This window comes from Eubalaena glacialis, chromosome 18 (assembly GCF_028564815.1).
Source record: "Eubalaena glacialis isolate mEubGla1 chromosome 18, mEubGla1.1.hap2.+ XY, whole genome shotgun sequence".
NCBI classification, from domain to species: Eukaryota; Metazoa; Chordata; class Mammalia; order Artiodactyla; family Balaenidae; genus Eubalaena; species Eubalaena glacialis.
Window position 1 is genome coordinate 67286843 of NC_083733.1, and position 72089 is coordinate 67358931.

General features: G+C 40.8%; 1 protein-coding gene across 1 annotated transcript; it reads left to right on the plus strand.

Annotated features, from left to right (window-relative positions):
- The first annotated feature begins 25291 nt into the window (after window positions 1–25291).
- NLRP9 (NLR family pyrin domain containing 9) lies at window positions 25292–52326 on the plus strand. The gene is made up of 9 exons (XM_061172533.1): window positions 25292–25571; window positions 28138–29701; window positions 32588–32749; window positions 43807–43974; window positions 45933–46103; window positions 48443–48613; window positions 50351–50521; window positions 50929–51099; window positions 52194–52326. Exons 1-9 carry the CDS (start codon window positions 25292–25294, stop codon window positions 52324–52326), a joined length of 2991 nt encoding a protein of 996 aa, XP_061028516.1.
- Window positions 52327–72089: the final 19763 nt, after the last annotated feature.

Consider the following 72089-nt stretch of genomic DNA (forward strand, 5'->3'; position numbering starts at 1 on the left):
TTCCCGTGGACATGATTAGGGATCCATTGGGATCTTGTAGCAACGTAGACCTTGAAGTGCACGGGGCAGTGCTCAGAGGGGCAGGTGAATTGGAGAATGGCTGTGTATTGGCAACATCTCCAACTAACCCTAATCATGAGTATTAGTTATCTATTTTATATATAGTACTGTGAAAAATGAAGTAGATTTGAAATTACTTCTAATCAATTACTTAAAAAATAATAATTCGTAGGCATTTAACTCCCTAGTGTTTAAAAGGAGGTTGTCTATTGCTAAGTATACTTTTATTATTGATCATATTTTATTACCTTTTTATACACTTTAATAGGAAAAATAGTAAGTAAAGTTATGATATTTTTAGATAAATAAACATTGAAACAATTCACTTATAGTAAAACTAACTCCTTAAAAGTTAAAGGAAATTCTTCATACAGAAGGCAAATTATACCAAAGAGAAAAACACTTACAAAAAGATCTACAAGCAGCAGAAACGGTAATCACATAGATACATGCATAAACTATACTGTCTCTTCCTTTCTTATTTTGTATAAGACTCATGACAGCTCATGACAGCTAAAATCATAACATTAATTGTGGATAATAACATATATAGATATACTATTTGGGGATCCATATATGATGGCTTAAAAATAGTTATACCATAACACCTTACATTTTTTAAATGGAACTTAAAAAATAACACACTGTCCAAAGAGATGGCAAAAAAACCCCCAACAAAACCAACCTCAGAAAAAAACAGATTGGACAAATAGAAACAAACCTCAAGTTTCTGATTTGCAATCACAAAAACTATAAATTTAAGTGACAAATAAAAAAGAGGGCAGCCTCTAGTCTAACCTTCAGATTGCATCATCCATCTAATCAATTAAATTTACTGATGGTCCATCATGTAAACAATCCAGGTTTAAAGGAGAAGCAATCCATTGAAAGACATTTATTTTCCATGTTACACTACATGGGAGAAGTATGAGTGAAATAAAGTTATAAGGTACAGCATATTGGAGAAGTATGAGTGAAATAAAGTTATAAGGTAATATAGAAAAACACATTCTCTATTTTCATGTATGTTATCTTCATCTAGGAAATAAAATCTCCTCCCACACAAGAGTAATATTTATGGAGACCAATATCCGATTATGTGCCAATGTATGTCAGGCATTTGCCACAACACATTGAGATAAAATCCGTGGAAACTCTTGAAACGTTCCTGAAGAAAGGAGATTTCTTTCAGAAAGCTGCACTGGTCAAGGCAGAAATGGTTTCCTCAATAATGGTTTGTATCTTTTTTGAGCTGATAATTTCATGGATTGACTTTCAGATCTCTCAAGGCATCACTGGCATTATATTAGCTTTCTAAGTTTGTTGGAAATTATGTAAAAATTTGGTATTGAGTACAAACATCAAAAGGTATCAACTTCTAGTTATGAAATAAACAAATCATGGGGATGTGATGAACAACATGGTGAATACAGGCAATTTCATTGCGTATTTGAAAAATGCTAAGAGAGTCAACCTTCAAAGTTCTTGTCACATGAAAAAAAGTTGTGTCATCTGTGAAGGTGGAAGGATGGTAACTAGACTTATTGTGATCATTTTGCAACATATACAAATCCCCTTTCATTATGTTGTATATCTGAAACTAATATAATGTTATGTGTTAATTATACCTCAATAAAAAAAATTGGTACTGAGTACTTACAGAATAATTATGGTTATTACTGAAGGTGTCTATTAGATATTTAGCACTTTTCCCATACATTCTAACAACTTAAGAGCAGAACCTAGGAGTTCTAAGATCCCTAAGGAACAGCAGGAAGGGGGAAATAGTGGGAAAACAAGAAACCAAGACATCAGAGGCCTGTAGCGACCATAAGTGAAATTCTAAAGAGGCAATGATATGAAAAACAAAACTGTAATTCAGCATGTAGAAGGTGACAAAGGTGACCACCAGCATCAGGATGGTGTGGGCAGCTCTGGTCTCTGGGGGGCATTTGTGGTGCCCAGTGGGGGTCTGCGCAGGAGAAGCACCATGGAGCCACTGGAGTAGACCATGAGGCCAATAAACATGGCATCAGAGGTGGATCAAAAGTAGCCAAAGCCTGTGACACTGAAATGGAGCAGGACCCTATGGTCCTTGCCCGCCCCCCCCATGTCCTCAGCCTGCCTTTTGTCTGTGGAAAAACTTTAGCCAAAAAATAAGTTTAAACAGAGAAGTGAGAAAATGCAGAAACAAAGGAAAACAGTCAAAGGAGACCAAATAATAATAGCTTAATCATTAATCATAGTCAAGGACATTTAGTTCCTCCTTAAGGGCTACAGATAATATTCTGAGCCATATCCTGTGAGTTGTTTTGCAGGTACTGAAGCCCCCACCAGGTGGAGGAGGATGACCACATGATGACCAGACTGAAGCGATGACATAAGCTGTCACAATTCTGAGAACTGGCTTCAAAGAAATGGAAACAAACCGACCCTGGAACTGAAGATTAACTGTACTAAAAAAATCGAGATGACGCTGTTCAGACCACTGATGACCAATTTCAAGATGACTGTCAGAGCTGACTGTATTGTTTATGCATGTAGCCCCCTCCCTCTGTCTATAAAACTCTCGCCCCCTGATTGTCAGGGTTGGGGGGCGGAGTCGGCCTTTGGACAGGCGTCCGCCCTCCCCACCGGTTGCCAGCCTCCGAAATAAAGCAAAATTTCCTTTCCACCAACCTAGCCTCTTGATTGGCTTTTGAGTGGCAAGCAGCTGGACCTGGGTTCGGTAACAACAGGACCTGAAGGTGAGTAGAACCACTTGCCTTGGGTATCAGCATAGTTGTGTGTGTCCTATGGACCAGTGCTTTTCACAGGAACACTGATGTACATTAAGACACTGAATATCCAGCAAGTGCAACAGGAAGAACCAGTGAATCTGGGGGCTCTTCCTCTGAGCGTCATCCACTCTGCTCTCCTGGGAATGAGGGTGAAGGACTCATAGGTGCTCAGGACACAGGTGGAGTTCAGGGCGGTTCTGCGAGCCACTCTCTGTGTATAATATAGAAATTTACACCCAAGACTGGACAGGGGGTTCCTTGAAACAAAAGCTGTCATTGTGTGGGGAATCCCAGAGGAGAGAAGAACCAAGAGATTGGCCATGGCCATGTGGGTAAGAATTATGTCTGTGGGTCCCTGCTTGTGGCCAAGCAAGACTGGAGAGACGTTGTGGAAGAAAAGGATGACACTGGCCAGAGACCCAAATGCTATCTGTATAAGATACGTGGTTTTCAGGGCTGCCTGGCTTGTGGTTCTCAGGGCATCTTTCTGAAAAGACATGGAGAGGGCTTCCGAGGGTCCTGGAGCAGAAAGGAGGCTGTGCTGGTGATGATATCAGTAGTCTTCTTACATAACCAACATTGGAAAGAGATTCTCACTCTTTACCTCTTCTGAAAAGGGAAGACATTGTCATCGTCCAGAGAAATGACTTTACCTGGATAACGTACTCCTGACACCAGTTATAACGTTCACCGTTATTATTTTGTATTTTTTCTAGTTACTTTTATATCCTGATCATCTACCTCCGTGTAAGGTCTATGAACTTAGGAACATGTCTGTCTTGTTCAACAACATTGTTAGCCCAGTTCAACCATTTTCAATGTCATTATTCACAGAAACAGAAAAAAAATCCCCAAATTTGTATGCAACCACAAAATACTCCAAATAATCAAAGCATCTTGTGAAAGAAGAACAAAGCATCAAACTTCCTCATTTCAAACTATCTGTCAAATTTATGGTAACAGAAACAGTATGGTATGGGCATAAAAACAGACAGATCAATGGAACAGGGTAGAGAGCACAGAAATAAACCCATGCACCTATGGTTAATTAATTTTTGACAAAGGCACGAAGAATATATAATGGAAAAGGGTAGTCTCTTCAATAAATGGTGTTTGGAAAACTGGACATACACATCTTAAGACTGAAACTGAGAGACTAAACCTTACAAGTTCTGATCGAACGAAAAAAATTGTACCTAAATGTATAATGGATGTTAACTAGACTTATTATGATCAACTGGCAATATATACAAATATTGAATCATTATTTTATACCCATGAAACTAACATAATGTTATGTCAATTATATCCCAGTTTTAAAAACTACAAAAGAAAAAAACCCCACAGAAACCTGGACCCTGTCTTTCACCATACACACAAATGATCTCAACTGGATTAAGACTTGGATGTAAGACCTGAAACCGTCAAACTCCTAGAGGAAAGAAGTAAGCTCCTTGACACTGGTCTTGGTAATAATGGTTTAGATTTGACAACAAAAGCAAATCAGCAAAAGCAAAAGTAAACAAGTGGGAGTATATCATATAAAAGCCTCTGCACAGCAAAGGAAACCATGAACAAAATGAAAAGGCTATGGAATAGGAGAAAATATTTGCAAACCACATATCCAGTAATGATTTAATATCCAAAATATAAGAGAAATTTGTGCAGAAAATAATCAAATAACCCAGTTGAAAGATGGGCAAATGACTTGAATAGACATTTTTCCAAAGAAGATATTCAAAGGGCTAAAAGGTACATGGAAAGGTGCTCAACATCTCTAGTCATCAGGGAAATGCAAATCAAAACCACAGTGAGATATCATCTCACACCTGTTAGTGTCTGTATTATCCAAAAGACAAGAGAAAACACATTGGTGAGGATGTTGAGAAAAAGGAACACTTTACACACCACTGGTGGGAATGTAAACTGGTACAGCCTCTGTGGAAAACATTATGGAAGTTCCTCAAGATATTAAAACCAGAACTACCATATGACCCAGCGATCCTGCTTCTAGTATACATCCAAGGAAATGAAATCAAGATCTCAGAGAGATATCTGCATCTCCATGTTCATTGCTGCATTTATTTATAATAGCCAAGACATGAAAACAACCTAAGTGTCCACTGATAGATAAATTGATAAGAAAGCTGTGGTGTATTATACAGTGGAATATTATTCAGCTTAAAAAAAAAAAAAGGAAATCCTTCCTTTTGCAACAACAAGGATGAAACTGGAGGACATTTTGGTATGTGAACTATCTAGACATAGAAAGACAAAAACTGCATTCTATCACTTAAAGGTGGAATTTGAAAAAAAATTCAATCTCATAGAAACAGAGAGTAGAATGGTGGTCGCTTGGGAATTGGGGTTGGGGAAAAAGGGGAGAAGATAGTAGAAGGGTACAAACTTTCAGTTATAAGATGAACAAGGTCTGAGGATCTAATGTAGAACATGGTGACTACAGTTGATGATACCTCATACGTAAGGTGACGAATGCATTAATTAACTCAACTGTGGGAATTCTTTCACAATGTGTACACATACCAAATCAGGTCTTACATTTTAGATATACTGCAATTTTACTAAGCAATTATACCTCAATAAAGCTGAAAAAGTAATGTAATAACTTAGGTAAATAAAATGGAAAATATGAAAATACTGTGGAAATTCCAAGATTATCTAACTCATTTTAATACAGTTGCAAGAGGATCACTTGTCCACCTCTGAGAACTCATAAATCCATCCAACAGATTTGCTGGATAGAAAATATCTTTGAAAAAAATCAGTCATCATCTGAATACACAAGGTGACTATAAAATGTACTGATACTCTAATCATCATAGGAAAGATCTGCAGTGAGCAAAACTGTCAAATTCTCAAAAATTCCCCAGATATTAATTTATAGCGCTTGGAAGTCAGGTTGTGGAGAGTTTCTCCTGAGTAGACTCCAGCCCTCAGTGTTCACAAGAAATTAAACATCCTGCTCATTAGACTCGAGGCTTAGATTGTTTTTATTCTTCATGAGTTCTGAGTGCCTACCTTTGACACTGCTTTATTCCGAATTTCATAAAAATGAATCAGTCTAGTTGCTTCAACTCAAAGTCACCCATAGCACACATGGTGTCCTCTTAAAATAAAGTTTGGTTGGACACTTATGAGTGAATAAGAGGGTTCTGTGGAGGACAAAGCAATATTGACTTACTCTAGCAGAAAGTGTGTGCTTTCTCTAGAAGAAATAACCCTCCATTAAATCCGTAAAATCCAGAAACCATTGTCAGGTAGAGAAGGGAGAAATGAATTGGAAGCAAAAGTCCAAAGTTAGAAACATAACTAGGTCTTCAGGAAAACCGTGTCCGTCTTTTGAAAATACTAAGTAAAAAGGAAGCAGGACCGTGAAGTTCTCAACAGCTGTGGATCCACCACGTGGTCCTCGTACCGACTCCCCACGCCCTGTGCTGAGACATTAGAACACGCCCTGGACTTTCAGAACCTTCCCCTCGTCTGTAATGTGGATGTAAAAATAGGACCTGGGGTTAGAGGCAAGAGAGCAGGTGGTCAAGGGTCAAGCCCCTGGATCGGAACCACTTATTATTTCAGTGCAACCGAAGGAATTTAGTCACCCATCTGAGCCACCTTTCTCATGTAAAGAGTAAAGTAAAACTAAGGAAGAACATGCATCATAAGGTGGGTGTGAACACCAGATGTGGATTTCATCGTGGATCAGGATTCTGGGACATAGTTGTCATTTACTATTAGTAGAAACCATTCTTATTGTAAATATTGTGCATGTTTTGTTTTCATGACCACTGGAAGGAAGGCGAGAGAGATAATAAAATGCAGAGTCAAGCACCTAATAGCAGCCCCATCTTCTCTTGCTTTGCTCACTAGATGCAGTCGTGCTGCCTTTATTCCCATTGAAGGAACAAGAAACCCATTTGCGCTTCACACAGTAACACGCATCCTTCTCTCTTCCTGGAATTTCCGGCTTCCCACCAGGTCACTTGCTTGCTCTGTCTCACACTCCAGCCCCACTTGACTTTCAGCGGCACACGCGCCTTAAATCGTGCTCCTTTACCATGCCCCATTCCCTTCCTTCACCTCAAAATGAAATGAGAGCGTTTCTGTTTCTTTGTTCCTCCTTATTTTCCCTCCTCCTAATACACAGACAATTACACGAGGGCAAAGAATAATCTCATTTTCTGCGGACAGATCCTCAGTCCATAATCATGTCCGTTCACAGTTCCTACCTGTCCCCGGAGCACAACGCACTCATTCACAAAAATTCTTTTCAAAAGTTCCATATCCAGAGACTTCCCTGGTGGCATAGTGGATAACACTCCGTGCTCTCAATGCAGGGGGCCCGGGTTTGATCCCTGGTCCGGGAGCTAGATCCCACACGCATGCTGCAACTAAGAGTTTGCATGCCACAACTACGGAGCCCACGTGCCGCAACTAAGGAACCCTGGAGCCACAACGAAGGAGACTGCCTGCTGCAACTAAGACCCGGTGCAACCAAATAAATAAATAAATATTTTTTTAAAAAGTTCCAGATCCAAAGTCAATAAATTTATGGACAATGTATATCTGGTGCCAGCGTGTGTTTGTGTGAATGTCCCTGACAGTGTGTGTGTGAGTGGGCATGTGCTCAGGAGACCAGATACTCACATACTTTGACTCCAAACCACATATCACACTGGGGTTTGTTTTTTCCAGAAGTACCGTCCCCTGGCATCCTCTTTCAAGGGCAACTCTGATCCGTTCAACAAAGCAATCCCTTCCCTGCAGTGTCTTTTGATGAACCTGTACTATACAAGAAGCCTCGAATCAGAAATTTTAATCATTCAGATCTCTCCCCTGCGTTACAATTACCTGTACAGTTCATGGTTCTCCAGTGTGTTAAGTTTCCCTCTACCCCACAAATCCAGTAGAACCTTGTTTCCTGGTAAAAGATCTGACTTGAATCTCATGCCCAGTAAATCCTCATTGACCTTCCCTGAAACCCCACTCATTTCTCCCTACATCACACCTCCCAGCGACTCCTAAGTTCATGCAGGTCCCCTCAACCCCTTGCACCTCTCCTCCCACAATCCTGGCCCATGGCCTCCTTCCCATGGGGCTGAGAGTTTACTGGGGTGAGTGATGTGGTCAAACTTCCTGGCTGTACATTTCCCGGGACACACAAACACCAACCCCACAGGTGAGGCGTCTCCCTGAGACCATGAATCATGACCCAGAATTGCAGAAGGACACACCTGGCCCGGCACAGAGAATCACCCCCAGCCCCACAGTGTCACACATGGGGCACCACCACAGCCAGAGTCAGAAATGAATCCACAGGAGGCGCCCCTGTGCTCTGACAGGAACACACATCCCAGTGCCTGCCACCTCCTCAGCCTCTCTTCACCCACAGGAGTGGGAACAAGAGTGGGCAGGTCAGTTTCCATATATTGGATGAGCTGGTGTAAACCATTCTTGAAAGAAAGAGAGGGACCCTTGAAATCTTATTTTCCAAAAATTTATCTGATGACACAGCTCTGATTTCATAAAGAAAAACTTTAAGGCAGTTGTTTCTCTTGTGCAGGAACCCTTTTTGCTCCACTAGCTTCCTCGTACTTTCTGGGTTTTATATCTGCTGTGACTAAAAATGCACACAGTACAGTGGAAGCAGCAGGAATTTATATGATGCTGAACAAGCAGAGGAGTGTGTAACTGATCTCATCCCAGGTCAGCACAGAAATCAGGGCTGGATTGTGGAGACCTCCTAAGAGAACGAGAAAGTCCTGCTAAGAGAGCTCATCGTGTGCCCAGGACAATGGACAAAGGAGTCGGGAACACAGCCCTGGAGAGAGGGACACAGGGAGAGTTGGGTTGGGTGGAGGCACGTTGCTTCCAGGAAAGAATCTCTAAACCTCTTCTCAGACATTGTCTCCCTGTCTTATCCGTGACAACCACCTGCAGTCCTTTGCAATATTGGCCTGTCTTATCTGTTCTGACTATCTGAAAATGAGCAGACGCTTTTTTACTATAACAAAATATCACCAACTGGGTGTATCATAAACAAAAGAAAATTATTGCTCACTGTCTTGCAGGCGGGACATCCAAGATCAAGGCTACAGCATAGTTCCCTTCTGGTGAGAGCCTCTTCCTGATTCATGACTGGCACCTTCTCGCTGTGTCTTCGCATGATGGAAAGGTCTAAGGAGCTCTCTGAGACTCTTTTATACGGACACTAATCCCATTCATGAGGGCTCAACCTTCATGATCAAAAGACTTCCCAGAAGTCCACCTCCTGATACCATCGGTTTTGGTGTTAAAAATTCCAACATATGAATTTTGGGGAGACACTAACATTTGAACAATAGCTTGGCCCAAGGTACATTACACTGTATTTTCAAATATAAAATGCAATGTTGAATTACCGCAAACAGTATTATTCTAATCCTATTCCCAAGAAGAAAAGAGCATACATTGCTTATTTTCCAACATTCACACCATTTTGGCAGACTTGAAAATGAAACGGATTTCATTTTACTACAAATTCTTTTTTCTTCCTCCTGCTGTTTCAGGTTAAAGAAGGACAGGGGGGCATTTCCCCATTCAATTGCAGAGATAAAAATATGAGTAACACTTACACACACAACTAAAAGACACTCAGAATGGTGACCTATAACTTGGTAGAAATGACATACCAGACCCTAATCTGTAGGTCCTAGAAAATGAGCAGACGCTTTTTTACAAGATTGAGAAGCTCAGTGGCTCTGGTCATACAAGGCTAGGCACAGATTCCACAGTGATCCCATCCCTCTTTCCCTCATTGTCAGGGACTCCAGGACACAGGGATTTGCAGTGAACTCATGACTCTGGTCCCACTCAGATACACACTGTGACACATTCCCACCTTCTACCTGCCCAGCCAGGGCATGAATGGGGCAGCTCAGGACAAGGCAGGGTGAGCACTTGTCCTGCCCAAGGGTGCTAACAACACAGCTCTGAGTTCCTCTCCTGAGCCCTTCTCTCCTGTTTCCTGCCCTGAGATTGAACACAAGGAAGCACTCATCTGCCTGGACCTGGCTCCAGAGCTCTTTGCAGGGAAGTGTCAATCAGGATGGGCCATAGTTATGGGACGGGGTGCCTGGACCTGATCTCCCCACAGAGGTGCCATTATCATGTCATCTGTAGTAGAGGTGACACTGTCTGCATGGAGAGTCTGGGGCATCTCCAATGAGGAGCAAATCTTATCCCCAGTGCTCATAACCCTCATCCACGTCTGGGGATTAGTGACAACTCCTGGGAATTACTGAGAAGATCTACATGAGCAGCTGAGCAGAGAGCAAGGAAAGTTTTCTGTGTTCCCTGTGGGAGAATCCAAGTTTAGAGTGAAAGTCATAATTGGGGGGAGGGGACACTCAAGGTGCACCAGGGGCTCCCTTCACTATGTTTCTCTTTGGGCATTTTCCTTCATGATCTCACTTTTTTCCAAACTGTTCCAAAGTTTGCTCACACTGGTCATCAGCATATGATCTGGAGGCTGGCCTTTCCCTTGAGTTTAAGTTCCGTAATCCTTTCGATTTATGGACTCGGGTCTGTTTAATCTGCAAAAATACCCCCATTTGAAGGCAGCGTTTCCCTCCTCAGAATCCTCAGGTCTCTAAGACACACATGGATTTCTCTCCTTGAGTCTCTCATTGGACCACCAGCCTCTCCCTGTGTTCTGGGCAGTTAAGGCTGGAAAGAAGCATTCCTGGACATACAGACAGGGATTAGGAAGAAGCATTGATTAAGAAATATAGAGAGATACTAGAATTCTTTAAATTTGACATTGAATTAATCAATTTATATTTAGAAATTTCAATTGATAGTTGAATATTTGAAACAAACTCCATCAGCTGGCAAATGGGCCTGATGCAATTTTTCTCTTAGACTATAGAGAAGAAAGGACACATAAATCTTCCCATCAGTTTCCTTTTGCAGCAAACTGATGCACTGAGGGCACCAGACAAGTCCACATTTCAGGTACATGGGTTTTTCAAGATAAGCCAGGCAGATAGGACGGCTACTGCTTATTTAAATTATGCAACCACGGCCCCCGCTTGGGAAAAATGTGCATGATAATGATTTTCATGTGTTGAATGATTATTAATAATGTAGATCTGTCCCCACACATTTAAACACAGAGAGAGCCTGTGGACCTACTATGTGCCATCCCTAGCACTAGGTAACAGAGGTCTAAACAGAAATACTCATGTCCTTGGTTCTGATATTTGAAATGCTGGTTCTATGAAGGACATGATTCACCACCAGACTTTTAGCTGAGCTGGTGGAAGGGTGTAAATCCAGGCTGTCCATTGTGGAAGCCTCCAGTCCCTTGTGTCTATTGAGCTCCTGAAATGGGCTTGTCTGAACTGAGAAATGTTGTGGGTATAACATACATACTGGATTTCAAAAATGTAGTAAGACAGAGAAGATGTAAACTCTCTTGTCAAGAACTATTCAGAGTCGATTACAGCTTGAAATGACAATATTTAGGATATTAAAATAAGCTAGAGGTTTTTTCCCCTTCATTTTCTTTACTGTGACTGCAGGAAGATTTATAATTATATCTGGGGGTCATGTTCTATTTCTGTTGGACATTGCAGGTCTAGACTCAGAAATTCTTCATCTGCCCCAGCTGGACCTGTAACAGGGAAGAGCCAAACCTGACTACTTATTGGATCTGTTTCTTTTACTTTAACCTTTGCTTTCTGCTGCTTTTTATTCACTGAAAGGATACTGTCTATACATAATGGCCTGCCTCGGGGAACCCTGCCCTCTGCCTGAAGGTTAAACCAAAGTGCCTTTGTTCAGGGAAACAGCAGGACCCTGTTTCACCTGTGGATGGCTGCAAGAAAGAAGAAATGAACACATCCCCTCCCCGAGGCTGGCCATTCCAGGAGATACTTGCAAACCTTATGGCCTTTTTACTTTACTTCCTCATGTCCTCCCCGTCTCTGTGCTATAAGAGAAACTGGCACCCAAACCCCTATAAGATGGTTATTTTGAGACACTAATCCGCCATCTTCTCGGTCTGCCCGCTTTCCAAATAAAGTCGTATTCCCCGCCTCAACGCCTGGTCTCCTATTTATTGGCCTGTCGTGCGGCGAGCAGAGCGAACTTGGACTCGGTAACAGACCCACCTGTGGTAAAAGCTTGGCGGAACCTGAGAGGTTCAACAAGTCAGCGGGGGAGAACTCACCATTTATGCAGCCTGTGAAGCTGTAACGAATACAGAAAATGAAAACGCAGTCATTCCTCCAGCCGTGTCCCGCAAACCCAAGTCAGCCTACTACTCTCAGGGCAGATATTCAGGGCAGGGTCCCTAAGTGCGCGCACTGTGCCTGGCGTTGAGTCGGCCTCAGACCACACTTGCTGAATTAACAAATTACTTCATTATGGGACCTTGCTCTCTCAAAAAGTAAACTCACTCAGAAAACAAAGGACTCGTTTTCTCTCACAATGAAGTTGCAGACTAGAATGCCCTCCGAAGCACACTCATCACACCCCATTCACATCCGAGGCATCCACCACTGATTACATGGCCCATCAGAGGAGGTCCCAGGAAGAGAGGCATACGGAGCAAGCACTGGTCACCCTCCAGTGAGCTTGGGAGGTCTGGTCTGACATCCAGACTTCAGCACATTAGACATGTAGCTGAGCTCTGAGGGTTGGGGTCTGCATCAGGCATTATTTCCCTGAGTTCAGGTCAGGGAGGGCGGTACATGCTGTAGCCCTCAGGCTCAGAGTCTCCACAGGACTTAAATCTACACACACTGGCCTTCGTTCATGGCAGCACTACTTAACAATAGCCAGGACATGGAAGCAACCTAAATGACCATCAACAGATGAATGGATAAAGAAGATGTGGTACATATATACAATGGAGTACTACTCAGCCATAAAAAAGAACAAAGTAATGCCATTTGCAGCAACATGGATGGACCTAGAGATTATAATATTAAGTGAAGTAAGTCAGACAGAGAAAGACAAATATCGTATGATATCGCTTATATGCGTTTATATGCTTATCGCTTATATATCTAAAAAAATGGTACAAACGAACTTGTTTACAAAACAGAAATAGACTCACAGATGTAGCAATCAAACTTATGGTTACCAAAGGGGAAAGGTAGGGGGAGAGATAAATTGGGAGATTGGGATTGACATATACACACTACTATATATACAACAGATAACTAATAAGGACCTACTGTATAGCACAGGCAACTCTACTCAATACTCTGTAATGACCTATATGGGAAAAGAATCTAAGAAAGAGTGGATTTATGTATATGTATAACTGATTCACTTTGCTGTACAGCAGAAACTAACACAACATTGTAAATCAACCATACTCCAATAAAAATTAATTAAATAAAATCTACACACAACCACATGCACATTTACCACCCTTTACCTGGGGGGCTTGAGCTCTGGGAAATATTCCTCGTCCACATTCACAGAAATAGAGTCACCTGGGGGGCTCTTGAATACTGCAGTTTTCTGGGATTTTTCTGACTTGGACATTGGAAACCTTTCTTTTATTGACATTATCACTGGATTCCATATCTTCACATTTACCCACATTTTGAGTTCTAAGCCACTGTGCCTGTTCTTTGTTTCTTCAAATCAACTAATGGTGATGAACTCTCCCTAAATGTCTCTTCCCTGAGGAATTGAGGTACTCCAATTTCTCAAAAATCTCCTGGAGACCAAAAATAACTTTTGTCCTCAAAAATGAATATAGGGGACTTCCCTGGTGGTCCAGTGGTTAAGACTTCGCCTTCCAATGCAGAGGGTGTGGGTTCAATCCCTGGTTGGGGACCTAAGATCTCACATGCCTCTTGGCCAAAAAACCAAAACATAAAACAGAAGCAGTATTGTAACACATTCAATAAAGACTTTAAAAATGGTCCACCTCAAAAATCTTAAAAAAAATTAAAACAAACACACAAAAAAACCCAAAAAAGCACATAGGAGTCAATTATGGGTCCTTGTGGCTAGTGAGATTTGTTTTGTGTTCACACATTTTAAAATGTTAGAATAGAAAAATATGAATCCTCTTAAAATATCAATAGATAACCAACAAGGACCTACTGTATAGCACAGGGAACTCTGCTCAATATTCTAAATGGGAAAAGAATTTGAAAAAGAACAGATATATGTATAACTGAATCACACTGCTGTACACCTGAAACTAACACACATTGTAAATCAACTATAGTCCAATATAAAATAGAAATTAAAAAAAGAAAAATATGAATCCTCTTAGAGACCATAAATCAGAATTTTAATAATCCAAAACTAATTTTTAATGTGTTAATTGATGAGCATTAAATATTGGAATTGACCTCTTCTTTTGAATTTATTTATTTATTTATTTATATTTTTGGCTGTGTTGGGTCTTCGTTTCTGTGCGAGGGCTTTCTCTAGTTGCGGCAATCGGGGGCCACTCTTCATCGCAGTGCGCGGGCCTCTCACTATCGTGGCCTCTCTTGTCGCGGAGCACAGGCTCCAGACGCACAGGCTCAGTAGTTGTGGCTCACGGGCCCAGTTGCTCCGCGGCACGTGGGATCTTCCCAGACCAGGGCTCGAACCCGTGTCCCCTGCATTGGGGATTCTCAACCACTGCGCCACCAGGGAAGCCCTGACCTCTTCTTTTAGACGTTGGTTAACTTTCATAACCTAGATCTCATTCCTAAACTTGCAAGTGATTTCCAATATTTTTGTTTAATTTTCTTCTAATAATTATCTTACCTGTTACTAAACTCATGAAAGAAATAAACATGGTGAAAGGATCCAACTGATTGTTTGGTTGAGTTAATATTAGGAACACAAGATCTCAGGTAGCTCAGTGTACACTTGTATGCTTTAATGACAATGATAAACAAATGGGTAATTTTTTAACTTGGAGGAACATATTATGGTCACTTGAACAAGAACATAGCAGTTGTGTTATATCTACATTAGTTTACTAAATCGAAGAACAGCGTGTTTGTTATATAGGAGAGTGTCTTCATTGCAGAGAAGATCACACTAGAGAATTTAGGCATAGTGTGAAGCTCGTCAGGCAATTTCTCTCAGGTGGTTCAGAAAAAAATCTAGTGATAATGAGATAAAATATAGAGAAATTGGTTGATAGATCACATGCAGTAAAGTGTTAACGGTTGGGGTAACTGGGTAAGTGATAAAAGTATTAGTATTTGAAATTAATTCAAATCAATAACTTAAAAAATAACTTTCTTTCAGTGCAATCCCTATCAAAAGTCCAATGGCATTTTTCACAGAAGTAGAACAAATAAACCTAAAATTTGTAAGGAACCAGAAAAGACCCCAAATAGCCAAAGCAATCTTGAGAAATAAGAGTTAGCTGGAGGCATTGCCCTCCCTGATTTCAAACTATCTTAAGAAGCTATAGTAATTAAAACAGTATAATATCAACAAAAAGACAGAAACATAGATCAGTGGAATAGAAGAGACAGCCCAGAAATAAACCCACACAAATATGTCAATAAATGTATGGTACATGAGCCAAGAATATATAACAGGAAAAGGACAGTACCTTCAATAAATTGTGCTGGATAAACTGGACGGCCACATGCAAAAGAATGAGACTCCACCTCTATTACACAACACACAAAAACTAATTTAAAATGGATTAAAGACTTGACTGTAAGACTTGAAACTAAAACTCCTAGAAGAAAACATAGGTGGTAATCTCCTTGACATAGATTCAAAAATCATTGCCAAGACCTGACACCAAAAGCAAAAGCAACAAAAGCAAAACTCAACAGGTGGGACCACGTCAAACTAAAAACCTTCTGCAAAGTGAAGGAAATCAACAACAAAATTAAAAGGCATCCTAATGAATGGGAGAAAATAATTGCTAATCATGTATCTGATAATGGGCTAATAGCCAAAATATACAAAAAACTCATACAACTCCATAACAACAACAACAACAAACAATCCAATATAAAAATGGGAGGAGAGGGGCTTCCCTGGTGGCGCAGTGGTTGAGAATCTGCCTGCCAATGCAGGGGACACGGGTTCGAGCCCTGGTCTGGGAGGATCCCACATGCCGCCGAGCGGCTGGGCCCGTGGGCCACAATTACTGAGCCTGTGCTCCGCAACAAGAGAGGCTGCGATAGTGAGAGGCCCGCGCACTGCGATGAAGAGTGGCCCCCGCTTGCCCCAACTAGAGAAAGCCCTCTCACAGAGACGAAGACCCAACACAGCCATAAATAAATAAATAAATAAATAAATAAATAAAAATGGGAGGAGAAACAGAATAGACCTTTTTACAAAGAAGACTACCAATTGGCCAACAGGTACATAAATATCACCTCACGCTTCTTAGAATGGTTATCATCAAGAAGAAAAAGATAATAAGTGTTGGTGAGGATGTGAAGAAAATGGAACCCTTATACACTGTTGTTGCGAATGTAAATTAGTGCAGCCACTATGGAAAACAATACAGCGTTTCTTCACAAAATTAAAAATAGAACCACCATATATGCAGCAATTTCTGCATCTGGTTATATATCTAAAGGAAACGAAAGCAGGAGCTTGAAGGGCTATCTGCACTCCCGTGTTTATTGCAGCATTATTAATGATAGTCAAAGTATGGAAACAACCCAAGTGTCCATCAACAGACAGATGGATACAGAAGTTGTGGAATACACAATGGAATATTATTCAGCCATGAGAATGAAGGGAATCCTGCCATTTGGGACAAAATAGACAAACCTGGAGAACATTCAGCTAAGTGAAATGAATCAGATGCCTCAAGACAAGTACAGTATAATATCACTTATCTGTGGAATATAAAAAAGCCAAACTCATAAAAACAGAGAGTAAAATGGTGGTTACCAGAGGCTGATAGGTAGGAAATTGGAGATATGTTTTTTAAGGGTATAAACTGGGAAGGAGTAGATAAATCAGTCCTGGAGAGCTCATGCACAGCCTAGTGATTATATTCAACAATACTGTATTATAAATTTCAAATTTTCTAAAGAGTAGATCTTAATTCTTCCCACTGTACATAAAAAGATACATATGTGGTGTGATAGAGATGTTAGCTAATGCTACAGCGATAAACATACTGTGTGATATATAAATGTATCAAATCAACACACTGTACAACTGAAACTTGCACATTATATTTCAATTAGAAATGTAAAAAAAGAGATCATTGTGAGTTTCATGTGAAAAGTTAGTATTCAGTGAATGTCTACTGAACAGTGTAATCATGACTATTGTTGAAGCTGATCGTATATATTTTTTTAGATCCTCAACAATCATTGTCAACAATCATCTTCACTACCATCACCGTCATCATCACCATCTCCATTTTACAGAGGAGGGAAATAACAGAGAAGTTAAGATAGTTGCCCATGGCCACACAGAGAGCTTGGATGAATGAGTGTTGAAACTCAAGTACTTAACAAATTTTAACCTTCAGATCCTGAGGCAGCTATCAGAAAATCCCCCCAAAAGGAAATCAAGACACAGTTCTCTAATGTGTGAGCTGTGGTCCAGCCAAGGATGGTTTAGACAGTCAGCATGAAGATGTCAGGTCAGAATTTTGGTGGAGGGTGTCTGGGTTAACCAATAATTAAGACCTTGGAGAGAAAAGAACCAATTAGTCTCTTAGCTCAGTCTCATTAAGCAACACTAAGTCACACCTGCCCACTGATCCAACCTAGCCCTCGCCAAACCCCACTGCGACCGATGCTGCCTAGGAGGCAGCTCAGCAGAAAGGTTAAAATTTGGGCTAAGTAGGGATGTTCTCAAATCTGGCCTCCACCCAATGGCCTCGAGTATCTTTGAAAAGGGGGGTGATAATACCACCTACTTCAGAGGGCTGAAGACAATCAGATCTTGCATGAAATGCCCTTCCTGGAGGGCTCTTACATCATTAGCATCCAATGAATGTTTGGGGTGGTGGAGACAATTAGGAGAGTCAATGGTGGGTGATGGTGATTAGAGTGATGATGCGGCAGAGTTCACACAAGTTTCAATGATGACAGTAATGGGGTATTAAGAGACACCTGCCGTGGAACATTACTCAGCCTTTGAAGAAAATCCCGCAATATGCAACAGCACGGATGGACCTGGAAGATAGTATCCTCAGTGAAATAAACCAGCCACAGAAGGACAAAGACTGCATGATTCCACTCATATGAAGTATCTAAAATAGCCAAACTCATAGAACCAGAATAGAATGGTGGTTTCCAAGGGCTGGAGGGAGGGGGAAGACGGGGGTTATTGTTCAATGGGTATAAACTTTTGATTATGCAAGATGATTAAGTTCTAGAGTTCTGCTGTACAATCACGACTATAGTTAATACTACTGTATTGAACACAAACATGTAAGAGTATAGGTCTCATGTTAAGTGTTCTTATCACAATAAAAAAAGGCATTTTCAAATTCTAACTTCTGCCCTTTCCATCCAGAGCTAGTTATTTGGGAATATTCATTGATTTCCTGATATATGAATGCTTCATTTTAGGTGCTGCTATGAAAGGTGAGAAGATGCATAAGATAGTCTCCCTTGGGAAGCGAACAGTATTGGAGAAGTCAGATATTCAGATGACAAGCAGAAGGTTACCGTTACCAGTATCCAAATTATCCCTCAGTGGTATTGGGAGAACATTGTTCATAGAAGCCTGGTGATGATATTATATAGAGAGAGCTATGAATAGCATTGTGGGACTATCCAGGAGTCAGCAACTCCTGAAGGAATTATTCACTGATGCATGAAGGAAGATCATTCACACCTGAGGTGGAAAAACAAGCCCAAACAGTTTCACATGACCTTCTGAGACTAGTCAATCAAGAGTCACGCCAGCCAATGGGAAGGGAGAGATTCTATGGCCAATCAAGGGGCAGGCACAGACTTTAAGTCTCAGTTTCTACAGCTGTTCTTTGATGGGGACAAGCCAGGAGGACCAGGGACCAGACTGGGTGAGGAAGTCTTATCACTGATCTTTCTTTTTCTTCATTTCCCCCTCTCAGAGCTTACTACAGGTCTGGGGTGCTTAAAGAACAAGAGAGAGGGGTATCAGAAATGGTCAAGTCTTCCCCTTTGTTTTGACAAGGATGTACTACAGTGAAAAGCATTTAAATTCACAGAGAGGTTGTGTATCCAGCACTTTCCCTCATTAAATCTCCATGTTTCTCAACTTTTAAGAGAACGGGACTCTTCCAGGCTGAACTGGGGCTCCCTATTTTTCTAAAATTGAATCTGAGGGGACTTCCCTGGTGGTCCAGTGGTTAAGACTTTGCCTTCCAATGCAGGGGGCGAGGATTCAATCCCTGGTCGGGGAGCTAAGATCCCACACGCCTTGCAGCCAAAAAACCAAAACATAAAACAGAAGCAATATTGTAACAAATTCAATAAAGACTTTAAAAATGATCCACCTCAAAAAAAAAATTGAATCAGAGACATAGAAAATTCGAGGACCTTGGATATTGGAGAACTAAAGAGAAATAATGAAAAAACCAAAAGTCGAATAGCTGTTTCTGACTTGGCTGGTCTATCGGTTCTGATTGTGAGATTCATATAACCTGGGGAGACAAATGAAAAACAGAAGTTTTGGCGATGGGAAACTCTGAAAGGGAGAAGGCAAACAACAGGCAAATGGAAGAATTCAGTTTGGGACCTATTGCTATGGTAACTTGATTGATTGGCTTTGAGCAAATCGATTACCATCCAGAAGTTTCTAGGATGTCCTAATTTTATGCTAAATTGTATGTAAATACTTTGTCCCTAATGTTTGTTCTGTATGACCATAGAAGTCATATTAGAGTGGGAGTGAGCCAGGTGATACAATTTGTGAGGAATGAGGCAGGCTGTGCCACAGACCATGGGTACCTGCAACGTGAAAACATAATGGGTGATGGAGCCTCAAGTCTGCCTGATGAAAGTCCGTGAGGTGTTAGGGAGTGTTGGTGAGGATACCAACCCCACAGCTGGATCCTGTAGCAGGAGGGAAGGGATGATTAAGCGGCCAACATTTGAAAGGGCTTCAGGGATCACTATCTTCAGGAGAAGCTTTCAGTTAGAGAGGGAATGAGGAAAGAATGTTTAGAGAAAATGTTTAGAACACACGAGGGGTTTTCTTTAATTGTAAAATATCCATAAAACAAAATTTACTTTTTTTCTTTTGGCCACACCGTGCAGCATGCAGGATGTTGGTTCCCTGACCAGGGATCGAACCCGTGCCCCCTGCGGTGGAAGCGCGGAGTCCTAACCACTGGACCGCCAGGGAATTCCAAAATTTACTCTTTTAACCATTTTTTTTACACATTTGAAAGTAGTTTATTTTAATGATCAGATTTACTGGCAAGAATAGAGGACTGTTTTCTATCGTTTTATATAATTTGCCTGGTCATTTTTTTAAATAAAAAGTGCAACTTTTTTTCAGTTATACATATACATATGTTTATTCTTTTTCAGATTCTTTTCTTTTAAATTTATTTATTTTATTTTATTTATTTTATTTTTGGCTGTGTTGGGTCTTCGTTGCTGCGCGCAGGCTTTCTCTAGTTGCGGTGAGCGGGGGCTACTCTTCGTTGCGGTGCACAGGCTTCTCATTGTGGTGGCTTCTCTTCTTGCAGAGCATGGGCTCTAGGCACCTGGGCTTCAGTAGTTGTGGCACACGGGCTCAGTGGTGTGGCTCGTGGGCTCTAGAGCGCAGGCTCAGTAGTTGTGGTGCACGGGCTTCATTGCTCCGCGGCGTGTGGGATCTTCCCGGACCAGGGCTCAAACCCATGTCCCCTGCATTGGCAGGCGGATTCTTAACCACTGTGCCACCAGGGAAGCCCCTTTTTCAGATTCTTTTCTCATATAGGTTATTACAGAATATTGAGTAGAGTTCCCTGTGTTATACAGTAGGTCCTTGTTGGTTATCTATTTATACATAGTTGTGTGTGTATCTTAATCCCAAGTTCCTAATATACCCCTCCCACCCCCTGCACCACGTTCCCCCTTTGGTAGCCATAAGTTTGTTTTCGAAATCTGCGAGTCTGTTTCTGTTTTGTAAATAAGTTTATTTATATCATTAAAAAAAATTAGATTCTACCTATGAGTGATATCATATATTTGTCTTTCTCTTTTTGTCTTACTTCACTTAGCATGATAATCTCTGGGTCCATCCATGTTGCTGCAAATGGCATTATTTCATTCCTTTTGGGTTTTTTTAAATTTAATTTTATTTATTTGTTTTTTATACAGCAGGTTCTTATTAGTTATCTATTTTATACATATTAGTGTGTATATGTCAATCCCAATCTCCCAATTCACCCCCCCCCACTTTCCCCCCTTGGTGTCCATATGTTTGTTCTCTACATCTGTGTCTTTATTTCTGCCTTGCAAACCGGTTCATCTGTACCATTTTTCTAGATTCCACATATATGTGTTAATATACAATATTTGTTTTTCTCCTTCTGACTTACTTCACTCTGTAGGACAGTCTCTAGGTCCATCCACATCTCTACAAATGACCCAATTTCATTACTTTTTATGGCTGAGTAATATTCCATTGTATGTATGTACCGCATCTTCTTTATCCATTCCTCTGTCGATGGACACTTAGGTTGCTTCCATACCAGTTTCATGGCATTAAGTATTCACACTGTTGTGCAACCATCACCACTATCCATCTCCAGAACTTTTTCATCCCCCAAATGAAACTGTATACCCACTAAACAACTCCTGCTCTCCCTGCCCCAGCATCTCTATTCTCTATTCTACTTTCTCTCTCTATGCATTTGGCTATTTTAGGTATCTCATATAAGTGGACTCATACAATGTTTGTCCTTTTGTGTCTTCTTACACTTAGCATAATATTTTCAAAGCTCATTCTTCTTGTAGCGTGTGTCAGAATTTCATTCCTTTTATGGGTGAATAATATTCCATTGCATGTCCATACTACATGTTGTTTATCCATTCATCCATTGAACATTATGTAGTAAACATGATGATCCATATGTTATGACCTGTAATTACAAAACTAGAGAAATACATGCTTGATTACACAAAGCTACACGTGAAAGCTTGTTCAAAATGATAAAACCTAGAGAAATGTGTACTTATTGTCACTAGGGTGCATGTGAAAGTTTGTTCATAGAAGCATCACTTAGGTTATAGAACATTTCCCTGACCAGGGATCGAACCCATGCCCCCCGCAGTGGAAGCATGGAGTCCTAACCACTGGACCGCCAGGGAATTCCAATTGTAGCATTATTAAACTGTGGGAATATCATCAGTGTAATACTATACACAAATATAAATGAACCACTTATAGCTACATGTAACAACGTAGATGAATGTTACAAATATAATGCCAACCAAAAGAGGCCAGATAGAAAATACTTTATCATTCCATTTACTGAGAATAAGCATATGCCATCAAGCTATGTTGTTAAAAATGCATATCTAAGCTTTAAAATCATAGAGCAAAACTTACAAATTAATGTGAGAATAGTTGTAATCTTTCAGGAGGAGGGTATAGATAATTGGCAAGGAGAACACGGGACATGATTTCCTTCTTGACCTGGCTGTGGTTACATTGGATTTGCTTTAAGTTTAATAAACTGTAAGTTTGTTTTATACACTTTTTTATTTATGGTGTTTTACAGCTTACAAAGTTAAACAGAAGCTACTCTATTATTTTTGTTCCTTTGTTCTCCACTCTTTGTTGTATTCCATATGAACCTTCTTTTAAAAAAATCATTTTATTGTATCTGAATTTTAAGTCATAATTAGGAAATTCTTCCTACATCTGGTTACAAGAGAATTCACACGTGATTCCCTTAATACCTGCAATTTTTCAATTTTTACATTTAGATCCTGGATCCTTTTGTGCGGTATTCTTGCATAGTAGATGAGGTTTACATTTAAGTTTAGGTCTTTCTAACTGGCTAACAAGTTCCTGAACTATTTATCAAAAAGTCCATCTTTGCATTCGTGGTTTGAAATACCCGCTTTATCAATTACTAATGTCCATATGTGACTTGGTTTATGTCTTTGTATTCTTTTCCACTGGTCTGTCTATTCATTTGTGAGGACCACTATGCTTTAATTATAGATACATTAAGAGTATGTTTTAATAGCTGGCAGGGTAACCCCTTTCTACTTCGCAGTTTTTCAGTTTTCCTCATTGTTATGAGTGTTTTAAAGTTTTTCTCATATGGATTTGTACATTTCCTGTTGAATTTACCCATAGGCATTTTATTTTCTTTGTTGATATTATAAAGGGTTTTTCCTCTAACATTAAATCCTCTAAGTGGGTATTGTTTGTCTATATGAAGACTAATAATTTCTGTATTTAATTTCATGTCCTGATACCTTAGTGAATTAAAAACATGTTTACTGAGATATAATTGACAATATAACATTGTATCAGTTTTAGGTATACAACCTAATAATTATATATATACATACTGTGAAAACTGATCTTAGCAGATATGTCCCTAGTGTGTTACCACCTTTTTGATTAATTTTTTATTTTCTCTGACTATATCCTCTGCTGAGTCAGAGAAGATTTTTGCATGATAAACTGTGAATATCTTCATGTCTGAAATGGTTCACTTTTCTCTTGCGTTTGAATGGAAGATATCACCCAGCAGAGATCGAGGTCAACTACTCTCCACTCTAAATTGTTTGCAGGTTCTTTCTTTGTACTGCTAACTTATATTCAGGGTTGTCAGAAAGGATTCTCACAAATGGATTCTTATCCTCTTGTAGACAAAAAGCGATATTCAGTGCATTTTTGGGAACGTGAGTGATTATTCAATATTAAATCATTACATAATTTGAATATCACCCCTTCTCGTTGGTAAACTGCTTACATTTCTAGGAGTCTAGACCTACACTGTCTAAAATAGTAGCCACTAGTCACATGTGGTAACTGAGTACCACAATGTGTCCAGTGAGACTGAATTTTTAATTTTCATTAATGCAAATTTTGACTTTAAAACTGATACTCAATTTAGTTTTTAGAAGGTTTATGTATGTATTAAATAACGAGTGTAAGAGTTTACTTTTCCCAATGCGTATTTTATAAAATCTAAATAGAGATCAAGTATTTCCAACGACAATTTAGCTTCTGAAATAAGATATTCTGTAAGTGTAAAATACACAGTGGATTTTGAAGACAATATTAAAGTAAAATATTTCATTGATTTAAAAAAAAATTGTTTACATGTTGAATTGGTGTTTTAGATAGACTAAGTTAAATAATATAATATTAAAATGAATTTCCCGTTTGCTTAAATTCTTTAATGTGGTTAATGTGGTCAAAAATCTAAAATTACAAACATGGCTCACATTATATTGGACAGTACTCCTCTAGACTCAGGACTTTCCTTATTTTTGAAATTATGAAAGTTAAATATCACGTGATCTTTTATCTTTCATTTTCCTTAACACTCGGCAAGGTCTTTTATTCTGAAGATGCAAGTCTTTTCTTCAAATCTGGAACGCTTTCTCCCATGAATTATTTCCTTCCCTCTATTCCCTCTGGGTTTTTTTGTTTTTGTTTGTTTGTTTGGAACGTCAATGAGATGGATGTTGGAATTTCTGGAACTATTAACATTTTTCATCGCTTCTCTTTGCACTGAGTGCTGAGTTGGCCATGCTCTTTGAAATGTACTTCCGTGACCCATCGTTGAGATGGGTGTTCAGAGTTCCTTCTTTCTGTCTAGGACCACAGTGTGTAAGCTGGTGTGCCCTTGGATTTGTCTTTTCCTGCCCTCATTTTGAAATTTTGAATTTATTTTTCCAGGCACAGCTCTCTGCTTTCCATCTTTCAGGGATTCATCAAAACTTTCATGTACCAAAGACATATCTTTTGATTTCTTTTTTTTTTAAGTCTTCAAAAGTTAGTCAAGCTAGACCAGAAACTGTTTTCCTTCAAGGAATGTTCAGTATAACATGGACTTTTGAACTTTAGATAAACTGTCCCATGAGAACACAAGGTCAATAGTCAATTCTTCTCAGAAGTGCCCGCAATACACAGTAGGGACACAAGGTTAGAAATACCCTAATTTTTCCTTGCCTGGCCACACTGATAAACCTCAAAGCTTTATTATGATTTTAGGTAGTTAGAATGCTCCCTGACATTTGATTTAGTATAAACCACATTTTTAGTTGCTAGCACTGAATTCACATACATGATTTTGGAATGTTGAGAAAGGATGGGGTACCTTCCCCAAGTGAAGCTGGGAAGATAAGTTTTAAACAAGAAATGGATGATATCCATCATTTTAAGCCCCTTTACCCTGCTGAGATTTAACTCCATAATGACATCATTCTTCCCCAGGTATCACTTAGTCCTTGTTTTTGAGGATCCTCCCCCCCCCCCTGCACCCCACTGGAGAAGTCCAAGCTCCACAATCCTGGGACGAGATGGCTGAATCTTTTTTTTCTGACTTTGGTTTGTTGTGGTACCTGGAGGAGCTCAAAAAGGAAGAGTTCTGGAAATTTAAGGAGCTGCTCAAGCAAGAACCTCTGAAATTCGAACTCAAGCCAATCCCGTGGACCGAGCTAAAGAAGGCTTCACGAGAAAATCTATCAAAGCTGTTGAGCAAACATTACCCAGGAAAACTGGCATGGGATGTGACCCTGAGTCTCTTTCTACTGATCAACCGGGGAGATCTCTGGACGAAGGCTCGGGACGAGATCAGACGTAAGTGTCATGAAAGGGATGCAGCGCAGGGACCCTTGGGGGAAGGTTGGTTTCCTGGGAGCTTCTAATAATGAAGGTCACATTGTTATTGTGTTAGTGGCCATGCCTCCATCAGTTGAGAATGTGTATAGGTCAGTAGGACGCTTGGAATAGTAGAAGAATTGCAAGCCAACTCTGGTCATTCATGGGCCAGTGATGGACTGTGGATGAGTAGTGTCCTGAGACAAATCGTTCATCTAAGTGTCTGCTCCCCATTTTTCTGTTCCAAGATGAGTCAATGCTATTCCAGGAGATGACCTGGGACTTAGTGTCTGCACAACCAGGACTGCTGAGATGGAATTCCATTATGGTTGTTGCCCATCCTTTTTTAAAAAATTTATTCAAACATTTTTTTATTGGAGTATAGTTGATTTACAATGTTGTGTTAGTTTCTGCTGTACAGCAAAGTGAATCAGTAATATATACACATATCCCCTCTTTTTTAGATTCCTTCCCCATGTAGGTCACATCTTTTTGACCAGACCTGCACAAGAGACTGGGCAGAGTCCTAAGATGAGGAAATAATTATAGAGAACATATGCCCCTGGTGCTATCGGAAGAACTTTTTATGCATAATGTCTTTTCATTCTTACCACGACTCTGAGGTTTACAAGTGAAAAAAATGCAGATCAAACGGTGTCTCCTCATGTTAGATGACTTTTCCAAAAGGGACAGAGCTGACCCAAACCAATTATTTTTGGCTCATTGATTGCTTGATATCCTCCTTTGGGTCAATACACCGTTTTGTCTCCCCTCAGAAAATAAGATCAGTTGAGTTGTAAATCCTGGCAAATAAAAAGTGACAAAATATGAGACAAATCATCCATTAAATTTTTTTCTCTTTATATATGTTCTTAGTTATTTTTGAGTGTTTCACCTCAAACTGGAGTTCATGACCATAGAAGCTCTCCTGGCATTTCTATATATTTTATATTTCTGCTCTCAAGATTCTCTCTCTCATCTGTTTTCATGGCTTTATTATGATTTTTTTAAATTGAAGTATAGTTGATTTATAATGTTGTGTTAGTTTCAGGTGTACAGCAAAGTGATTCAGTCATTCATATATATATATATATATATAGATAGATATATATATACATACACATATATATATTCTTTTTCATATTCTTTTCCCTTATAGGTTATTACAAAATATTGAGTATAGTTTCCAGTACTATACAGTAGGTCCTTGCTGGTTATTTATTTTATACATAGCAGTGTATATATGTTAACCCCAAACTCCTAATTTATCCCTCCCCCTCCCTGAAATCACCCATTTTTATAAACAAATCTTCCTCTGTCTCAGAGAGAGAAAGGCTCCCTACTTTCCAAGGCTCTTTTCCTAGTCACACATACTTAAACAAAACTAGCAATGCCCTTTGCTCAGAAGACATGCAGAAAGGCCTCACCTACTGTAGTTCATATTTCTTCAATGCAGGGTATGGTCCTTGTCTATATTTGTAATTTGTTTATCTCCCCTAGTGCATAGCCTTGAACATGGAAGGTACATAATAAGGGCGGGTTGAAAGAATGACGGTTCAAGGGTGCATTTCTGAAATTAACTTGCAATCAGCATGGTCTTAACAGAAATAGTCTAGACCTTATGATTTCAAGTCAGACAACTGAGACAAATACCTGACCCTAATATCTGTTCATTAACCAAATTAGCCAAGTCACATAAACTCTCAACACTTTTCTGTAAAGTGGGCATAGAATGAATCTTAATGGGTTGTTGAAGAGATGGAAGATGAAGTACCAGTGACAACTTTCTCAGCCCCGATTCCTGGCTGGCCGTCAGTAAATAAATAGTAGTGCTTATGAATTCTTGACTGGGGAGCTAGCACCCCTCTTCTAGTTTGAAATGTAATCACCAAGTATTCACACTTTGTGTAGCCTGTACCTCTGAGATGGGCTTCCAGTCTTGATCAGGTGTTTCCACGGACATGAATTCAGATAGATTTTGGTCTCAACAATACTGAGTTCATGAGCCTGGTCCCATGTGGGCATATACATCAGTCTTTGCACGTGTGTCTGAGTAAATCTGTAGGGGTCATTCTGAGTCCCAAAGATGGAGTGTATTTTTTTTTTAATAAGGACTTTGAGTTACTGTTTATTTTCATGGCCGAGCATGTACATACATGCATATGTTTATTTTATTTTATTTTTAAAATTTATTTAAATTTATTTTATTTTTGGCTGCGTTGGGTCTTCGTTGCTGCGCGTGGGCTTTTCTCTAGTTGCGGTGAGCGAGGGCTACTCTTCATTGTGGTGCATGGGCTTCTCATTGCGGTGGCTTCTCTTGTTGTGGAGCACGGGCTCTAGGTGCGTGGGCTTCAGTAGTTGTGGCACGTGGGTTCAGTAGTTGTGGCACACGGGCTTAGTTGCTGTGCGGCATGTGGGATCTTCCCGGACTAGGGCTCAAACCCGTGTCCCCTGCATTGGCAGGCGGATTCTTAACCACTGCGCCACCAGGGAAGCCCTGGAGTGTATTTTTTAATTGTCTTGTATTCTGTCCCTGTTAACTCAGATAAGCTAAACCCATATAGAAACCACATGAAGAAAAAATTCCGAGTCATATGGGAAAAGGAGACCTGCCTTCAAGTTCCTGAGGATTTCTACAAAGAAACCACAAAGAATGAATATGAACAACTGAATGCTGTCTACCTTCCTGCGGACAAGCCTGGAAATCCCTCACCCACTGTGATCTTGCAAGGTCCTGAAGGAGTTGGAAAAACAACCCTTTTGAGGAAAGCGATGCTGGAATGGGCGGAGGGAAACCTGTGGAGGGACAGGTTCTCGTTTGTCTTCTTCCTCAAAGGCAGTGAAATGAACAGTATCACAGACACGAGCCTAGTGGAGCTCATCTCCAGGGACTGGCCTGAGTCTTCAGAGCCCATCGAAGACATTTTTTCCCAGCCAGAGAGAATCCTGTTCATCCTGGATGGCTTGGAGGAACTGAAATTTGACTTGACGCTTGACGCTGACCTGTGCGGTGACTGGAAACAGCAACGGCCAACGCAGATAGTCCTGAGCAGTTTGCTGCACAAACAGATGCTCCCAGAATCCTCTCTGCTTATCGCCCTAGGAAAGATGGGTGTGAAAAAAAATTATTTCTTGTTGTGTCAGACAAAATGCATATTTCTCCCGGGATTCTCTGAACGCCAAAGGAAGCTGTATTTCTCCCATTACTTCCGTGAGAAGAATAAATCCTCCAGAGCCTTCAGTTTCGTGAGAGAGAAGAGACCGCTGTTTGTCTTGTGCAAAAGTCCCTTTGTTTGCTGGTTGGTTTGTACTTGCTTGAAGTGGCAGCTGGAGAAAGGAGAAGACCTGGAGATTGCCTCCGAAAGCATCACTTGTTTGTATGTGTCCTTCTTGACAAACGTATTCAAAGCAGCAAGTGGGAATTGTCCACCTAAGCAGAACAGAACCCGACTACAAAGCCTGTGTTCCTTGGCTGCAGAGGGAATGTGGGCTCGCACGTTTCTGTTTTGCCCTGGGGATCTCAGGAGAAATGGGGTGTCTGAATCCGACACCTTGATGTGGGTGGACATGAGACTTCTTCAAAGGAGCGGCAACTGCTTGACCTTCATCCATACGTGTATCCAAGAATTTTGTGCCGCCCTGTTCTATCTGTTCAAACGACCCAAGGACCATCCTCACCCAGTCATTGGAAAGGTGACCCAGCTTGTCACAGCAGCCATGAGCGAAGCCTATTCCCGCTTGTCCTGGATGGGGATATTCCTGTTTGCATTTTCAACTGAAAAAATAACAAACATGCTGGAGACATCTTTTGGTTTTCCACTGTCCACAGACATAAAGCAGGAAATAACCCAAAGCCTTGAAACTTTAAGTCAATGTGACCCCAATGAGATCGTGGTGAGCTTCCAGGAATTGTTCAATTGTTTGTTTGAGACCCAGGACCAAGAATTTGTAATCCAAGTGATGAATTTCTTCAAAGAAATTGACATTTATATTGGTACCATTGAAGAATTGACAGTATCTGCATTCTGTCTGAAACATTGCCAAAGTCTGCAGAAATTTCACCTGTGTATAGAAAATGTCTTTTCAGATGAATCTGGATCCATCTCAAAGTGAGTCTGTCTATGAATTCCCTCCCTCTAACCTACACCCACACCATATTTATATTTAGCTTGCTCCAACCCCTAATGGGTATTTCATAAATCATTGGATTTTTGTACTTAAAAACATGGCTTTTGCAGTCAGAAAGGCATTGATTTGAATTCTTGTACTGCCATTTGCTAGCTGTGTGGCCATGAACTGTGTTTCTTAAGTATTTCCGTCTGTATAATCAGGGGCAAATGTCTTCATAGGGCCAATGTCAAGTTGAAAGGTAAGCAGTTTTTATTGTTGCCAGGACTATGCTTCTTTTTTCCCCTTCCCATAGCATTTTAGCATATCCTGGTGAATCCACTGGGAAGGGATGCTCGGAAGCTTATGCCTAGTTTCCTCTGGATTTTGCCCATGTGTCTTTTCTCTTTGCTGATTTTAGCTTGTATTCTTTCATCAGGCTCAGGCTACCAGCTCACACTTCAGCTCTCAAATACATACCCCCTTTCATGGTCTTTTTTTTTTTTTTTTTTATTTAAAGTATAATTCCCTGGCGGTCCAGTGGTTAAGACTCTGTGCTTCCACTGCAGGGGCATGGGTTTGATCCCTGGTTGGTGAACTAAGATCCCACATTGCTGCATGGCATGGCCAAAGAGACAAAAAGTATAATTAACATACAACATTATATTAGTTTCAGGTGTACTACATAATTTTCAATATTTGTATATACTGTGGAATGATCACCATAGTAAGTCTAGTTGCATCTGTCACCATACATAGTTACAGAATTTTTTTCCACTGATGAGGACTTTTATATACACCCCAATGTTCATAGCAGCCTTGTTTATAATAGCCAAGTTATGGAAGGAACCTAAGTGTCCATCAACAGATGAATGGATAACAAGATGTGATATATATAGATATTGTTAGATATATGGAATATTACTCAGCCATAAAAAAGAATGAAATCTTGTCATTTTTGACAACATGGATGGATCTGGAGGGTATTAAGCTTAGTGAAATAAGTCAGAGAGAGAAAGACAAATGCTGTACCTTTTCACTTACATGTGGAATCGATTCAAGACAAAACAAATGAGCAAACATAAGAAAACAGAAACAGTATAGATACAGAGAACAAACAGTTCCCACAGGGGAGAGGAGGAGGGAGAGGGGGAGGGACAAAATAGGTAAAAGGGACAAAGAGGTATTAATTAGCCATTATGAAATAAAGAAGTCACACGGATGTAATCTACAATGCAGGGAATAAGTCAATATTTCATCCTAATTTAGTATAGTATATAACCTATAAAAATATCAAAGCACTATGTTGTACACCTGACATCAATATCATATTGTAAATCAATTGTAGTTCAACAAACTGAAAAAAAGTCATGCAGAACAGCAAGAGAGAGAGATCTACTCTCTTAGAAGCTTTCAAATATGCAATTTGGTATTATTAACTGTGGTCTTTACATCTCTGAGACTTATTTATTTTACATCTACCTGTACGGTCATGTTTTTGGACACAGTTCCTTGGTTGCTGATGGGTCACCAAATATCAACCTTTGTCCACATAACAATTGAGTGTTGTCACCCCAAAGAGGAGGAAACAGAGGCAGAATGAGGTTGAACGCTTGCTCAGCGTCACATAACCCACAAATGTTTCAGATGGGGCTTGATCCTGGTCGCCCTGGCCTCATGGCTCACTTCTTTGACCACCATGCATGTTGACTCAGTGCACCTGACTGCTCCTCTCCCTGTTCAGACTTGACTGTCAGCTTTGAGGGCCTCTGGGAATGGTGTTCTCCTGTGTTGAAAATGTCTTTTTTGGGGTTTTTTACCTGCATTCTCTTTTTTAAAAAAATTTTATTTTGTATTGGAGTATAGTTGATTAACAACGGTGTTAGTTTCAGGTGTACAGCAAAGCGATTCAGTTATACATATACATGTATCTATTCTTTTTCAAATTCTTTTCCCATTTAGGTTATTACAGAATATTGAGCAGAGTTCCCTGTGCTATACAGTAGGTCCTTATTGGTTATCTATTTTATATATAGTAGTGTGTGTATGTCAGTCCCAAACTCCTACTTTATCCCCTCCCCACCTTTCCCCTTTGGTGACCATAAGTTCGTTTTCTAAGCCTGTTGAGTCTGTTTCTGTTTGTTTTTTTTCTGTTTCTGTTTTGTAATAAGTTCATTTGTATCATTTTTTAAAGATTCTGCATATAGGTGATATCATATGATATTTGTCTTTCTTTGACTTACTTCACTTAGTATGATCATCTCTAGGTCCATCCATGTGGCTGCAAATGGTATTATTTCATTCTTTTTTATGGCTGAGTAATATTCCATTGTATATATGGACCACATCTTTTTTTTTTGTTTAATATGAACAGCTTTTAAAAAAAATATTTATTTATTTATTTAGGCTGTGCCAGGTCTTAGTTGTGGCGCATGAGATCTTCATTGTGGCATGTTTAGTTGAGGCATGCAGGATCTTTAGTTGCGGCCTGTGGGCTTCTTAGTTTTGGCATGTGGAGTCTTAGTTGCAGCATCAAACTCTTAGTTGTGGCATGCATGTGGGATCTAGTTCCTCGACCAGGGATTGAACCTGAGCGCCCTGCATTGGAGGTGCAGATTCTTACCCACTGGGCCACCAGGGAAGTCCCTGGACCACATCTTCTTTATCCGTTCATCTGTCAATGGACATCTAGGTTTCTTCCACGTCCTGGCTATTGTAAACATTGCTGCAATGAACACTGGGGTGCCTGTGTCCTTTTGAACCATGGTTTTCTCCAGATATATGCCCAGGAGTGGGATTGCTGGATCACATGCTAGCTCTGTTCTTAGCTTTTTAAGGAACTAGTTGAATTGAGCCACTGGAGAATCACGGTGTTTGTCTTCCTGTAGTACCATCGAGAAGCTCTCCCTCTGGCGGGATCTCTGCTCAGCATTTACTGCCAGCGAGAACTTCCAGATGTTAGATTTGGACAACTGTCAGTTCGACGAGGCCTCCCTGGCGATTCTCTGCAGGACGCTGGCTCAGCCTGTCTGTAAACTCCAGAAGTTCGTGTAAGTCGGATCTTCACCTATTCTTTAAGTCAATAGCAGGGTGTCATTCTTTCTACTCTGGCTTCTTTTGAAAACCCAAGCTACAATCCAGTGTTTCAAAAGAAAATGCTGAGTGCTTTCCTTGATTCAAATGTTTTACTGAGTGAGACACAAACTGTGGACAAACAGGGAGACTTTAAAACTGAACGTGGCCAAGAAGCTCAGTTCCCAGCAGCTACAGCTCAGGTTACAAAGCCTGGATGAGAAAGGACATTTTTTTTCTGCTGTGAGTGGTCCCTAGAACTATACCTTCCTTCCCATGGCATCAGCTCACTTGTGCACAGCCAGTTAGCTGGGGAGTTGCAAGTTCATGCTGACTCTGAGAAATCTTAAGTTTGTTTAAGAAGCAGAATCGGCATTTCGGGGAAATCGGTTTTTCCTTTGGGTTACAAGACTGCATGTGTTTTGGTGCAGGGATGTGTTTGAACTGCGGCCCGCGTTTCAGTTTCTCTGTACCAAATGTTTTAACTATAGTGACGTGTACAATAAAACTTGCTTGGGGAACCTAAGAGGGAACAGTCTTGGTAGTTGGTGATGTTTGCTTGGATGCTGATGGACTGAGAATAGATGTTTCCCAGGTAACGCAGGAGGAGGGTGCTGAGGACAGGTGGGAAAAGAGCCTTAAGTTCGTAAAAGAGAAAAATAAGAATAGCACAGAGAATAGGTAACATGTATAGAACACTTCTTTGGCACAGAGATGGTCGCTTAATATGCATCTTCTCCTTTGTCTTTTAACCCTCATAACAATCTTGTCATCACCTTTTTACAAAACATGTACCAGAAGCATAGAGAAGCTCACAGCCCTTCTCTGATGTCGTGGTCCAAAGCGGGTTGGAAAAGAATGTCCAGACACAAGGCAGAATGTAAAGAAGACAGAACTTATTAGAGGGAAGGGTCACTACCAGAACAGCAGGCGGACTTCCCAGTTGTCTGGGAGAGTCGAGCCCGAACATGTGCTATTGATCAGTTTTTATAGCCAGAAAACAAAGGAATGGTCCGAGGTGAAAATTTCGTTTACTGATTGGTCGAGGCTCATATAGCTTCCTTCTATAGGGTGGGAGTGGGACAGGCCAGATGCCTTTCCTTGTTTGGGACAGGTCCTGTTGCCCAGGTGGGCGTCACCCAGGTGGGCTCAGGAATTTCGTAACCATCGCAACATGGTGGGGAGGACGATTAAGAGTCCAGTAGGGGGTGTAATGCTGAAACTTTTTCAGACAGCGTCATGCTTTGTCCTTGAAGCACCATTGTCCTTGGAGCAACACATCTGATACTTTTTTTTTTTTTTAGCGTAAAAAGAATGCTTTTTATTAAAGGTAGGTAGTCAGGGAAAAGAGGTGTTTCTCTAGTGGAGAGACTGCATTTATGTACAGAAATACTTTTTTTTTCTATGTAAATTTTTTAAATTTAATTTTTATTTTATATTTGAGTATAGTTGATTCACAATGTTTTGTTAGTTTCAGGTGTACAGCAAAGTCATTCAGTTATACATATCATTCAGTTATACATATACATATAGTCATTCTTTTTCAGATTCTTTTCCCATATAGATTATTACAGAATACTGAGTAGATTTCCCTGTGCTATAGAGTAGGTCCTTGTTGGTTATCTATTTTATATATAGTAGTGTGTATATGTTAATCCCAAACTCTTAATTTATCCCTCCCCCCACCACCTTTCCCCTTTGGTAACCAAAAGTTTGTTTTCGAAATCTGTGAGTCTGTTTCTGTTTTGTAAATAAGTTCATTTGTATCATTTTTTTAAGATTCCACATATAATATTTGTCTTTCTCTGTCTGACTTACTTCACTTAGTATGATCATCTCTAGGTCCATCCATGTTGCTGCAAATGGCATTATTTCATTCTTTTTTATGGCTGAGGAATATTCCACTGTATATGTGTTCCACATCTTCTTTATCCATTCCTCTGTTGATAGACATTTAGGTTGCTTCCATGTCTTGGCTATTGTAAATAGTGCTGCTGTGAACATTGGGGTGCATGTATCTTTTCGAATTATGTTTTTCTCCAAATATATGCCCAGGAGTGGGACTGCTGGGTCATATGGTAGCTCTATTTTTAGTTTTTTAAGGAACCTCCATACTGTTCTCCATAGTGGCTGTACCAATTTACATTCCCACCAACAGTGCAGGAGGGTTCCCTTCTCTCCACACCCTCTCCAGCATTTATTGTTTGTAGACTTTTTGAGGATGGCCTTCTCTGATACTTTGATTACCTTGGTTTGCTCTGGGCCATCCTGTTGTCTTCAATCCCACAAGCTTGTCACTTTCAAGTTAAATTTAACTCCTCCTTCACCTTAAATGTCACTTCTTGGCTATGTACCAGAACTTGTGAGCCTAGGAAGTCACCAAAGCTGGGAGAGGTCTTGGGACACAGTGTTTCTCTGACTAACCCCCATGAGGAGAGAAAAGACATCTCCCTTGTTTACCCCCATATCTCCGGCCAGCAAAATACAGAGCTTTGCAGGCGCTTGTCAAACTGATGTCGAATGAATGAAGGGTTGCTTGCATTCTGGAAATGGTTTATTCATTTCACATAAAGAAACTGACTCATAAATGAACTGCTCTAGATCCTGCATGGAGAGTAAAAAATAGACCTCACCGCACTCTTGTTTTTTTAAAGTCTTCTGAAAACTCGGTGAAAGATAAAGCTAATAAGTGAGCTCAGTATATACATTTTATTGAAAAATGAGGACCAGTGGTCTCACAATTGAGAGATCTGTCATTGATTTTAGATGAGGTGGATGACCGCATAAAGGAGAACAGGTATCCAAGACACCTGGGTGAAGGTATGAGTTAAAATGTGCACGTCCGTCCCAGGAACTTGAGGTTGCAAAATGAGGAAAACAGTTCCTCTTCACAGTGTGCATGGAAATCAGTCGTTGTTATCATATCTAGAGTTCTTTAGCTCAGTGTCTAGTAAGAATCATTAGGCTCATTTGTAACTGGCCAGATGAGATAGAGATGGTAAATGTAGTCATTTATCCCCCCAAGGTGTCCAGCCATATGTCTTAGAATCGGGAACTATTATTCCTTTTCTTTTTTGCACATGAGATTTTTAAAAAGTGTAAGTGTTGGGACTTCTCTGGTGCTCCAGTGGTTAAGACTCCACACTTCCACTGCAGGGGGCGAGGGTTCGATCTCTGGTTGGGGAACTAAGATCCCACATGCTGCGCGGTGCAGCCAAAGTAAATAAACGTTAATTTAAAACAAGGAAATCATTAAAAAGAGGAAAATGGTACAGATGAACTTATTTGCAAAGCAGAAATAGAGTCACAGATGTAGAGAACAAACTTATGGTTACCAAGGGGGGACGGTGGGGTGGGACAAACTGGGAGATTGGGATTGACATATATACATTACTATGTATAAAACAGATAACTAATGAGAACCTGCTGTGTAGCACAGGGAACTCTGCTCTGTGGTGACCTAAATGGAAAGGAAATCTAAAAAAGAGTGGGTATATGTATATGTATCTCTGATTCACTTTGCTGTACAGCAGAAACTAACACAACATTGTAAAGCAGCTATACTCCAATGAAAATTCATTAAAAAAAATAAAGAAAAAAATAAAATGAAAGTGTAATTGCTTAGCTGAATACAGAACAAGAGGCCTGGGGTCATTCCCTCCACTTCAGTTCCAATCCTTCTCTAAGCTTAGGGTTTAGGGAATGTTGGCAGTGGTAGTATTGGGGAACCTACCAATCTTTCTGTGAATCCTTGGGTCACAACCCCGACCTGAGCCAGGGAGTCAGTCCACTTCTGCATCTCTACATACCACCACTCTTCTTCCAGAAACCATCATCACTCCCCTGGAATTGCTACTCCTAACAGCCTCCATCTCTGTTCCTTGGATCCTGTTTTGCCTTCTGTCAAAACATTTTTCCATAGACAAACCAGATTTTGTTTTAAAAAATTTTTATTGGGGTATAGTTAACCCACAATGCTGTGTTAGTTTCAGGTGTACTGCAAAGTGAATCAGTTATACATATACATGTATCCACTCTTGTTTTAGATTCTTTTCCCATATAGGCCATTACAGAGTATTGAGTAGAGTTCCCTGTGCTATACAGTAGGTCCTTATTAGTTATCTATTTTACACATAGTAGTGTGTACATGTCAATCCCAAACTCCCAATCTATCTCTCACTCCCACATTTCCCCCCGGTAACCATAAATTCATTCTCTAAGTCTGTGTTTCTGTTTTGTAAATAAGTTCATTTGTATCATTTTTTTAAGATTCCCCATATAAGTGATATCATATGATATTTGTCTTTCTGTGTCTGACTTACTTCACTCAGTATGACTATCTCTAGGTCCATCCATGTTGCTGCAAATGACATTATTTTGTTCTTTTTTATGGCTGAGTAATATTCCATTGTATATATGTACCACGTCTTCTTTATCCATTCCTCTTTCAATCAACATTTTGGTTGCTTCCATGTCCAGGCTATTGTAAATAGTGCTGAAATGAACATTGGGGTGCATGTATCTTTTTGAATTATGGTTTTCTCCAGGTATATGCCTTGGAGTAGGATTGCTGGATCATATGGTAGTTCTATTTTTAGTTTTTTAAGAAACCTCCATACTGTTCTCCATAGTGGCTGTACCAATTTACATTCCCACCAACAGTGCAAGAGGGTTCCCTTTTCTCCACACCCTCTCCAGCATTTATTGTTTGTAGATTTTTTGATGATGGCCATTCTGACTGGTGTAAGGTGATACCTCATTGTAGTTTTGATTTGCATTTCTCTAATAATTAGTGATGTTGAGCATCTTTTCGTGTGTTTCTTGGCCATCTGTATGCCTTCTTTGGAGAAATGTCTATTTAGATCTTCTGCCCATTTTTTGATTGGGTGGTTTGTTTTTTTGATATTGAGCTGTATAGCTGTTTGTATATTTTGCAGATTAATCCTGTGTTGGTTGCTTCATTTGCAAATATTTTCTCCCATTCTGAGGGTTGTCTTTCTGTTTATGGTTTCCTTTGCTGGGCAAAAGCTTTCAAGTTTAATTAGATCCCATTTGTATATTTTTGTTTTTATTTTCATTACTCTAGGAGGTGGAGAAATTTTTTTTAAATAATAAATTATGCCTCGAAGTCTTTTTCATGATTTCCCATCATTAGGATAATATTCAGAATCTGAGCTTTTCCCTTCCTTCTCTCCGGTTTATCCTTCACCTGCTTCCCCATCATATGCTGTGGCCCACGGACCTTAACTTTCTTTCAAACCCCTGACCGAGCTCATTCCTGACTCAGAACGTCTGTTCCAGCTGCTGTCCTTTCCGGTCAGTCTTTCCCTAGACTTTCACCAGGCAAGCTCTTCCAAATGCCTTCTCTGACCACCCCTCCCCCCAGTTAAGCAGCCCGGACCCCCAGCCCAGCCACTCTAGAACCTCATCCTATGTTTGATTTCAGTATCAGTTATGAAATTGCCACTCTTCTGTTGTAATTGCCTCCAAGCAGAAGGTAAGCTCTGGGTTCTGGGTCCTGGACTGTCATATTCGTGTCTATATACACCCAGCACCCTGGCATCTAGTTGCAACTTAAGTATTTGTCCAGCGAAGAGAATGAACAGGTAGTTTGGCGTGATCGCAGAGATTAAGGATTGCTCTTTGAAGTGAGAAGATCTTGAGTTAGTAAGTAGCTCTATCTTTCACCTGGAGCACCCTTGGTATGCCTTTCCTTTCTTTTGCTACCCACTTCCCACCTTGTACCATCTACCTCCCACGTAGATACCATGTGGTATCAGGTTGTTACTGAAAAGTGTGTGCCTCTTTTAGACACATTTGCTAGTTTCTTAGCTTATTCTTGCTTCTGTGACTCATTGTTTCCAGCTGAATTCATTGTTCATCCTATGTCACTATACCAAGAGCTTTTCCAAGAGTCTCTACCGGGAGCAAATTTGAGTCAAAAGTTTGAGTAAACTTGAGTCTAAAAACATCTCCCTTGCAACTGTATCCTTTAATGATGAGAATACATGTTGAATATTAAACCTTTTTTTCCTTGTTTCTTTGAATTCTATTGATTTATTTCTTAAATTCAGCTTTTTTTGGAACATCTTTATTGGAGTATAATTGCTTTACAATGTTGTTAGTTGCTGCTCTATAACAAAGTGCATCAGCTATAGGTATACCTATATCCCCATATCGCTCCCTCTTGCATCTCCCTCCCACCCTCCCTATCCCACCCCTCTAGGTGGTCACAAAGCACCGAGCTGATCTCCCCGTGCAATGCAGCTGCTTCCCACTATCAGCTCTTTTAAAAAAACAATTTTTTGTGGGGGGCACACCATATGGCTTGTGAGATTTTAGTTCCCCAACCAGGGATAGAACCCAGACCCTCGTCAGTGAAAGCACAGAGTCCTAACCACTGGACCGCCAGGGAATTTCCTTAAATTCAGCTTTGCAGATGTAGATTTTTTCCCAGTTTTTATCAAGGTGTAATTGACATAGAACATTGTATTCATTTTAGGGGTACAATGTGATGATTTGATACATGTATATATTGCAGTGATCACCACAAGAAGTTTATTTAGTTAACATGTATTGCCCTACATATGTAGTTACAATTTTTTTTTTTCCCTTGGGATGAGAACTTTTAAGATCTACTCTCTTAGGAACTTTCAAATATATAATACGGTGTTGTTAACAATAGTCACCATTAGACCCCCAGGACTTATTTATCTTATAACTGGAAGTTTATAACTTTTGACCACTTTCTACCATTTCACCCTCCCAACCCACAATCTCTGGCAACCACCAAATATTTATGTTTAGTGTTTTTCTAAGATCCCATATAGAAGTGAGATCATATAGTGTCTTTCTCTGAATTATTTCACTCGCAGATGTAGAGATTGATCATTTCCATTCTTCAGTTATAGATCACCTTTTAAAAAAAAATCCTCGGTTTTGGTAGTGCTTAGTTTTCTTCTTTATCCCTAATAGTTTACAAATTTCAATATTATGGGTCCCTGTGGGAATTTTGTTTAACCTAACTTTACTGGCTCTCACTGGGGCCCTTTCAGTCTTAGAACTGACAAATGATTAATAAAGAAAATAATTTGGGGGAAGGCTTGTGTTTAAGTTTAGGAAAACTATCAGGATTGCTTATCTCTGTTACAGTAGGGAGGTAAAACTTGAAACCATCCCTTTTAACATCATCAAGATAAACTTAAGATTTTTATAGAGTTAGGACACAAAATGTGAAGAAAAGATTAACAAGCTTATCAAATATTTTTGTATCAATGATTATTCATTGCATCAGGTTTTTACACTAACCATTGTTTGATTCACTTACTCCATAAAAATAAGAGCTCTTTAAATCTCAGGCAAAGAGATTAAATGTCCACTTAGCTCTCACTATAGCACTCACCACGTCCGGCAACTATTACAGGTATTTCACAGTATTAGCTCATTATATGCCTTTAATTACTTAATGAGGTGGGCAGTCTCAGTACCTCCTGGTACACACTAGAAAACCACCACCTGGGAGGATTCAGAAACATGCCCAAGGTCACACAGATTGGCAAGGGGGGGAGCCAGGAGTTGAACCCATCAGCCTGGCTCCAAGGATGCATGGTTCTTAGTTCACCAACATTATAAGTTGCTGATGGTTGAGATCCTGTTCTTCTTGCTTTTTTTAAAAAATTTTTATTGGCATGTAGTTGATTTACAGTGTTGTATTAGTTTCAGGTGTACAGCAAAGTGAACCAGTTATATATATACATATATCCACTTTTTTTTAGATTCTTTTCCCATATAGGCCATTACAGAGTATTGAGTAGAGATCCCTGTGCTAGACGGTAGGTCCTTATTAGTTATCTGTTTTATATATAGTAGTGTGTGTGTGTCAGTCCCAATCTTCCCATTTATTCCTCCCCTTCTTACCCCCCTTTTTGCTTTGTTAACTTTTTCCTTAACTCTAAGGAAAGCAAAAAAACCCCAACAAACTGCATTACTGTCAACACTTCCATTTTAGTCTGTCTCCTTTCCAAGAGGTTAATGATCCGTGCTGGTGATGTAGATGGTGACAATTATTGATTAGATGTTCACCCTTGTGATTGTTTTCCCACCGTTTGCCGACTCAGCGCTTACTGCCAGCCTGGTGCTGGAGTCCACTGCAGCTGCCCGGGCTGTGGATCACGGTGTGTTCAGTGGTGAGGTGGCTCAGAGGACCTGCTGACGCCCCCATTTCTCACAGGTGTCGCCAGCATATCAAGGGCATTCCCTGTCTTTCCGTGGTAGCACTTCTCCTTGTTCGCTGGGCCAGCCTGTCTTCTCCTGACTGTACTGACCCCCTCCCTCAAATCCCTACAAGTCCCACCCTGCTGTCCTGGGCTCCATCCATCTCTGGGCAGGAAGTGCCTTGGGTACTGCTCATACGTTTAGGGCATCACTCTGCCAGGAATTCCCACAAGTCTTCCAGGCTGTGGTGTCCCTCACATCTGTCTTTTATTTCTGGCCAATGCATAATTCACATTTTAGTGTTTGAACATGGCAGAATATTTACTTTGTTATTTCTCAAAGTCGATTAGGAGGGGAGAATTCAGGGTACACTTAAGTCATGACACCGAGAGCCACACTGTGTGGCATGTATTTATAAATCATATATAAATTTATAAAAAGTATATATATATATATTATACATTTAATATATGTTATTAAAAAAAATCAAAACCTGGGACTTCCCTGGCAGTCCAGTGGTTAAGACTTCTTCCAGTGAAGCGGGTGTGGGTGCAGGTTCGATCCCTGGTCAGGGAGCTAAGGTCCCACATGTCTCACGGCCAAAAAACCAAAACATAAAAAAGAAGGAATATTGTAACAAATGTGGGATAGGGAGGGTGGGAGGGAGGGAGACGCAGAGGGAAGAGATATGGGAACATATGTATATGTATAACTGATTCACTTTGTTATAAAGCAGAAACTAACACACCATTGTAAAGCAATTATACTCCAATAAAGATGTTAAAAAAAGATAATAATAAACAACCTACTAAACAAATGGGTGAAAAAATATATAAGTAAATCAATAAAGTAAGTGCAAATAAAAAATAATGAAAAAAAAATGGTCCACATCCAAAAAAAATCTTAAAAAAAAACAAAACTAAACTAAAAACTCAAAGCCTGATCATGTTCTAGGCACTATAATAAATTGTAATTTCTTAACCATCATGACCCTGTCTACTTGTTTCATGAAGAAACTCCACCATTAAGTTAATTTGCCCAACCTTGCAAAATATCCAGGAGAAAAGCAAGTATTCTAATGCAGTTTTCTCTATCTCAGGAGCCTGAGTCTTGAACCATGACATATTGGGTTGGTTAAAAATTTCGTTTGGGTGTTCCCGTAACATCTTACAGAAAACCTGAACGAACTTTTTGGCTGACCCAATATATTGTCTCCTTTTTATTTATTTTATTTTTTATTTTAACTTTTAAAAATTGTCTCCTTTAAAAAAAATCTGTTTTTTTTAAACTCAGAAATTTTATTCCAGTATGAATTTCAATAGTAAGATCATATGTTCAATATAAATTCAACCCAAGTTTTTACTTTCTATTTTTAGCTACTAGTAATTCTATTTATTTATTTTTTAAAATTTATATTGGAGTATAGTTGCTTTACAATGTTGTGTTAGTTTCTACCGCACAGCAAAGTGAATCAGCTATACGTATACATATATCCCCTCTTTTTTGGATTTCCTTCCCATTTAGCTCATCACAGAGCACTGGGTAGAGTTCCCTGTGTTATACAGCAGGTTCTTATTAGTTATCTATTTTATACATATTAGTGTATATATGTCAATCCCAATCTCCCAATTCATCCCACCCCCACTTCCCCCCTTGGTAACCATGTTTGTTCTCTACATCTCTGTCTCTATTTCTGCCTTGCAAATAGGTTAATCTGTACCATTTTTCTAGATTCCACATATAAGTGATATTATACAATATTTGTTTTTCTTTCTCTGACTGACTTCACTCTGTATGACTGTCTCTAGGTCTATCCACGTCTCTGCAAATGGCACTATTTTGTTCCTTTTAAAAAAAAATAAATTTATTTATTTATTTATTTATTTATGGCCGCGTTGGGTCTTTGTTGTTGCGCACGGGCTTTCTCTAGTTGTGGCGAGCGGGGGCTACTCTTCTTTGCGGTGCGCGGACTTCTCATTGCGGTGGCTTCTCTTGTTGCGGAGCACGGGCTCTAGGCAAGTGGGCTTCAGTAGTTGTGGTGCACAGGCTCAGTAGTTGTGGCTCACGGGCTCTAGAGCGCAGGCTCAGTAGTTGTGGTGCCCTGGCTTAATTGCTCCGCGGCATGTGGGATCTTTCCGGACCAGGGCTCGAACTCGTGTCCCCTGCATTGGCAGGTGGATTCTTAACCACTGCGCCACCAGGGAAGTCCCCTATTTTGTTCCTTTTTATGGCTGAGGAATATCCCATTGTATACATGTACCACATCTTCTTTATCCACTCCTCTGTTGATGGACATCTTACAGAAAACCCAAGCAAACTTTTTGGCCGACCCAATATATTGCCTCCTTTTTATTTATTTTATTTTAGCTTTTAAAAATTGTCTCCTTTTAAAAACAATCTCAGTTTTTAAACAGGAGTGGAGCCTTTCCTTGGGGAAGAGTCTGGCTTGGAACACAGTAATTCAAATATGTGTGTCTCTATTGGATGCGAAGCACCGAGCCAGGCCTAGGATGCAAGGAGGTACAAACATGGTATTTCTCCCCTCATGGTGCTTAGAGGTTAATATGGGGTAAGTTTGATTCTCTTCCCTTATAATATCTGTGGTAGTATTCAGAAGTGGAAGGACTTCGCAGAAACAGGCGACATCTAAGCATCTGGCGTCTGAAGATCTGAGAGAGAATTTATAGGCAGCAGTAACCAGATATCCAAAAAAAAATTTGGGGAGCTTAAGCATGGAAAGTAGGAAGAATTGTGCAACAGGTATTTTGCTTTGTGCTTGGACTTCATTGAATGAGTTACCGTATTTCCTCATCTTTTGCAGGTATAACTTTGCTTCGAAACTTGCAAATAGCCTAGACTTCTTTAAGGCCATTCTTCATAACCCTCATTTGAAATACCTGAACCTCTATGGCACTGGCCTCTCCTATATGGACGTCAAGCAGCTGTGTGAGACGCTGAAACACCCAGTGTGTAACATAGAAGCACTGCTGTAAGTCTCGGGGTTGTCCACGATATATTTTTTTTCCAATGTGAACTTTGCAGTTCGAATATGCCCATTTTCTTTCCTGTCTTTGTCTTTTACTTATTTCACCACTTCCATCTTGGTATCGGTAGACCTCCTAGTAAGATGAGGATGGATGGATTCTAAAGGGCAAGGCTTTCTCTCAGAAGGTCTGTCCTGTCTTTCCCTTCTTTGGTACTCACTTGAATTACTTCTCATGGACACCTTATCTGATTCTCCTTGGCTCTGCTGTCAACCGACCATACCAAAACCATAACTCCAATTTCTTTTTCCTGAAGATAGTCAGAGAAACTTAAAATGAGAAAGCTTATGGATGATCACAAGTGTGATTTTGTAATCTGGCAGATGATAACGTTGAGGCTGGAGGGAAAGCGATTTGCCCAAAGTCATTTCTTCCTCTTGAAAATTATCTGGGATGCCCTTAGCATCATTGGGTGATTTCTTAAACAGGCTCAATCCGTTTTTCAGCAGGAAGAACAAAGGGGAGTAATAGAAGTAGCAATAAACAAAAACAACTCATTAAACCGACCAAGAGAATACACTCTTCTCTCCACCAGTAATGTGATAGATAGATCACATACACTTGGTTAATTTCACCTGTCAAGATTCATCAGGAGAGACAAGGTCCATGCATAAGAGTTGTTTGAACATACAGGCTTGCTATTGACCTTATTTATCATTCTAGCTGTTTCCGTATCATAACAATTCTTTTCTTCTACACTAGCTCTCTCCACTCAGGGGGAGCTTACAAAATTCCTTAGTATTTGCCCTGTTTCACATTATGCCATTGGCATAGAGTGTTTCATTTTACATGGTAGCATAAGACTTGGGTAACAGATCTAGGAAACCAGGAGTCAGTTGTACACAGTTTATAGGTAGAATCTTTGCTTCTTTGGGGCAGACCAGCTGTGCTCTTGACTTCAGTTTGGTATTGGGAGTGGGAAGTCCTCAAAATCAGGTTCTCTCCAGCCCAATAATTCTCAACAGAGGATATTTCATCCTCTGTTAGGAGGTGTCCATATCTAGAGACTTTTTTTTTTTTTTAAATAGCAAGGAAGATTTCATTTAAGATTATCGCGGGACTTCCCTGGCGGTCCAGTGGTTGAGACTTCGCCTTCCAATGCGGGGGGTGTGGGTTCGATCCCTAGTCGGGGAGCTAAGATCCCACATGCCTTGCTCCAAAAAGCCAAAAAAACATAAAAAACAGGGGCAATATTGTAACAGATTCAATAAAGACTTTAAAGATGGTCCACATCAAAAATTTTTTTTTTAATTAATAAAAGATTTTGCAGTAGGAAGGAGTTAAGACTATTGCAATAGGAAAGAAAGTTGAACTCACTTTGCTGAAACAGAAGAGGGGTAAGCTAATGGAAGAAGCACTTTAGGGAAGAAATTGTTCTAAATGATTAGGTCACTAGTGTTTGTTAATTGTGGAGACAGTTTTGATGGTCATGATTACATGGGAAGGATGCTCTAGACATCTGGTGGGTAGAGGTCAGGGACGCTCTTCAACATCCTACAACACACAGGAAGCCCCCACGATAAGGAATGATCTAGCCCACAATGTCAACAGTGCTGAGGTTGAGAAGCCTGCTCTAGCCCATGAGATGTTCTTTTGAGCTGCATTAAGGCTCAGACCAGGGTTTCTCAACCTTATAACGACTGATGATAAATAATCAGATAATCAGACTTATTGAGGTCCAGATCATTCTTTGCTGTGTCCAAAACATTGTTGAGAAGCACGGGCTCAGACGTTTTCCTAACTTACTGCTTTCCTAAAGCAATAAGGGATTCGTGAGGAAAGTCATATAATGACATTCGTGCTTTCACAGAGTCTGGAACTGCCAGGTGCGGGATTAGAAGCCAGGATGTGGTCCAGGGTCGGTTGTGCATACACCATCCCACCACACGTGTCTCTCATGTAGGTTGGGAAAATGTGACATCACGGATGAAGCCTGCGAAGACATCGCCTCTGTTCTCGTCCATAACAAGAAGCTGAAGCTTCTCTCCTTGGTAGATAATCCCCTGAAGGACGAAGGAGTGAGGGTGTTGTGTGACGCCCTGAAGGATCCAGCCTGTGCCCTGGAGGCACTGCTGTGAGTCAGCATGGGGGAGGAGAGCCCTGGGGGAGGGGGGAGATGGCAGAGCATCGCCATGGACCCCGAACGGTCCAGCAAAATGGAGCAGATACAAAGATTTGCCCCACAGAGGAGCCATGAGGTTGAATTCAAGAGATGTAAGACTAACCCTTAGATGCCTGGCATCTAATTTGGAGCCCAATAAATCTTGGTTATCATGAAGAAGGACGATGTCTCTGTAGGTGTACTGGGGGCTGGGGAGGGGGACAGTATAAATAATGAAGAAAAAGGAATTCACTTGATTACTTGCCGGTGTGGGGTTGCATAGGTTCTAGGTTATCGCTGGGAACCATGTCTCCACTTCTTTCTTGTTGCTAAGATATAAAACAAACTGCTTCCTTGTTAGGGGCAAGAGAAAGGGTTTTCTATTTACCCAGTGAGGCCACAGGAGAAACTTAGTGCTAAATAAAAAAATGCCTTAAAGTAGGGGACAGGTGCAAGAACACCCAAGTCTATGGAAGCGAGTAAGTAGTCTAGAAACAAAACTTTTATTTGTGTGTATGTGCATGCATAGGTGTGTATGTGTATATAGACCTGTGTATTACATACACACCCAAAGTGGTATTTACCGTAGAAGGTGAGAATATTATTACTGAGATGACTTTTTAGACTGTAAAAGAAAATCAAAACTAAAATAAGGTCCAGGAACATTAAACATTAAAACCAAACTATTAAAAAAATAAGGAAAAAACTCTGCACTATAAAGATTAGACCAAAAAATCTTTAGAGGTACAAAAGAAATGACATATTGGAAGATGAAAGGATTTGGCTATTAAATCCTGCATGATGTTATACAATAAGTAGAATTAAAGTGTATTGAATAACTGGTCACTTAAACGGGCTGTGTTTATCTAAGAGTTCTTTAAAATACATCGTTTAACTTTTTTTTTGTTTTTAAACTTGAATCTTTATTCCTTAAAAATGAAAGACTACTAAAGATGCAAGAAGGTCACTAGTAATTTTAAAAGAAAAAAATGTTCAACCCATTTTTTTAAAACTTTTTATTTTGAGCTAGTTTCAAAATAAAAACTAGACTTTCAGAAAAGTTGGAAAAATAGCACAAAAATTCTCTTATAGCCCTTACCCCAATCCCCTAATGTTCAACCTATTTTTAGTAGTTAATATTTTTAATATTTAAATGTTTAATACCCTTTTAAACAAAAGTACAAATTTAAAAAATATATTCCACTTGGCCAGAATTCTGCAAAATAGGCAAATTTATAGTATGATCGAAAGCACTAAGTTTTTTTTTGCAAAGTAAGTTGGCTAATAAATCAAGAAACAAATGAAAAGTCTATTAATAATAAACCTCAGAACTTCCAAAATTTTTTGATGCAAGGTGTTAATTCCGTATAACTTAAAATGGCAGAAAGTATAAAAATACAAATGCAGAGATTCAGGGAATGTATAATTGTAGGGTCATGGAACCATCAGATATTATATTATGCAACCATTAAAGTCTTAGTTTTTTTTAAATGTTGGAGAAAGCATATTTCATCAAAAAAAGTATGAATCAGTTGCCTATTGTCTGATTTCAAAAATTCAAAAACTGAAAGGGAAAACCCACCATGAGTGAGTAGTGTTTGCTAATCAAAGACTTGAGCATTCTTGCCAAAGGTGACATTCTGAGATGCCCCTGAAGGGGCCAGGGAGGTAACGGAAGTCGGTGGGTGGATGGGGGAGCTGGGGGAGAGAGGTGAACTCGACCGTGCCTGCCCCACCCAAGGTGGGTTTCGGATCCCTTCCACCTGTTATTTGCCATGTAACCATCTGCTGTGGAGTCCCAGGTATCTGGCTTGTGTGTGATAGCTAGAAGTGTAGAATTCCACATGAAATGTCAGCTAAACCAACTATATTCAGAGGTCACATTCAGTCTTGATCTGCCCGGTTGCAACTTGTATCGTATGCTTCTCTTTATTTTCTAAATTCCCAATAGTGAGTAGACAAGAACTCATAACCACAAATTTTTAAAAATAACATTTTAAAAGAAAAATGTGAAATAAGATGTTGTCCAGCTATTATAAATAAGCACACTGTGTCACAGAGAAGGGATGATTTTGTCCAAGTTCATCCAGCTGGGGGTGATCTGAGTTGGAACTGGGATCCGAGATTCCGTTCCCCAGTTTGGGACCCTGTGGTCCACATCCTTCTGTATTTCCACACCTGCTGCACATTTTAATCCTCCTATTTTTCTAAGTGACCACGGAGTACAAGAAAGTTTTTACATGGAGTTTCATGAAAATATTACCCTGTAGAGCTTAAGTAGCTTGACGGATGAAGTATGTGTGTCTTTGCAGATTGATGTACTGTTGCCTCACCTCTGTAGCCTGCGACTACATCTCCCAAGTCCTTCCGTGCAACAAATCCCTGTCTTTTCTCGATCTGGGGCTAAATTTCCTGGAAGATGATGGAGTGATAACTCTATGTGAATCACTGAAGCACCCAAACTGCAACCTACAGGAGTTGTGGTAGGTCTGGCTGTGATTTGCTTGAATGTCAGCGTTTCCTTTTTGGCTGTTGGCATCCTGGGAAGGAAACAGGAAGGGGGGAAAAGCATAGAGTCTGCTGAAGAAAAAAAAAAAAAACTAAGCTACATGTTTACCCCACGTGATACTTCTGGGGCTCACTGATGCGTGTGTGTCTTGACTATAGGGCTTGTCAGGACTTGGTAGGACCTGCTACTCTGGAGTTGGGTCTCTGTCCTTGGAAAGACTGGAAATGGAGTCCCAAGTGCCCTAAACTAGCTGTGTGAACTTGTGAGGGTTCCTCACCTCTCCCCAAGTGTAACATGAGGATAATTATAGTTCCCACCTCAAAAGATGGAGGTGGGGTGGTGGGATGAGCTGGGAGATTGGGATTGACATATACACACTACTATGTATAAAATAGATAACTAATGAGAACCTGCTGTAGAGCACAGAGAACTCCACTTCTCTGTACAGTAAAAACTAACACTGTAAAACAACTATACCTCAATTAAAAAAAAAAAAAGATGGAGGCAACCACTGGGAATAATGCACATAAAGTACTATTATCAATGGCTGGCCCATCGAAGCACACCATGAATGACAGACACAACATGAGAATCAATCATTCCTTTTACCGGGCAGATAAGGTAAATCGGTAAATGAAACCCTCCGTCATCCCTGTTTCCATGCAGTGGCATGCACACACGTAGATACACACACACACACGTGCACACACACACCTGTGAGTGTGAAGTTGCCAGTATGTGTGCATGTGTGCGTCTATCATGGTTTCTCAATCAGCACTATTGACTCTTTTAAATTAATTTTTATCGGAGTAGAGTTGATTTACAATGTTGTGCTAGTTTCCGCTGTACAGCAAAGTGAATCAGTGACACATACACATATATCCACTCTTTTTTATATTCTATTCCCATAGAGGTCATTACAGAGTATTGAGTAGAGGTCCTATGCTAGACAGTAGGTCCTTATTAGTTATCTACTTTATATATAGTAGTGTGTATATGTCAATCCCAATCTCCCAATTTATCCCTCACCCCTCTTTCCCCCCTGGTAACCATAAGTTTGTTTTCTACAACTGTAACTCTATTTCTGTTTTGTAGATAAGTTCATTTATACCCTTTTTTGAGATTCCACATATAAGCGCTATCATATGCTATTTGTCTTTCTCTGTCTGACTTACTTCACTCAGTATGACAATCTCTAGGTCCATCCATGTTGCTGCGAAGAACATAGGGTTGCATGTATCTTTTTGAACTATGGTTTTCTCCAGATATAAGCCCAGGAGTGGGATTGCTGGGTCATATGGAAGCTCTACATCATGAGCTTGGGGGCAGGAGATTCATAGGAGATATAATATGAAATATTCAGTGAAGTCCTCGGCGAGGTGACATTTGTACAGAGACTCGGAGGGAGTAAGGGGGTAGCCCCGCTGATATTTGGACCAGGAGCTTTACAACCAGCAAGAGCAGAGGCCCTGGGGGGAGAGACCAGGCAGCGCAGGAGAACTGCAGAGAGCCCAGGGTGTTGGGCAGAGTGAAGAGAGTGGAGAAATGGAGAAGTTGTTTCATCTCTACCATCATCATCATCTCAGGAGTACTTGAGTATTTCTACCTTTACAGGAATAAGTGAACATAAGTGAAGCCATTCCAGATTGGACCTCATGATCGTATATATTTGTGTGTCTAGGAGAATTTTGTGTATTTTTTTCCCCTCCAGGTTGATAGGCTGTTACTTCACCTCTGTTTGCTGTGTGGACCTTGCTGCTGTTCTTATTCACAGTGAAAAACTAAAAACCCTGAAACTAGGGAACAATAAGATATATGATGCTGGTGTCAAACAGTTATGTGAAGCTTTGAAGCATCCTAAGTGTAAATTAGAGACTCTTGGGTGAGTGTCCACTGATGTTGGGAAAGCTTACCTACTTCAAGACGAGGAAAAGCTAGAGGATTAAAGGGACGAAGGGGAAGCATGTTTAAAAACAAGTGTGTCTGGAACAATGTGATAAGTCAAATGCCAGCCGTGAAACCAGGGTTTGCTTACGCTTGGCACGGCGGATATCTGGGACGGGGTGGTTCTTTGCTGTGTGGGGAAGCGGGCTGTCCTGTGCATTGTGGGATGTTTAGCTGCATCTCTGGCCTCTCTCCACCCACGAGATGCTAGTAGCACTCCTCATGTGTGTCAGATGTCTCCAGACACTGCCACATGTGCCCCAGTGGAGAAGGACCTGTCTAGATTGTAAAGTCTCCTCTCAGAGGCGTGGAATCTGCATTTCGAGGTGGTGTTTCCCCGTGCAGGTTGGAGATGTGTGAGCTCACCTCTGCCTGTTGTGAGGACCTGGCCTTGGCTTTCACTCTCTGCAAATCACTGAGGTGCATGAACTTGGAATGGATTAGCTTGGACCGTGATGGGGCGGTGGTGCTGTGTGAAGCCTTGATCAGTCTGGAATGTGGCCTGCAGATGCTTGGGTGAGTGGACATTGTTTCCCCTGGTGGTGAGTGACCTCAGAGGGAGGTTAGACTGCCGTAGGTTTGCCCAGCGTGGGCATGGTTCACATTTGGGCTGGAGATTTCTTTGCTATATGAAGCTGTCCTGTGCATCACAGGAGGTTGGGTAGCATCTCTGGTCTCTGCCCACACGCTCCATTCCCCGGGACACCACCCTCCAGTCATGATGATCAAAAATGGAAACTTCAGGGACTTCCCTGGTGGTCTAGTGGTTAGGACTCTGTGCTTTCACTGGTTCAATCCCTGGTCGGGGAACCGAGATCCTGCAAGCCACGCGGCCAATAAAAACAAAACAAAACAAAACAAAAAACTTCAAAATTGCTGACAGGCAAGATTTTAATTGTTCAATCAAAAGAGAGAGATTGTGCAATACGATAGAGGTGTTAGTTAACGCTATGGCGGTAATCATTTTGCAATATGTAAATGTATCAAACCAATGCATTGCACACCTTAACCTAACACAATGTTGTATGTCAATTATAACTCAATGAAATTTTAATTAACTAACTTTTAAAAAGAATGCCTATCACATCTATTCCCTGAAATTGTTTTAAAGGCTCCTGGCATTGTCAAATGTCCCCTGAGAGGCAAAATCACCCCCAGGCAAGAATGACTGCTTTCCTATAAACACCATCTCCTACTTACCTTGCCCGCAAAGATGTAACCCCAACTCAGAGCTGGAAGGGGTTCCGTAAAGGACTGAGCGGAGTCTTGACCCAGAAGTACATTTTCTCGAGAGTAGCAGTTAATATTGTTTGGAACATTATGTTTGCATTTAGAGTGTGTGTAGCTGATGTCCGTAGAATGAATATTTGAATACCTTCCGTTTGCCAGGACCCCGATGACCTGCAGAGGATAAACAAAATGGTTCACATCCCTCTTCCTCACTTTCCTAGTCTCTAGGAAAGTTTCGTGCATTCTTTGCACAGTCAGTACAACTCTCCCAGCCATTTCTAGGAAAGAGTGGAGAGGAAGTAGCCACTGGGGTGTAGAGAGACCAACAATCATGGGTCAAGTCAAGAAAACTCTTTTTTTTTTTTTTTGTATTTCCCCAGCCTGAATAAATCTTCATATGATGAGGAAATTCAGATGCTGCTGACAGAGGTAGAAGAGACGAACCCCCAGCTGACCATTTCACACAGTCTCTGGATTGATTACGAGCACAGGATCAGGGGTGTTCTTGGCTGACAGGGAATGTCCTGAAGTAATCTTCTCACAAAGGCTTCCCCTGGGTCGCAATGGGCATTTCTCCTCCTGACACACCCTGTCCTGTAAATTGTTCGCCAGGGCAGTGGGGACGGTGATTTCAGAGCTCTTCCTTCACAGTATTCTAGCAACATGATTGTGGGATGTGCCGTCTGTGCCTAAGTCCTCTATGCCCCATCTTGAAAGTTCCCATCCTGCCTCACAATGTTTAGAAGAACAAATACATTAAATGGGTAAACACTTGGGAAAGCATGACTTTATTTTCTTACCGGATGTCTTGGGATGTAGGAACTTGGATTTGAAGGAACCACGATCCTCTGACACTTCTGACATAGAACTGCTGCTAGAATGTATCTATAGATTTTAGAATTTATTCACTACATCTAACATCCCAATAGGACCTTTCATTTTTAGTTTGTCCAAATTTAGTTTTCATCAGTTTTCTGGTTTAGTAAAAAAGTATATTTCCAGATCTCTACTTATCCTTTACCATATGCTACTCCATTTTTTAAAAAATTTGGTATTTTTCAAATGTATCTACGCAGTTTAATTCAATGTTTTCTTTTTCAAATACACATCAATACCTCACTGTCATCATCAAACATTGCCTAATTCTCTATTGCCTCTACAATAAATTATTAATGCCTTACTGGCCCTATATAGAGTTTTATTTTTGTTGCATATAATACATTTTAAAGATTTATTTTATTGACGTGTAGTTGATTTACAATGTTGTGTTAATTTCTGCTGTCCAGCAAAATGACTCAGTTATACATATATATACATTCTTTTTTTTTTAAACATCTTTATTGGAGTATAATTGCTTTACAATGGTGTGTTGGTTTCTGCTTTATAACAAAGTGAATCAGCTATATGCATACATATATCCCCATATCCCCTCCCTCTTGCATCTCCCTCCCACCCTCCTTATCCCACCCCTCTAGGTGGTCACAAAGCACCGAGCTGATCTCCCTGTGCTATGCGGCTGCTTCTCACTAGCTATTTATTTTACATCTGGTAGTGTATATATTGTCAGTGCTACTCTCACTTTGTCCCAGCTTACCCTTCCCCATCCCCGTGTCCTCAAGTCCATTCTCTATTAGGTCTGCGTCTTTATTCCTGTCCTGCCCCTAGGTTCTTCAGAACCATTTTTTTTTTTTAGACTCCATATATATGTGTTAGCATACGGTATTTGTTTTTCTCTTTCTGACTTACTTCACTCTGTAGGACAGACTCTAGGTCCATTCACCTCACTACAAATAACTCAATTTCATTTATTTTTATGGCTGAGTAATATTCCATTGTATATATGTGCCACATCTTCTTTATCCATTCATCTATCGATGGACACTTAGGTTGCTTCCATGTCCTGGCTATTGTAAATAGTGCTGCAGTGAACATTGTGGTACATGACCCTTTTTGAATTATGGTTTTCTCAGGGTATATGCCCAGTAGTGGGATTGCTGGATCATATGGTAGTTCTATTTTTAGTTTTTTAAGGAACCTCCATACTGTTCTCCATAGAGGCTGTATCAATTCACATTCCCACTAACAGTGCAAGAGTGTTCCCTTTTCTCCACACCCTCTCCAGCATTGATTGTTTGTAGATTTTTGATGATGGCCATTCTGACCGGTGTGAGGTGATACCTCATTGTAGTTTTGATTTGCATTTCTCTAATGATTAGTGATGCTGAGCATCCTTTTATGTATTTGTTGGCAATTTGTATATCTTCTTTGGAGAAAGGTCTATTTAGGTCTTCTGTCCATTTTTGGATTGGGTTGTATGTTTTTTTGATATTGAGCTGCTTGTATATTTTGGAGATTAATCCTTTGTCAGTTGCTTCATTTGCAAATATTTTCTCCCATTCTGAGGGTTGTCTTTTTGTCTTGTGGTTTCCTTTGCTGTGCAGAAGCTTTTAAGTTTCATTAGGTCCCATTTGTTTATTTTTGTTTTTATTTCCATTTCTCTAGGAGGTGGGTCAAAAAGGATCTTGCTGTGATTTATGTCATAGAGTGTTCTGCCTATGTTTTCCTCTAAGAGTTTGATAGTGTCTGGCCTTACATTTAGGCCTTTAATTCATTTTGAGTTTATTTTTGTATATGGTGTTAGGGAGTGTTCTAATTTCATTCTTTTACATGTAGCTGTCCAGTTTTCCCAGCACCACTTTACATTCTTTTTCATATTTTCCATTATGGTTTATCCCAGGATATCGAATATAGTTCACTGTGCTATACAGTAGGACCTTGTTGTTTATCCATTCTCTATATAATAGTTTTCATCTGCTAATCCCAAACTCCCAATCCATTCCTCCCCCATTTTTAATAAACTTTATTTTTAGAGAAGTTTCATATTCGCAGCAAAATTGAAGGAAAGTACAGAGGTTTCCCATATACCTGCTGACCCTATACATACCCCTAGTTTGATCTAAAGAGTTGACAGATCCCAAAGATAATCCAATCCTGCTTGTGTTGTTTTTGTTCTGCCACCATTGTTTAAATTGGCAAGCTTATTCTAAAAATAATATGAAAATGCAAAAAAATATAGAATATCCAAATCGATCTTTAAAAATTGAATGACTTGTCATAATTAACATTCATATGATTTAGGGTGAATCTTTTCATCTATCTTGTGAAGTTTCTCTTTATTATTTTGCCCAATTTGCCATTTGGTTTTTGGCCTTTTTCTCATTTTTAGAGCATTCTGATGCTATCCTCTATCTGTCTTATATATTAAGGTCCCCTGAATCCTGTCTGTATGTCTAGGAATACTACTTCTTGAAGTAAATCCTAAAAATAAAGAAGGAAAGACTGGTTGTCCAACGAGGGACAAGGGAGCAGTCCTCTTTTTTTTTTTCTTTCCTTAGTTTTTTTGGCCACGCCGTATGGCTTGTGGGATCTTAGTTCCCTGACCAGGGATTGAACCCGGGGCCCTGCAGTGAAAGCGCTGAGTCCTAACCACTGGACTGCCAGGGAATTCCTGGAAGCAGTCCTCTCCGGGTGATTTATGTAGCACGTCATGATCCCCAGTGGAATCAGGTGGACATTAGGGATGCTCACGGATTCTGAGGTGGGATAGACTAACTTTACATGGAATACCCTCCAGGCTTAAAAGACCTGGGGCTACATGTAGCAAGAATCATGGTATTTAAGGGAGAGGCCAGATTCCAGATCAAATGGAAACGCTCAGTATGAGCCAATCATAGGTGACAGCCTGATTTGAGAGACATGAGCGCATTGACCAAAACGCCCATTGGGAGTTCATGGCAGCACTATTCACAATAGCCAAGACATAGAAGCAACCTACGTGTCCATCGACAGAGGAATGGATAAAGAAGATGTGGTACATCTATACAATGGAATAGTACTCAGCCAGAAAAAAGAACAAAATAATGCCATTTACAGCAACATGGATGTGCCTAGAGATTATCATACTAAGTGAAGTAAGCCAGACACAGAAAGACAAATATATGCTATCACTTACATGTGGAATCTAAAATATGACACAAATGAACTTGTTTACAAAACAGAAAGAGACTCAGACATAGAAAACAAACTTATGGTTACCAAAGGGGGAAAGGTGGGGAGGGATAAATTAGGAGATTGGGATTAACATATACACACTACTATACATAAAATAGATAATGAATAAGGACCTACTGTATAGCACAGGGAACTATATTCAATATTTTATAATAACCTGTAAGGGAAAAGAATCTGAAAAAGAACATATATATATATATAATGTATATACACATATTATATATATTATACATATATATATCTGAGTCACTTTGCTGTACACCTGAAACTAACACAACATTGTAAATCAACTATACTTCAATTAAAAAAAAAGAAAAAAAATGCCCATTGGGAAAAACCATATAGTTGTATAGTAGTGTAAAAGGAACCCTAGACCCAACCTCGAGTTCCAACTCCACCACAGATTACAACTTTGACTCTGAACTTCCACAGGGAATGTGGAAAACTTTCCCTGCTCTCTGCTCAGCTGCTCATGTAGATCTTCTCGGTAATTACCAGGAGTTGTCACTAATCCCCAGACGTGGATGAGGGTGATGAGCACTGGGGATAAGATTTGCTCCTCATTGGAGACGCCCCAGACTCTCCATGCAGACAGTGTCACCTCTACTACAGATGACATGATAATGGCACCTCTGTGGGGAGATCAGGTCCAGGCACCCTGTCCCTATAATTATGGCCCATCCTGATTGACAGTTCCCTGCACAGAGCTCTGGAGCCAGGTCCAGGCAGGTGAGTGCTTCCTTGTGTTCAATCTCAGGGCAGAAAACAGGAGAGAAGGGCTCTCCAACAGGAGAGAAGGGCTCTCCAACAGGAGAGGAACTCAGGGCCGTGTTGTTAGCACCCTTTGGGCAGGACAGGTGCTCACCCTGCCTTGTCCTGAAGTGCCCCATTCATGCCCTAGCTGGGCTGGTATCTGGTGGGCATGTGCTGGGGAGTGTTGCAGGGTGAGACCACGATGGTGAGATTCACTGTAGGTCGTTCAGTCCTAGTGTTGACAATAGGGAAGAAAGGGTGGGGTCTCTTTGGAACCTCAGTCAATCGTGGATGACCAGAGCCACTGAGCAACTCAGCCATGTACAAAAGTGTCTGCTTATTTTCTCAGACCTAACAGATGTTTTGGCTTGAGTGTGAATACATATGGGAAATTGATGTGCAGATTCTGGGTTATAACTTCAAACTCCTGACACATCAGATAAGTTCCATTGACATATATTTACTTATATGCACAGACAGATATTCACAGAGAAAAACAGTCTGTGGTAAAATGACATTATGTTTCTTTTTTTTCTTTTCTGAAACCTTTTGCAGTAGGATGCAGTGGACTCAGTGTTCCTCCAAAGATTTGGGGGGTCAAATTTTTCTTATGTTCTGTATTATGTGTGTGTGAGAGAGAGTATTGCTTTGTGTGTGTGTCAGGCACCAAGGGGAGAAAGAAAAACTTTAATGAGAAGAACTCTATTAAATTTTCAAGTCTCAGGAAGAGTTTTACCGGTGGAGCATACCTGATCTATCCTTCCCACTTTACATTTTAATATCCTTCCCTCCTATTCTTAGTAGTGAAGGATAATCAAACAATATTTACTATAGTTTTTACTACTACTACTACTTCTACTAATGCTAGATTAGAACAAACTTTGTTCAAGCCACTATGATCAACAATGAACATGAAAAACATGTGTTCACGCCAGCCTTTTTTTTTTTTTCAAAATGAAATAATTTTTTTTTCTTGAGAAGAGCTTTGATTATTATTATTATTATTTTTACTAGAAAAGAACTTTTAATGTTTCTTTAAAAAGGCACCATGTAGTGACAGGAATCAGTCATTCCTTGTCCCATTTGACCCCAAACTTCCCTCCCCCATGCCTGGAAAATGGAAGAGGGTGACCCAGAATTGCATGAGTTCAATCACTGCCCTCTGGCTATAGAATATATATAATTATATTGTTTTCGGATTTTTTCCCTTATAGGTTATTACAAAATATTGAATATAGTTCCCTGTGCTATACAGTAGGTCCTTGCTGTTTACCTATCTTATATATAGTAGTGTGTATCTGTCAATCCCAATCTCCTAATTTATCCCTTCCCCCACCTTTCTTCCCCTTTGGTAACCATCAGTTTGTTTTCTATGTCTGTGAGTCTCTTTCTGTTGCAAATGGAAGTCATCTTCTGATGCAAATAATTCCAAGATGCACAACCATATGGACAGGAGTTTTGAGTTCTCATTTTCATTTCACTGTCACGCTAGCCTTTGGATCTATGTTCTGCATTAATGCCTACTTTACATTTCTTATGAGGAAATAGAGACACAGAGTGATAAATAAAATTCCCCAAGTCGGACCAAGCTAACAAGTGGGTGATCTTGACATAAAACAAGAACTCTCTGGTCCAGAGGCTGAAATTTTAACATATGCATGGCTTCTACCCACTGTCCTATTAATACCCCATATTATAAATGAGGGAATAATGTTTTGAGACTTTAAAGAGGTCCCAGCACCAGTGAGGGGGCAGTCAAGAAAATGATCTGGTGAATCACAAGCTGATGGTCATAAGCTATTCACTGTGCCACTTCCCGCGATTTCTGCATAGATCATCACAAGATAAACCCGATTTTCCAGAAGAGGAGGGGATTTTGGTAACTCTGGGATTTTGTTGCAGATTCTTATCTCCTTTCCTATACCTGACAATGGCTTCTGAATCCTACAGAAATATTACAGATTACTGCCTCTGGGACACATTACTCCCTAAATCAGAATATGTCAACACTTGTGCTCTGATGGAAACTTGTTATTCACTCGTAAGGGCTCAGATCAAACTTTAACATGACACCTTAGGTGCTATGGGTGATTTTGAGCTCAGATAGCTAGCTGACTCTGATTTGTAAAACCCAGAACAAAGTAAAAAGTCAGACAAGATGTAGGAGCACAAAAGCTAATGAAGATGTAAAATGATCTGCTGTGTAATGGGTCTAACATTCAAAATGTTAATTTTTTTAATTTTTAAAAAATATCTCATTCATATTTATTGCACATTTTCAGGTTTATAGTATAAATATTTATAATTTTCCAATAGCAATTTTTAATTTTCTGCATATGTGCATATATGTGGATAATCATAATATTATATTTTCAGAGAGATAAAATATCTTGTAAATGGAAGAGTTTATTTATGTAAGCCAGGAATTTATATTAGTGAAATTCACTTTGTCTCTGCTCATTCTATTTAGAAGTGATTCCATTATACTGAAACCAGATTACCAGACAAGATTTTAAACGGAACTGTTAAGCATTGTCTAATAATATTATATTATCCATTTGTTTTTTGTAGATATCCTAAGGTACATTCCCACCAACAGTGCAAGAGAGTTCCCTTTTCTCCACACCCTCTCCAGCATTTATTGTTTGTAGATTTTTTGATGATGGCCATTCTGACTGGTGTGAGGCGATACTAAAATTCTTTTGTAAAAATGTTTTTCTCTGGTATAACTTAACTTCATTATGAAGAACTTTCTTTAACTTTCAGGGAGTTAGGTTTTCTGTGGGTGAATTGATTCAATGTTTACTTATCTAAAACTTCTTAATTTTACTTGTTGTTTTTCTTATTAAAGTGAACAAAATAATAAAATGTGATCAATAATAAAAGTATACTTAGCAATATACAACCTTATTTTAAACACTAAGGAATTAAATGCCTATGAATTACTTTTATTTTTTAAATAATTTATTTGAAATGATTTCAAACATAGTTCATTTTCTCCCTTACTCAGATACCCCAACTGTTAACACTTTAATACAGTTGATTTCTCAACTACTTTCTCCATTTTATCCCATTATCACTACTCTTTTTTCCTCTACCACTTAAGAGCAATATGTGAACATGGTGAATCCCACCCCAAACTGACTAATGTGATTTTACCTAAACAAAGACACTCTCCTATATAACAATTATACTGCCTTTTGATTTAGAAAACCAACGTGGATACAACACTACTTGCTATCCACAGGTCCTGTTCAAATTTTTCAGCTGATCCAAAATATGTCCATTCTTTTCTGGTTGAGATTCTGAGCCAGGATTGTGTGTTGCATTTTGTTGCCATGCCTTTTCCTTCTCCTCCAGTCTCAAAATCTTTCCCATTCCTTTCTTTTTCATATTCTTGACCTATAGAATGACCCTCACCTTGGTGTTTCTGATTCCTCTTGACCAGATCTGTTTACACTTCCTTGACAAGGGCATCTTGAAGTTAAAAACTTGAGGAAATATCTGCACCCCTGTGGTTATTGCGGCATTATTCACGGTAACCAAGGTATGAAAACAACCTAAGTTTCCATGAAAAGATGAATAGATATAAAATAGATAACTAATAAGGACCTACTGTATAGCACAGGGAACTCTACTTAATACTCTGTAATGACCTATATGGGAAAAGAATCTAAAAAAGAGTGGATATATGTATATGTATAACTGATTCACTTTGCTGTACAGCAGAAACTAACACAACATTGTAAATCAACTATACTCCAACAAAAATTAAAAAAAATTTTTAAAAAGATGAATAGATAAATAAAATGTGGTATATATACAATGGAATATCATTCAGCTGTAAAAAAGGAGGTCCTGTCTTTTGCAACAGTATGGATGGACATTAAGATCACTAGGCTGAGTGAGAAAAGTCAAACAGAAGAAGACAAATACTGTTTGATATCTCTTATATGTGGAATCTAAACAAGCCAAACTCATGAAACAGAGAGTGGAATAGAGGTTTTCAGGGGCTGGGGTGTGGGGAAAATGGGAAGATGTTGTTCAAAGTGTAGTGAATTCCAAGTAGAAAATGATTAAGTTCTGGAGGATCTAATGTACATCATGGTGATTATAATTAACAATACTGTATTATATAGTTGATTGTTGTTAAATGTCACTGTCAAGAACAATAGAAGGTAATTAAGTGAGGGAATGGAGGTGTTAACCTTATTGTGGTAATAATTTCAAAATATATGTGTGTATCAAATCACCATGTTATAAATCTTAAACTTATATATGTAATTGTCAGTAGTATCTCAAGAAAACAAGAAAAAAAGAAAAGATGCTGTAATATTCTCAGTGCTTCACACCAAAGGACATACTATGTCTGCCTATCCCAACAGTGGTGATGGGCATCTACCAAGTTTCTCCACATTACATTTACCATTTGGTCTTTGCAGTTGGTAAGTTTTTTAATTGGAGATATCCTGATTGTCCTAATATCCTCTTCTTTGTCACCCCTACACTAACCCACCTTAGTGCCCAGCAGAACTACCACCTGAATCGAATAGGACGGTTGTCTTATTTAAGCCATCTACATTTACTCTTAGGAGTCTATTGAGTGAAGAAGTTTCCCTTTCCCCATGTAGTCATTCATTCATTCATTCATTCATTTTTACTCATATTAAATATACTCCTAAATTCCTTATGATTCAATGGGATACATTCTCATACAATCATTGTCTGTTTTCATGCCCATGTTGCCCCAGGTTTGAGCAATGGAAAATCTAAAGCTCCCATAATTTAACAAAAGGAATTGTTGCAGGCTTCTCAGGTACTGGTCCAGATGTATCAGTCATTTTGCCAAAGAATACTGTTTCCTTCAAATGGAGATCTGATTTTAGAATCCAAGGTCTACTATTAGCTTTGCCCACCGCTGCCAGTATGTTTCTGGTTCTGGGAACTCTCAGCAAAAAGAGCTCATAGTTATTTTGGTTTCATGCCCGTGCACACACACATCCCAAATGCACAGACGTATTTATAATGAGCTATGAGTTATTCATAATTCCTCCAATTCAAAGAGAACCCCAAGAACTCATTCTAGACTTTCCCTCTTCTATACTTGTAAGTATTCCACCAAAAGTGAGAATCCTGGACTACATCCACCTTAACATATTTATTATTGGCTCAGTCTTTTTCTTGCAAGTTTAGGGTCCCAGGCTCACAGCCACCCTGCCTCTCTCATCTCGCCCATCCCCACATCTCCTCAGCACCCTCCTGTAATGCAGGTTCACTGCGGCTGTTCCTTCACACGGCTCCCCACCCCCTCACAGCAGCATCCCTGCCTTGTGACTAAAACGCCCAACGACAAGGCTGCAATGCCCACTCCCTCCCTCACTGCCCTGCCCATCCCACTACCAACGTGCGTATCTGCAGCTATGCCAACACCATCATGGCCTAAGAGGTGAGAGGAAATGACAAGAAAGGGATGAAGTGGATAAAGAGAAATACAGAGAAGAAGGTGTCGCCCTAACTTCTGAAGATTGTTCTCACTGGATGCAAAATTATGGGCTGACCCTTGGTTTCTTTCCTTTCATTTGCTCGAGCTACAACAGCAGGGCCAGGATTCGAAAATTGATAGGTCTGGTAGGAAGTAGGAAATGTAAAAGGGATGATGCAAGTAGAACGAGTGGTTTGGCAACCACTGTAGAAAAAATACAATTGTTTTATAGCTATTAAAAACATCTGTCGCACGACCCTGTGACTAGACCAAAAGGATCCACTCTACTCAGCCCCAAAGTTGTTTTGGGGGGAAGCTGATTCAGTCCTGACATTGGCCAACCAAAGGGTATGAGTTTCTGCTCTGACTCTCCCTGAAGACAGTGTCACTGACACAACAGATATGTGATGATGGCATCTCTGTGGAGAGATCAGGGCCAGGAGCCTGGTCCCTATGACCATGGCCTCAGGGCTCAGGGCTCAGGGCTCAGGGCTCCTCCTGAGTGACACGTCCCTGCAAGGAGCTCTGAAACAAAGACCAGCCAGGTGAGTGCTTTCTTCTGTTCAATCTCAGGGCAAAAACCGGGAGAGAAGGCGTCTCCAACAAGAGAGGAACTGCATTAAAATTGGGCAGGACAGATGCAAACCCTGACTCTGTCTGAGCGCCCCATTCACGCTCTGGCTGGGTGGAGGGTGGGTGTGTGCTGGGGAGTGTCTCAGGGTGGGACCAGCATGGTGTGGTTTGCTGGAAATTCCTGGGCCCTGGAGTTTTCTGAAAATGAGAGGAGAGGGATGTGGTCTCTTTGGAATCTGTGCCGAGCCCTGGCTGACCAGAGCCACTGAGCTCCTCCTCGTTCTTCACGAGGACTCTGCTCGTTTCATCAGACCTCATGGATCTCGGCCTGCAGGTGCACGAGTTCCCCGGCCCCCGTTCTCCGTGTGTCTCTATCCAGGGCCTTATTCCGGGCCCCTTTAGTCCCGTCGCCCAGGGCTCATGATGATGCCTCTAAGCAGCTCCTTCTCGGCTCTGCCTCAGCGCTCAGCTGCAAACCAGCCCTGATTTCTGAGCTCGCCTGCGATGAGTTACACTCTGTTGCCAACACAACATCGGAATGAATTCCTGCTGCTTCCACTGTGTTGTAGGCATTTGTACTAACAGAAGTTTTAAAATCCCACAAGATACGAGGAAGCTAGTGGAGGGGAAAGAGCTCAGGCACAAGAGAGACACAAGTTTTTAAAAGCAAAATTTTTTAAATTAAAAAAAATTTTTTTTTTCACAAAATTTTGTTCATGAAAGCAGAGCTGTGTCATCAGAAAAGCTGCTGGAAAAGAGGGCTTCGGGGGTTCTCTCTGTTTTTCTCGTAAAACTTGCTTCCAGCTTGTCCTGTTCCATGGGAACTGACCTGCCCACGCTGGTCCCCGACTCCTGTGGGTGAAGAGAGGCTCAGGGGGCAGGGCGGCGGGCACTGGGGTGTGCGCTCCTGTCACAGCACAAGGGCCCCTTCTGCGGGTTCGTTTGACTCTGGCTGTGGCGGTGCCCCGTGTGTGACCATGTGGGGCTGGGGGTGATTCTCTGTGCAGCATCAGGCGTGTCCTTCTGCGGTTCTGCCTGGTGATTGATGGTGTCGGGGAGACACCTCACCTGTGGGTGGGTCTCTGCTCCGCCGAATCTACAGCCGGCAGGTCTGACCACATCGCTCACCCCAGTAAACTCTCAGCCCCATGGGCGGGAGGCCATGGGCCATGTTCGTGGGAGGAGAGGTGCAAGGGGATGAGGGGACCCGCATGCACTTAGGAGTCGCTGGGAGGTGTGATGTCGGAAGCACTGAGGGCGGTTTCAGGGGGATCCTGTGAGGAATTACTGGCCGTGAGATGCCAGTCATACATTTTGGCCTGTAAGTAAGATTCAGTAGGATTTGCTGAGGCCAGGGTACAACCTAGCATCCTGGAGTGCCAGGGGGTTTTCAGTTAATTGTAACGAAAGGAGCGCTCTCGCTGCTGTTGGAGAGGATGTCCAGCAGCGGCTCCCTGCGTCCAGGGCCTGTGGGCCGAGCATCTGTGAGGCAGTAAGGAGGCTCTTCCTTGCCTCTTACAGCTCTCAGTTTATTAGGAAGACAGAGGATAGAGAAGTAAAAGAACAAAAAAGGTACGACTTTGATTCTGAGGTGAAGAGTGAATCAGCTATAAGTGTGACTGACGATGATCGTCAGGTGATTATGAGCAGGTGAGATCAACTGGGATGGAGCCTGAGAAGGTGCAAAACACTTGAAGTGATGGGAGGAGGGGAGTTCCAGGAAGAGGTAGGATGGGAGCTCCTGTGATGAGTCTATACGTGCTTCTTGTTTTTTAAAGAAAGGAATTCAGCTGGCTCTAGCAGGAGAAGGAAGAGAGGACGGCAGCGAAGTTAGAAACGCCTGAGGTGCCCAACCGTGAATCTTCTCCTCTCTCACATTCCTGTCAGTGGTAAGTAACAAAATGAATGTTAATCTTTTCAAAAACCCAACTCTTGGTTTCACGGATCTTTTCTATTGTTCTTCTGATCTCTTTTCATTTATTTCCACTCTGATCTTTGCTATTAGCTTCCTTCTGCTAAATCTGGGCTTAGTTTGCTTGCTGGGAGGAGGGGAGCGGTGGTTTTGTTCTGTTGTTGTTCTCGTTTTCAGTTCCTTGAGGTGTAAGTTAGCTTGTTTATTGAGATTTCTTTTTTCTTATTGTGGGTTTTATTGCAATAAATTTTCCTATTAGAATAGCTTTTGCTGAATCCCATAACTTTTGGTGTGTTGTATTTCCATTCATGCTTGTCTCAAGATTTTTTAATTTTCCTTTTGATTTCTTCTTTAACACATCTGTAGTTTAGGAGTGTGTTGTTTAATCTCCATATATCTGTGAATTTTCCAGTTGAACTTAGGCATTGCCAGTCCTCCAGTGAATCTGGGGCAAGGCAAGGGAAACTCTGACTACAGACACATGGATAGAAAATTCTTTTTTTTTTAACATCTTTATTGGAGTATAATTGCCTTACAGTGGTGTGTTAGTTTCTGCTTTATAACAAAGTGAATCAGTTATACATATACCTATGTTCCCATATCTCTTCCCTCTTGCATCTCCCTCCCTCCCACCCTCCCTATCCCACCCCTCTAGGTGGTCACAAAGCACCGAGCTGATCGCCCTGTGTGATAGAAAATTCTTGTCTGCACATATCCAAAGCTATGAACCTTTCTGCTTGTTACATGTAGGGTACAAATGTATAGCAGAAAATTATGGAACAGTTAATGAATCATAAACAGAAATTATTTCCTATAAACAGAACATTGTATTTCCTATATTAAGTATTCTTATTGAAGTATAGTTGATTTACAATACTGTATTAGTTTCAGTTGTACAGCATAGTGATTCACTATTTAAGAAATTATACTCCATTAAAAGTTATTACAGGTTAATGGCTATAATTCCCTGCGCTATACAATATATCCTTGTTTTTCTGTTTTATACATAGTATATTGTATCTCTTAATCACACATCCCTATCTTGTACTTCCCCGCAAGAGAAAAGAGAGGGGAAACTCTACCCACTGGTAACCACGAGTTTGTTCTCTATATACGTGAGTCTCTTTCTGTTTTGTTATATACATTCATTTGGTTTATTTTATAGATTTACATATGTGATAACATACAGTGTTTGCCTTTCTCTGTCTGACTTATTTCATGAAGCATAATAATCTCTAGCTCCATCCACATTGTTGCAATGGTGGAATTTCATTTTTATGGCTAAGTAGTACTCCATTGTGCCTATACAGACCACATCTTCTTTATCCATTCATCTGTTGATGGACTCTAAGGTTGCTTCCATATCTTGGCTATTGTAAATAATGTTGCCATGAACATTGGGGTTCATGAATCTTTTCAAATTGGTGTTTTCATTTTTTTGGATATACACCCAGGACAGGAATTTCTGGATTACATTATAGTTTTTGACGAACCTCCATAAAGTTTTCCATAGTGGCTGCACCAATTTATATTTCAAAAACAGTGTACAAGGGTCCCATTTTCGCCACATCCTCTCCAACATTTGTTGTTTGTAGACGTTTTGATGATGGTCATTCTGACAGGTGTGACATGATACCTTAATATGTTTTTAATTTGCATTTCTCTGAAGATTAGCAATGTTGACCAACTTTTCATGTGTCTCTTGGCCATCTGTATGGTGCCTATGGAAAATTTTCCATTCAGGTCTTCTGCCCATTTTTAATTGGCTTTTTAATATTTAGTTGTATGAACTGTTTATGTATTATGGATATTAACCTATTACCGGTCATATCATTTGAAAATTTTTTTCCCATTCAGTACATTGTCCTTTCATTTTGTTGATACTAACCTTTTCTGTGCAAAAGCTTTTAAGTTTAATTAGGTCTCATTTGTTTGTTTTTGCTGCATTAACAAAGTGAAGGATAAAATTCACATGACATCTCAATAGACATAGAAAAAGCATTTGAGGGAATTCCCTGGCAGTCCAGTGGTTAGGACTCGGCGCTCTCACTGCTGAGGGCCAGGTTCAATCCCTGCTCTGGAATTAAAATCCCGCAAGCCTTACAGCACCAGTTTTAAAGTTGTTGTTACAGGAATAGGCCACAAGGCGGCAGCATTTCCTCATGCCGGACTCTGGTTACTGTGGCAACAAGAGCCTCAGGGAGAGTCCTGCTCCTGGCTTGTCAATTCCAGTGGAATCCGCCAGAAGAAGCACCCAAGGCTTGTGTCTCCTGACTTCTTCCCCCTAAGCCTTGACCCCGCCCCCGGATGGCTCCCGAGTGCTGCAACACCTCTCTGCTGAGGGTGCCGTCGTCCGTAGGTGGGGCGACCCAAAGGCAGGAGGCTGGAGGAGGGAAGCCCAGCACCAGGAGACGCGGAGCCCAAGGGATGCTTGAATGCTCCTCCAGCCCAGATGCTCCCCCATCCTCTGGGTGCACGAGGCTTGCTTTCGCGGTAGGAGGGCCTGCGGGGATCTGGAGAGTGTGGTCCCATGCAGAGAGGACCAGGCACTCCGAGTGCAAAGGGAGCCCGTTTGCCTGCACATCCTCGCAGCTCCTTCAGCCACTCGACAGTCCAGCCTTGGGACCCAAGACTTGTCCGGCTGCAGGGCTGTGACACCAGCCAATGTCACCAAGGCCTCGGTTAAATAGAGTCGGTGTTTCTTTTCTTTCCTTCCTTCCTTTTATTTTTTATTTTGTATTGCAGCATAGGTGAGTGATAATGCTGTGGAGGTTTTTTTGGGGAGGGTGGGGTGATTTCCATCCCCTTGTTGCACTTACACCTAGAGGTTTATATGTACTTTATTGGGTTGTCTTCCCATATAGCTTATCCCAGAGTGTCGAGTAGGGTTCCCTGTGCTATACAGTGGGTCCTTGTTGATTATTCTATAAAGACTAGTGTGTACATGTTCATCTCAACTGGCTAATTCCTCCGTGCCCACCACCTTTCCCTTTTGGTAACCATAAGTTACTTTTCTAGGTCTGTGAGGCTGTTTCTCTTTTGTAAAGACGTTTATTTGTATCCATTTCTCAGCTCCACCTATATGTGATATCATATAAGACTTTTGTTTCCCAGGTTCCCTTAGTTGACTTAGTAGGATCATCTCTACTTCCTTCCCCGTGGCTGGAAATGGCATTCTTTCTTCCTGTATTATGGCTGAAGAATGTGCCATGGAGTGTATGGACCACGTCTTCTTTATCCATTCATCTGTCCCTCTACGCTTAGGTGACTTGCTTCTCTTGGCTTTTGTACACAGTGCTGCCAGGATCGTTGGGGTGCAGGTGTCTTTTCAAAGTTTGTTTTTCTCCAGACCCATGCCCAGGAGTGGGATGGCTGGGTCACATGGTACTTGTGTGCTTAGTGTTTTAATGAACCTCCACAGTGTTGTCCATAGTGGATGTACGGATATACGTCCCCACCAACCGTGTAGGGGGCTTCCCTCTCTCCACACCCTCTCCAGCATTTATTGTTGTACAGTTTTGGATGATGGCCTTTCTGACCTGTGTGAGCTGATTCCTCTTTTTACCCCCTTGATTTGCATTTCTCTCCTAATCAGGAATGCTGAGCACCTTTTCAGTGTTTTATGGCCATCTGTACTTCTTTGGAGAAATGTCCATTTGGATTTTCCGCCCATTTTTTATTGGGTTGTTTGTGTTTTTGATATTGAACTGCATGAGCTGCTTGTATGTTTTGCAGATGAATTCCTTGTGGGTATCTTGGTTTTCCACTATTTTTTTTCCCATTCCGAGGGATGTCGTCTTCTTTCATTTGTGGTTTCCTTTGCTGTGCAAATGAATTTAAGTTGAATTAGGTCCAATTTGTTTTTTTTGGGTTTATGTTTCATTATTCTATGAGGTGGATTCAAAGAGAACTTGCTGCGATTTATGTCAAAGCATGTCCTGCCTAGGTTTTCCTCGGGAGTTTTATAGTATGCGGCCAAAAGATGAGAACTTTAAGCTATTCGGAGTTTATTTTTGTGTATGGTGTTGGGGAGTGTTCTAATTTCATTGTCTTCTTGATCATCTAGGAACCCTCCCCATTGGGGCCCATAGTGGCTGTTACAAGTTTATATCCCCACCGATAGTGTAGGAGGGTATCATTTTCTCCACACCCTCTTCAGCATCTATTGTCTGTAGACTTTTTGACGTTGGCCATTCTGACTGGTGTGAGGTTATACCTCGCTTTAGTTTTGATTAGAATTTCTCTACTATTTATCGATGTGGACCTCTTTTCATGTGGTTTCTTGTAAGCAGGGTGAGTAAAACGTACCTCTTGAAATTGTCTTCTGGAACGTGTGCCCGGTTTTGAATTCCTTCTCGCTGACCTAGCCCAGGACGTTTCTTGAGGGCAGGTGTTTCTTCTTTACAGCCCCGCAGGCCTTGTGAAGAGCAAGTGCCCGTCAGCCCAGGTGTTCAAGGTGTAGTTATGGGAAACAGCCACAAGGCGGCAGCATTTCTTCATGCCCCACCCTTTTTTGTTTTTCTTCTTCTTTGTTTTTAATTTAATTTTTATTTCATATTAGAGTACCGTTGATTTCCAATGTTGTGTTTGTGGTAGGTGTACACGAACTTGATTCAATTATCCATAGACATATATCGATTCTTTTTCGGGTTCTTATCCCATATAGGTTATTAGAGTGGTTTCAGGAGACTTCCCTGTGCTATTCAGTAGGTCCTTGTGGATTACATATTTAACATATAATGGCGTGTATATGTTAATCTCAACCTCCTAATGTATCGCTCCAGCCTTCCCACCCATTTTGATAATCATAAGTTTGTTTTCTAAGTCTGTGAGTCTTTTTCTGTTTTGTAAATTAGTTCATTTCTATGAATGTAAGGATTTGCCTGTAAGGGATATCTTATGATATTTGTGTGTCTCTCTCTGCCGTACTTGACTTAGTGTGACAGTCTCTCAGTCCATCCATCCATGGTGTTATTTTGTTCTTTTTTATGGCTGAGCAGTTTTCCATCGTACATATGTACCACATCATCTTCACTTTTCTGTGGAAGGACCTTTTGCTGGATTCCATGTGCTGGCTACTGTAAATAGCTCTGCCCTGAAAATAGGGCAGCACGTGTCGTTTCGAATTATGATTGTTCTCCGGATCCAAGCCCAGGAGTGGATTGCTAGATCATAGGGTAACTCTATGTGTAGTTTTTTAAGGAACCTCCATAGCGTTCTCCATAGTGACTGCACGCATTTACATCCCCACCAACGGTGGAGGAGGATTGCCTTTTGCCCACGGCCTCTCCAGCATGTAGTCTTGTCGATTTTTTTGAGGATGGCCATTCTGACCGGTGTGGGGTGACTTCTCCTTATCGTTTTGATATGCACTCCTTTCGTAATTAGTGCTGTTGCCTATCTTTTCGTGTGCTTTTTTCGGTTTTTAATACATTGTGAGTAAAATTTACGTCTTGAAAGTGGCTTCTTGATCGTCGGCCCTGTTTGCCTCCTTTTCCGATGATTTACCCCAGGATATTTCCTGAGGGCCGGCGTCAACTGCAACACGCAGGCCTTGTGAATTTGAAGTGGCCATCAGCACAGGTTTTACAGTTGTTGTTTCGGAGAACGGCCACAAGGCGGCAGCATTTCCTCATGCCCGGCTCGGGTTACTGTGGCAACAAGAGCCTTTGGGAGAGTCCTGCTCCTGGCTTGTCAGTTCCAGTGGAATCCGCCAGAAGAAGCACCCAAGGCTTGTGTCTCCTGACTTCTTCCCCCTTAGCCTTGACCCCGCCCCCGGATGGCTCCCGAGTGCTGCAACACCTCTCTGCTGAGGGTGCCGTCGGCCGTAGGTGGGGCGACCCAAAGGCAGGAGGCTGGAGGAGGGAAGCCCAGCACCAGGAGACGCGGAGCCCAAGGGACGCTTGAATGCTCCTCCAGCCCAGATGCTCCCCCATCCTCTGGGTGCACGAGGCTTGCTTTCGCGGTAGGAGGGCCTGCGGGGATCTGGAGAGTGTGGTCCCATGCAGAGAGGACCAGGCACTCCGAGTGCAAAGGGGGCCCGTTTGCCTGCACATCCTCGCAGCTCCCTCAGCCACTCGACAGTCCAGCCTTGGGACCCAAGACTTGTCCGGCTGCAGGGCTGTGACACCAGCCAATGTCACCAAGGGCTCGGTTAAATAGAGTCGGCGTTTCTTTTCTTTCTTTCCTTCCTTTTTTATTTTGTATTGGGGCGTAGGTGAGTTGTAATGCTGTGGAGGGTTTTTTTGGGGGGTGGGTGATTTCCAGTTCCTTGTGTCAGTTATACCTAGACGTTTATATGTCCCTTTTTGGCTTCCCTTCCCATATAGCTTATCCCACAGTGTCTAGTAGGGTCTCCTGTGCTCTACAGTGGGTGCTTGTTGATTATTCTATAAAGACTAGTGTGTACATGTGCATCTCAACCTGCTAATTTCTCCCTGCCCACCAGCTTTCCCTCTTTTCATGTGGTTGTTTGTAAGCAGGGTGAGTAAAACTAACGTCTTGAAATTGGCTTCTGGAACGTGTGCCCGGTTTTGAATTCTTTCTCGCTCACCTACCCGAGGACGTTTCTTGAGGGCAGGTGTTTCTTCTTTACAGCCCCGCAGGCCTTGCGAAGAGCAAGTGCCCGTTAGCACAGGTTTTCGAGGTGTAGTTATGGGAAACAGCCACAAGGCGGCAGCAATTCTTCATGCCCCACCCATTTTTGTTTTTCTTCTTCTTTGTTTTTTTTTTTTTTAATTAGTTAATTAATTAATTTATTTTTATGGCTGTGTTGGGTTTCCGTTTCTGCGCGAGGGCTTTCTCTAGTTGTGGCAAGTGGGGGCCACTCTTCATCACAGTGCGCGGGCCTCTCACTGTCAGCCTCTCTTGTTGCGGAGCACAGGCTCCAGTCGCGCAGGCTAAGTAGTTGTGGCTCACGGGCCCAGCCGCTCCGCGGCATGTGGGATCCTCCCAGACCAGGGGTCGAACCCGTGTCCCCTGCATTGGCAGGCAGATTCTCAACCACTGCGCCACCAGGGAAGCCCCTTCTTCTTTGTTTTTAATTTAATTTTTACTTCATATTAGTGTACCATTGATTTCCAATTTTCTGTTTGTGGTAGGTGTATACGAACCTGATTCAGTTATCCATAGATGTATATTGATTCTTTTAAGGGTTCTTATCCCTTATAGGTTATTAGAGTATGTTCAGGAGACTTCCCTGTGATTTTCAGTAGGTCCTTGTGGATTACTTGCTTGACCTATATTGGCATGTATATGTTAATCTCAACCTCCTAACATATCGCTCCAGCGTTCCCACCCATTTTGATAATCATAATTTGTTTTCTAAGTCTATGAGTCTTTTTCTGTTTTGTAAATTAGTTAATTTCTATGAATGTAAGGATTCACCTGTAAGGGATACCTTATGATATGTGTCTTTCTCTCTGTGCCTTACGTGACTTCGTGTGACAGTCTCTCGGTCCACCCATCCATGGCGTTATTTTTTTC

Bases quoted from the DNA above. Each gene is read 5' to 3' on its own strand.
- NLRP9 (XM_061172533.1), top strand. From the start codon at position 25,292: ATGGCTGAATCTTTTTTTTCTGACTTTGGTTTGTTGTGGTACCTGGAG. The intron at 43,975-45,932 runs GTAAGTCTCGGG...TCTCTCATGTAG, and splicing joins TGTAACATAGAAGCACTGCT to GTTGGGAAAATGTGACATCA. The intron at 51,100-52,193 runs GTGAGTGGACAT...GTATTTCCCCAG, and splicing joins TGTGGCCTGCAGATGCTTGG to CCTGAATAAATCTTCATATG.